This window comes from Ovis canadensis, chromosome 19 (genome assembly GCF_042477335.2).
Source record: "Ovis canadensis isolate MfBH-ARS-UI-01 breed Bighorn chromosome 19, ARS-UI_OviCan_v2, whole genome shotgun sequence".
Taxonomy (NCBI): Eukaryota; Metazoa; Chordata; class Mammalia; order Artiodactyla; family Bovidae; genus Ovis; species Ovis canadensis.
The window spans coordinates 43391482-43452429 of NC_091263.1; the positions used below are offsets into that span (position 1 = coordinate 43391482).

General features: G+C 37.8%; 1 protein-coding gene across 1 annotated transcript; it reads right to left on the reverse strand.

Moving 5' to 3' along the window:
* Positions 1-2591: 2591 nt before the first annotated feature.
* On the reverse strand, positions 2592-59645 carry PPP4R2 (protein phosphatase 4 regulatory subunit 2). The gene is made up of 9 exons (XM_069561900.1): positions 59202-59645; positions 58173-58254; positions 19951-20121; positions 10489-10582; positions 8991-9028; positions 8048-8122; positions 7670-7807; positions 6711-7000; positions 2592-6455 (listed from the first exon to the last, which is right to left on the reverse strand). The coding sequence occupies exons 1-9, from the start codon at positions 59233-59235 to the stop codon at positions 6139-6141; spliced, it is 1239 nt and encodes a 412-aa protein (XP_069418001.1). The 5' UTR covers positions 59236-59645; the 3' UTR covers positions 2592-6138.
* Positions 59646-60948: the final 1303 nt, after the last annotated feature.

The window sequence follows — 60948 nt, forward strand, 5'->3', positions numbered from 1 at the left end:
GGTACTGGGCATCTCCCTTCCGGTTCAGGTGAACAAAACGGAGGGATCTGGAAGCAACGGAAGTAGGACAGTAACTGTCTGGTATATACTGTTCATTTGAATTTTTGCCAGGTGTGTGTGCGCTAACTTTTAAAATGCATTAAAAAACAACCACCGATCATGTACTCAGAAAGTCTAGCTGAAAAAACATGGGTGACAATAAAATTAAAAAAAAAACAACACACACACATGAAGTTAGATGGTGAAGTTCATGCAGTGTGAAACCAAGAGCTTGGGTTTGTGACTGATGAAGCCTTGGGTTTGTTCAGGTACGTGGGCAAATCTGGGTGTCTCTGCCAATCTTCAGATATCTGGAATGGCATCCTCTGTTCCCCTCACCCTAAGTCTACAGGTCTCCCAAGACTAGGCATCGCCTAAGCGTAATTGATAACAATCATTGGGCTTTGGACTTACCATCCATCTTCAAAGGGCTCCAGGGCCAGTTGCCTTTAACTCAAATATCTCATCTGTAAAATGGGGATACTAAGCATCTCCTAGGGTTGTTGGGAAGGTTAAATGAGGCAATGCATGACACAGCTAAGGACACACAGACCATAAAGTCAGTGCTCAGTTGGAGCTTACTATTACTACCAGGTATTGAACAGAATTGAAACTTCGATTCCAGCAAAGTTGTATTCCCCAGGGACAATACCTGTCTCCCCATACATGATTCTCCTCTTTAAAAGAAACTTCAGGTCCTGAACTAGGTCTAGCTTTAAAACCATAATTACCTTGAATGCTCCCAATAACCCTACCAGGGAGAGAGTTATTTTCCCCACTTTATAAAGTTGTAATTTACCCAAGGAACCTCAGGAAGGGACACAAAGCTGTGACTTAATCCACACCTCTGTACTCTGACCATTTATACCATGCTGCCTCCTTGGTTGTCCTGCTCACCCCTCAAGGCCAAACCAAACCCCACCTAAACTGAGAGGACTTCCCAGACCACCACAACTGCACTCACGTACGTCTGTCCTGTGCATCTCAGGTCACAAGCTGCCCTTTGCTAAAAACTGGCAGTTATTGTTCTCCAAACACAACTGAATGGACTCAGTCTATTCTTTTAGCTCTCCCAATACACAGCAATTCATACAAGTTGTCACCTAAAAATTTTAGGTGCCTAGATTCAAAGTGGGAGATTGTATACATCCTTGAACGCATATGGGAATTCTCTTAGTCACCATCAATTAAGCTTGCCTTCCCATTCTATAGCATCACAAGCAACGGAAAGAAAACAATGACTCAAAATGAAGACAGCCAAATAATGACCATGTATTTATCCCTCAAAGTCTCAGCAAACACAGGCACTGTGAAGACTTGCAAAACTACTCAACAGTAAAGACTTCTTGAAGCAATGCATTTGTGACCAAATATCAAGCCCCATCATATATGAAAGCAGGACTTCGCTAATGACCCAACTTGCCACTTGAATAAGCACCTGCCCCCTACCAGGCGAGGGTGTGGTGTGGTGACTTTCTATAGGTCTGGGGCTCTGTCAAAATATGACAGTAGTGCACTACTCGTTCTAAATGGGCAGGTGGGCCAGAGACCATGCACCTTATTCCCAGTCAGAATAGTAACGTTTTCCTATCAGTAACCCCAAAACTCTGTACTACCTATGTTTAATACTGGAGTGAGTAGCCTATTCCTTCTCCAGCAGATCTTCTCGACCCAGGAATTGAACCGTGGTGTCCGGCATTGTAGGGGGTCTCTTTACCAGCTGAGCTACCAGGGAAGCCCAAATAATAATGTTGGCAGAAGTGAGAGGTTAAATATGGATAAACTGCAATTCAATATCTAAACTCAGAAACATGCAGATTTGTACTGTTCTGAATTCAGAGCCACATATGTCATTATTTCCTATCACCTACTGTGCAGTACCAAGTATGAAGAAATGAGAACTCAGAACTGAAAATGGAATCTGTCTTTTCCCCTTAGGGTGACTCTACACTCCTAAGTAGATGTCTAAAACTGACACTTCTAAAATTATTCTAATAAAAACATACTGCACATGCCACCTAGCACCAAATTACACTGAGATAAATTTCTGCATGTTGAATCTGGGTTTTTTTTAGATATCAGGTTTGAGTTGCTCAGATGAACCATCTCTGCAGAAATACCGTTATCACTTAAGCAACAAGAGCTAGAACGAAGTAATGCATTAAGCTCTTCTCCCTATGGTTTAAGAAATGCTTGTGGAACTTCAAAACCACGTAAGAGAAGACTGGGGGCTGAGAGGAGAAGCAAAACAAACCTACACCAGCAGAACGAAATACTCTGAACCTCCATGCTCCCACAGGCCACTCCTTACCCAGAACTTCTGGGATGCCTTTCCAAGCTGCCAGAGGGTTTTATAGCTCCGATAGGCAATTCTAATGCTCCACTCACACTTGTCAAAGGCATTTAATAAACCACAGATTAAATCTAATAATCAACATTCAAAACAGGCCATTTCCCACTGCTCATTTCTGTTCATCAGTATTTTCAGAACTGAAAATGTATTTTTATTAATGTCACACAATTATGGCAAATAAAGTAACTCCACACATAGATTAATTCTTCTAATTTATATTTTATTGCATTATGAAAATAATACATTTATTTGGCAAAGTAATCTAGGCTCCAAGTTGAAATAAAAGAAAATTCTGAAGAAAGTGTACTAATTATTTTTAAAATGTGAAATATTAGATATTTCTAACCAATACATACTAGCATTCTTATTAGGCCAATAATCCAATAAACCTAATTATAATAAGTCCATATGAAATTACAAGGTGTTTTTGCATTCAACCATTTTACGATTAGCACAAATCTCAAGAGAGAACTGAGCTTCATTTGATCAAAACCAATGTATTTACGAAACTCCTGTTCAGAAGACATTCTGAAACACTATCCAGAATTTTTTATTTCCTTTGGTTCTACAAGTTGCATTTTTGTCCTTACCACAGGTTACATTTCTCAAAATCAAACATCATAGCTTTAGATTCTGCCCCAAGTACCTTTATAAGTAAACTAGTATATTACATTATCTGAAAAATTGCTGATTTTACAAATGCAAAAATGCATAAGTACATGCCTATCTACACCAGCAAAACAAAAATACTCTGAACCTCCATGTTTTCATAGGCCACACCTTCTTACCCAGAATTTCTGGGATGCCTTTCCAAGCCAGAGGGTTTCTATAGCTCCGATAGGCAATTCTAATCCTCCATCCACACTTTTCAAAGGCCTAGTTACAATAAACCCTAAGTGGATTAAATTTATCTAATAATCAACACTTAAAATAGGACACCTCCCACTGCTCATTTCTGTTCGCCAATATTTTCAGAACCAAAGATTTATTTAAAAAAATGTTCTAGGATGCTTTTACGTTTTTAAAAGGAAAAGTGCTAAAAACATATTACATATATATTCTCACTCTCATCAGCATTTCAAATTCTTTTACCTGCTGGGTTCAGAGTCTAGAGTCTAACAGGTAAACAATCTGCTCAAGACAAACAGAAAATAATGTTTTTAATCAGAGGTCTTATTTCTTCATTTAGATCTTTTGACTTTGCTGATGTGTTAAGAAAATGTTCCTAAAATTAGCCTTTTAAAAGTACACATCTGAATCAGTTACTATCAGAACTGACACTTTCATGAAGCAAAGTCTATGTAAGTGCATCTATGCAAACATGAGGAAGTTTACTTCCCACCAGACATCAGTAACCAGCTGAACAAGGTTTCCCAGTTTAACTACAGAAGTATCCCATCTAACCTAAAGAAAATATTCCATGAGCATTCTACAATTATCTGTATAAACAGCAACAAGTTTGATCTATGATCAACATAAGAATATCTAATAAATATTAAAACTATTACACTATAGATTAAAATGCAGATCTCTCATAGAGTTGAGTGATGGCATTTTGGTACATTCACCATTATTGTACTTTATTTAATAAAGAAATACATTTGCCCTTGCAAAAATAGCAACTGCAAGTATACAAATAAAACCACAGACCTCAAAGTCATGATGCTAAGTCTTCAACTTATATCCAACAAAAGTAATTCAGTTTACAAGTGGTCCATGGCACAATTAAAATAAAAAATATCAAAAGGTCACAGGATCTTAAAGAATAGGTTTATTGACAATGATTTCATAAATATTCTAAAGAAAATTTCAAAATTTCTAAACTTAAAATGTTTAAAATCTATTTTCATTGGCAAAATATCCCTTAACAAAATAAAGAATAGGTCGCTACAAATGAATGTCACATTTAAAATTTGCTTTAACATTTTTGCAAAGTTCTTAAAAAAATTTACAATGTGTGATTTTTCTTCTCTTGGATACAGTAAATAAATCAATACTCAGTTTTTATTTCGACTATGAGACATATTTCACAAATAGATCATCTAGCTGCTGTGAACCTGACAATCAAGTCAGTCAGTAGTATAATACCCGACAGACATAAACGGAGCCAACTCATTTTGGTATTTTTAGTCATAGCAATTGAAGTAGTCAAAATGCAAAACTTGTGGTGGCTGCCCAAGTCACCCCAGAGCATATGATACAGTGTGAGAAAATGTTTGCATCGGTTTTTAAGTTCATCTGTGTACTTCAGGTATCTGAAATTAAAAAAGGGATTCTTGTATATTTTGATAAAAATGTACTCGAGTATTTCATAACATTAATATTTATTGCTTTATATGAATACTGTATTGAAAGCCCAAGCATTCAGTTTACACACAGAAATTATACAATTATATACCGCTTCACAAAGGCAGTGAACACATTACATTCTACAAAATCTACTTTACAGAAATTTAAAAATTCTAAATATCAAAAGGTACAGCTGAAGAAACAGGTATAAATTTGGCAGCCAGTAATTTAGACAGGGTAAGTTGCAGCTTGCACATGACTTTTAAATATGTGAATTTGAAAATATTGAGTTTAAGAGTAACCATTGTGCTTTGTGTTGATCTGAAAAATATAACACTGGCTGTCGAAGAAGCATGTTCAAAAATATTTAATTCACTTCAAAAGGTCATACAAATTATGGTGGCTTCTATGCACCCCTAAAGCTTCAGTCATTTAGCTCCGGTACATTACTAAAGTAATATATTAATTTTTCCAGTACAGTGGTGTTTCATACCATTGACATCTGTATACTCTAGAATAATTTAGAAAGAAATGTGTAATATTCACAATGTTCAGAAAAGCAAGTAAAAAGTAAAGGAACCAGCCTGGTTCTTCTGAGATGGTCTCATGTCAGCTTTATAAGCATTCATTCTACAAAATAGTAAGCTAATGTTCGAACACAATTTCCAAGATAAAGCACATTTGCTCATAAATAATGAAGTCTTTTTCTCAGGTACCACAGAAGTATACAAAAGAATTTAGTTTGAACAGATCTCTTGGAATGTGTTTAACCTGGTATTTCAACAGACTTAAGATTTCCAGGGTTTCACAGGGGCCAGATTTTATCTGAATTACTCAGAAGAGAAAGAAACTGTCTTCTGAAAGAGGTGAACTCAATCATTACCAATAGAAAAAGTATCCACTGTATTCATCTCTTATAGAAACAGAAAAATATAACATTTCCCCCTTAGAATAATATATATATGTATATATGACTTAAAGTTCCATTGTACATAGTCAAACAATAAAATCTGGAAACCAGCATGAAACCCTATAGTTCACATGTTAAAATGCTGAAACTATGACCAAAATATGAAAACCACTAGAGCTGTCAGAAAGAGACAAGACAAAAGCTTCCTTGCATATGTAATAAACTAAATGTGATCATCTCCAAAAAAGTTTTCAAAATTATAATTATTTTCCAGTTTAAAATTTTTAACCCTAAAAAAAAAAAAAAATCTATACACAAACCACTGATTTGACCAGACCAAAAAAAAGTCAGCGGTAAGCAGGACCCAGAGGAGCTGATATTCACAGTTCTCACATGAATCTCTCTTTCAGGATTTATCCCATAAAGTATTTTATTTTACAACCTGCTTCTCTTGTAAAACTAAAGGTCCACTTTATTACATAAACGTTTTATACAGTGTAAAACCAGAACTGTATGTAAAATACTGCATCTAAGTATCTCTAAATAGTTAGTCTTGTTCCATTGGTTCATCTGTGACTTCCGTGGCTTCGTCATTTTCCATGGATGATTCTGAAAGAATCTCTCCAGTTTTACTGGAATTGGATCCTACTAATTCTTCTGTTTCATGGCAATCAGAACCACTACTTACAGGGCCTGTATTTTCACTACCTTCAGAATGTAAACCTCTCTCAACTTGAGTCAGATCAGATTCTTCCATTTGATTATTTTCCTCAGAAGTCTCTTCATTCACAGTTAAGGCATCATCAGATTCTTTCTCTTGATTTTTTCTTTCTGCGATCATTTCTCTTGATGTCATAAAAGACTCTAAAAATAAGCAAATGTTGTTGTAGTTAAATTTGATTTTCAAAATACCTCCACAGTTAAGTTTCATGAATTCTGATATTCTATAGTTCAAATCATATCCCCTGAAACTCAGCAGCAACTACATACAGGTGGGAGAAAAAACCCAACATCAGCATTATAAGGAGCTCCATTATGTTAAATTCTTTCACGCAAAAATGAAGTACAAGAATTTGAGGATCTCCTTACTCCACCCTTTTACAGATGGTCTCTAAATACCTTCTTCTTCCTCTTCATCCTCTTCCTCATCCTCTTCTGGACAGTGCTGCCTGGTACAACTACTTTCTTTGTCTTTATTCTGAGATGAAGATGGAGATTCTGTTTCTTCTACCATAACTGAAGAAATTTCACTGGAAGAGGTTTGACTGGCCATCTCTCTGACTTCACTTTCTTTGTCGAACCTGAGTCTTTTTACCTCATGCCCTTCTGCCTCCACAGTATCTTCATCTGGATGTTTATTTTTTATAGGGCTCACCGAGGAACCTTCTGATTCAGATGTTGAAGAGTCACTGTAAATATTTTTAAAAGTGTCATTAATAAAACTGTTTCTTCATCCTTTACATTCTATTTTTGAGATCTAATAATATGTAACTTTCACTGTGCAAGTTAAATTGTAACATCTCGGCAAACGAAAACAAGAGAATAATTCCAAGGACACCTCAACTGTTAAACATTTCCCACTAGGACTACTCAATAAATTACATGACCTTTGTGTTCAATTCTTCAGTGAGTTAAATGTCCTCTTACAATAAAACTACATATTCCCCACTGAGACATACTCTTAATTCCTCTCAACTCACTTCTTTCCCTTAATGTGGTAAGAAATTCTGAGATGGGATATCAATAAAAGATTTCCTTTTATGATCTACGAAGAGAAATGATCCACAGAATTTGAACTCATTTACAAGTATCTTCTCCAAGTAATTTTCTAAAAGAAAAAAATGTATCATGATCATTTTCTTAACACCCTATTATAGAATCTTCCCAAACAAGCAAGTAAGTCTTTTCTCTGCCCATTGTCAGCAAATGCTAATGCCCTTTTTAAGTGCATTAAAATATTTTCTCCTCCTTAAAACAACAGTAAACTGTAAATAATAAATAAGGAGTGCTGAAAAACCATCCATAAATGCAACTTTTTCGGGAAAACATTTGTTTTCAAAAATAAATCACATACACACCTGTGATTTTTGTCCTCATTCTGCTTTGACTCTTTGCTGTCTGTGCTCTCAGGCAAGCCATTTGTTGTCATGGGAACTGACAAAGGAACTTTTGGTCGATTAAGCGGCCTGGGTGTCCCAGGCCCATTTATATTAGACCTATGGTAAGAGAAACGAACATCATTTTCCCATTTTTTGCAAAAAAAAGTCATCCCTCTCAAGGTTTATATGCACACATCACAAAAATACTTTCAGAACCAAGAGTCATCAAATTAATTCTTTTTGGTATATCATCCTATACTTGCCATAAAATTCCCAATTTTTAAAAAGTACATTGAGTTTCCTATTCAAAATTAAGAAACTGCAGCTCTCTGAATAATAAAAAATTAATAATCTCACCTCTCAGTGTAACTTGGTGAATTTCCAGGAAACATAACACCATTCATTCGATTTAAACTATTGGAATTGTTCTTCCTATGAGAGGGAAAAATTTTTTTTATGGATAGTTCAGTTAACTTTGATAAGAGTCAAGAGTCTAAAAGATCTTTTGTAAGACTTCAATGTCACAAAATCAAACAAAAGACTTCTCAGAGAAATAACCATGAAATTATCCTAGTATCTCATTTAACAATATACAAATATATTCTTCAAGAGTTCTGAAACAAATTCACCATAATCGTTCTATGAAATCAGGTATCTTAATCATTAATCCAATGCTTCTCAAGAGGGGGCAATATTTTCCTACAATCCCTCTTCCTTCACTCCATATCCTAGAGAACACATTCAGCAATGAATACATACATTTTTTGGTGGAAGTAGGGGGGACATTACTGACATTCAGTGGAAGCCATGGACACTGAGCTAAACCTTTTGTAATCCCAGGACATCCACTCCTAGTAAAATACCAGTGGTACCAAGGAATGTGCCCTACATGGCTACCTAAATGTACTATATAACTTACTATATAATTTACTATATAACTTGTTAATTCCAATCGGAATTAACAGTCCATCATGAAGAGCAATGTCATCAGGATGGTACATAAATCCAACAATGTTAAGACTGCAGTAAGTCATGACTCTAATACAAATCTTTTCACTGGAAAAATATATGCTGCTGCTGCTGCTGCTAAGTCGCTTCAGTCGTGTCCCACTCTGTGCGACCCCACAGGTAATGTTTACTGGTAATATTCTACTCTGGGAACTGGTTGGTAGTTTCCTAAGTATTTACAAATGTTACCATGCTTAATTATATATAAAATAATTGCAATGGACTTTTAAGACATATATTAAAAATGAAAAAATATAATATACTAGGGAAAAAGCAAAGTAGCTATACTTACTCTGAGGAAGGATAAACACAGCTAACAACCATCACATTCTGCAATAACAAAATTTACTGATTAATATGAGGAAATGTACAACATAAAGTTTACTTGTTTTTAATTTCCCAAAATCACCCTGGTATCAAGTTTCCATGTATTACATTTTTACTAATAAAAGCAATCGCTAACAACAAAAACCTTCAACAAAACAACGAAAACTAAAACAGTAGCCAACAGGTGAAAGTCTAATAACTTACTAAGGGATCTGTTTTGTCAGTCTCCTTTTTTCCTTAGTTGCTTTGGAGCCCTGACATTATGTATTTTATGCACTATATGTAACAGAACAGAACCATGATCTCCTATTTTAGATAGAATCACACCGAGATATTTAGAGGTTGAAGTATTTACGCCTTATAATAATAAATTTCCCTGTAAAGCAGTACCCACTCAAAAGCTTGATGTGTACCATGATACACTTCAGGGAAAGAGACGCAAACCTCTTTATAACCTTCCTGATAATCATAACTTTATCAATAGTTTAATATTCATTGAAAGCCTGCTGAGCCAAAGTACGTCCTTTATATTTAATCCTCCTCACAGACCTATTATGGCCCACGTTTTACAGGTGAGGAAACCGAGACTTGGATGTGTAACTGGCCCGCAGTCACACAACGATGACTACTGTGACACCGCCTCTGCATCCAAAGAGAGCCAAAATTTAAGTACTGAATTCTTTCAACTGCTAAGTACTGAAGAACCATCTCGGTTCCCTGCCCTCAGAGTTCAACAAACACATTAATCCAGTTAGACCCTAAGATCTATTTTAAATCACTAGGTAATGATTTTGGATTCCTGCTCCAAGGGTAAAATAAACGGATTTGAAAAGAACCTTAAAATGTATCCTAGACTATATTTCAGGGTCAATCGCTATGGGGATTAGCAGAGCAACGGTCCACAATCGCAGTTCACATGCAGCTCCGCCATTCATTCTTCGCTCCACACAAGCCAGTGGCAGGCTCTTCATTCCCTCACTGTGAATGTAGTTCTCTCTCAGATTATTTCCTTTGTTCAGAATGCTCCGCTCTCTAACATCTCCTCACCCACAAAAAACCTAATTCTTCTCATATTCTTAAATGTGACATAATCCTTCTCAATACCTAACTTAAATGCTTTGTATTAGTGATTTTCCAAGTTGTGTACCTCCGAATTCTAGAACTAAAGAATTCTATAGATAAGTTTGCAAAACCCACTATTTTTAAGATATCAATTACAGAACTTCTCAGAGCTGTTAATATGTTAAGATATATTAAGAATTTCCAAGAGACAATAATAAACTGCTTTTCCCATTCTTCTGCCTCCCTCTTATTAAATCTTTCTCTGAAACTTAGAACACAATTTGGGAAAAACTTCAGGTAGGCTGAAAAACCTGTTTCAAGACAAGATGCCTGAAATACAGTGTATTCAAAGAAAATCTATTATGCTACAGTTTAATATAATTCCACAATACAATACATACCTTTTCTACTCCTCTGAGAAATTTGTCTGTTCCCGTATAGTTTCTCCTTGGATCTGTTAGTAATTCACATAGTCGCTGAATAGTAAAAGGTATACTACAAAAGAATATAATTTTATAGTTATTAATTTTCAAGAAAATTAGAAACATTACTCTCGCCATTTCAAGCTTTATCTAGTCACCCATGTTAAGCTACAAAAGAAAATGCTACAAATGAATGGATGAATCACCTAAAATTAGGCAAAACAATAAGCACACCTGTTCTCTTTAAAAAAAAAAACAAAAAAACAATTTCCCCCTCCCGTCCCTTAAAAAGCAATAAAAAAGAACATCCAAAATGAACAGAAAGCTTCAAAACTGAGAAAAAATTTTAACATTCTTATTTCTGATGATTCAATTCTAAGTTTATAAGAGAGGCAACACAAACAAGTGAGTCTATTTAATACATAAACTTTCTCAAGCATTCTTTTGCACACCAAGTTTTTTTTTTACAGTGTTCAAATAAACTACAAATGTTTTGTTATCAGAATATGAAAAGTGATTCCAATGAAAAAGTATTATACAGTTCTGCTCCATAACAACATTTTATATACAATCGACATGTTTCATCAAACTTAAAATACATACAAGCACACACACTATATATATATTTGATAAGTACCTTTACTGACAACTTTACCAAATACTTACAACCACAATCAAATTTTCACTTGATCATAGAAAATACAAATCTGAGACATAAACTGGACCTAAACTGATTTTATAAATCAGTGAGATTTTATCTCACACACTATTAGCATTCCTTAGAATTACAATATGAATAGCAAAATCTCACGAGATAATGATAAACGCAGCTAAAATGTGTATGTAAACTTCAGACTTCAGTATTTGTCACATGAAATCTACTTATTCTCCTTATAAAGAAAATTACAAAGCCTCAAATTAATAGTTATTTACAAAGTCGTTTACTGTTTACAGGCAGTTCAACTCAAAATTCTTTCTCTCCCACAATGGAAGGCAATTTAGTGATTAATAGGGCAGAACTCAAACTCCAGTTCTCAAACCTCAAATTCCATGTTCTCTCTTCCACTATATATCACACACACATAAAATTATAAATGTACATTTTCTAGCTGGACCAACAATATTTAGTTCTTGTATTCTTAGCATCAATACTATTCTTTTAGCAAAGTTCTGTGAGTTTCTGAGTCATATTGTTTTTTATATTTCAAAATCAGAGTAAAATACACTGTCAAAATAAAGTATCTTGTTTTTCCAAAGTGTGTCTTTTTTTCATATTTGACTGAAAGCTTCTTAAGGGCAGGATCTCTTCATATACATGACATTCAATATATTATATATATATATAACCATCATGGACTTCAGAATGTTAGTGGCATACCAGTACGTTGCCCCTCATTGAGCTCATTGCTTTCCAAATCCTAAACACCCACATACTTCCCCCCCCAACCCTATTCCCTCACTGAAGATCTCAGAGTGATACTGTAATCAAAAGTTTTTATACATTTTATAAAATAAGCAAAGTAGGATCCAGTATTAAGGACACTCAAATACTATTTACCAAATATTTAAACAGATACTGTCTATTTATATCTATTCCTTCAAATAAATTTCCTTTACACACTGACAGCAGTGTTTTCTCTTAAATTAAAATTAACCATAAAAGATGAGAATCTTCCAACTTCTTGCTTAATCATGGTTTTAGACTAAAATGTTTTGGCTAATTTTCTCTAGAAAAGTAGGTAAAATGGTAGACAATTATTAACACTGTATTTGTGGGTAAATGTCAATATTGCTTTAGAAAGAAAAATGTATTATGTTTGCATAACACGCCAGCCTAGGACAAAGTAAGTTTACAATTAAGACATTTTCAAGCTTTTTAAGTCATTTTACCAAGTGTCCAATAGATGGCACTAAGATGTTATACAACTCTCACTCAAGTGAACAGTTTTAAAATACAAACACTTCCTGTAAATCAAAGTACCCACGGGAAATAATTATTATAATTTTGACAACTGCATTGAAGATCTCTTCATAAAGTACTTTTAATCTTTTATGTAAACAAGAGAGCAGACTATAAAGATAGTTTACTCAATAGCAGACTTGAAAGACACTTAAGGTAAACAATTATGATGACAAATGCTAATAAAATTGTGTACATGGTGCTACGGAGAAAGAACAAGTTGTATGCCAGGGAATCGAGCAGAAACATGGGAACGCTTAATTTGAGGTGGGTCTTTAAAAGAAGGTATAAAAATAAACCAGGTAAATCCAAAATGAATGCTCGGTATCGGTACAACTCTATGAAAGGTCTGCGTTCTGTTTCTCTTCCACTACAGAGAAGCACACAAGACAGTTTACTGAAAACATTAACAATTTTTCTAATAAAAAATTATCACTAGCTAAATTAAGACATGTGCTAAGAAGAAAAAAAGAGCAAAAGTGAACGCGACTAACTCTCAATGAAAAATATGAACCAGAATCCTGAAATTGGGAGAACAGGGAAAGATGTTTATTCGTAAAGGTGCACTGCAAAACAATTAAGTAGGAAAATATTTTGAGTTATTTAAAATGCATTCAGTTTACTCTGCATTACCTATATATTACTTGTCTACATCAAAAGATGAAAATTAAAATTACATAAGGAACTGGAAGAAGAAAACTTAATAAGGATATGATTAACATGCATTTTGTTAAGCAAATCCCAAAAAAGTATGTCTACAACATCTAATAAAACACTAGTTACATATAAGGTAGTATGGCTTTAAAATATATATATATATATATACATACATACATACATACATACATACATACACACTGGCTAACCCTCTGGGACACTGTGCCCAGGTTGAATTTACCTCTTTAAAATCTTCACCGCCTCTTCTGGCGAACAGGGATTCTGAAAACACATTTCTTAAGTAATTACCATGAGCACTGATACATAATGCATATAAACCACCTGAACGTGACAGTCGCTCAGTTGTGTCCAACTCCTTGCGATCCAATGGACTATATATACAGTCCATGGAATTCTCCAGGCCAGAATACTGGAGTGGGCAGCCAGTCCCGTCTCCAGGGGACCTCCCCAACCCAGGGGTCTAACCCAGGTCTCCCACATTGCAGGACGATTCTTTACCAGCTGAGCCATCAGGGAAGCCCAAGAATACTGGAGTCGGTAGCCTATCCCTTCTCCAGCAGATCTTTCTGACCCAGGAATCAAACTGGGGTATCCTGCATTGCAGGCAGTCTACCAGCTGAGCTACCAGGGAAGCCCATAAATCACTCGGGGCCTGAAATACTTTATGAATAAATCTTAGTTCCTATCATTATCCCAATTTCATCTGCTATTTACTGTAGATTTTAAGAAGGCACAAACCCTCCAGGGACCAACTATGGTGAAACCAAACAAAAAATGTTTTTAAAAATATTCCTTTTAATTCCAAAAAGTAACTAAATCTGATGAAACAGGATCACACATTTTACATTACGTATATACCTTAATTTACTGGCAATCTGTCCCCATCTATTGACTTAAAAAAAAAAAAATTCACATCTTACGTACCTAAAAACTATGGGAATTCAAAATCAAGAATGATGCTGAACAGAGAAAGACATCGAAGCATAAATTAGAAACTGGAAACACCAGGCTCTAAAGTTAGAATTTCCTATCTTGTATTTTAACCTGAGAGAGATTCTAAGTGACTAAAATTAATATTTTTTAATTTATCTGTTTAAATGTTTGATCATCAAGATGCGCCAATATTCTGGATATATACCAAGATATTCAGCTGGAAAGAAAGCATCCATCAAAAAAAAAATTCTTTATCTTACTTCTACATTATATAATTAATTATATGCATCAGGAAGATTCCCTGGAGAAGGCAATGACAACCCCCTCCAGTACTCTTGCCTGGAAAATCCCATGGACAGAGGACCTTGGTGCAGGCTACTGTCCATGGGGTCGCAAAGAGTCGGGCATGACTGAGCGACTTCACTTTCACTTATATAGTTATAAATTGAGATTTCCCTGGTGGCTTAGCTGGTCAAGAATCCGCCTGCAATGTGGGAGACCTGGGTTCGATCCCTGGATTGGGAAGATCCTCTAGAAAAGGGAAAGGCTACCCACTCCAGTATTCTGGCCTAGATAATTTCATGGGCTGTATGGTCTGTGGGCTCACAAAGAGTCAGACACAACTGAGCAACTTTCACATTGTTATATAAGCAATGTTCCTCATAAAAAAAGATAAAGGAAATTAAAACAGAGACCATTAAAGTAAAAGGCTGAAGAGCTAACCATAAAATCAGATACCTGATTTTAAAATGCTAAAACAGCCAATAACTTTTATGCATAAAGGTATGATTTTTACTACATCTTTATTTTCTATTAATGTCCATATTTATACTGTCTTAGTTAACAGAATTACTACTTAAGTGGAAATTAAGTATCTCTTAGATATCAAAGATTAAATGTACTGAGTTTTGTTTACTCTAAGGTCCTACATAAGTCAGAAATCACCAGTGGAATCTCATGATACAATCTTACTTAAATCAATATGTTCTTTCTGGATCAGGCTTTAACATCTGTATAAATATATACATGTCATAAATATTCATATGCATATATTTTATACCTCAAAACAAATGTTAGAAATTGGGATTTATTGAAAACAGCATTGTAAGTTAAGAAAAATAAGAATTTGGCCCTTTCAATAATGGTACACAGCCGTAAACTAGTATCTACGTCATTCCCCACCCTGAAAGAAATCTGCAGCAACTGACAACACTTTTAACCAGTTATCACCTTCTACAGTGCCTGAATTACATTTCTTGCTTCAAATAAAAATGTTAGGAAAAATTAATTAGGTTTCTGTTATTTCCTCTCTTTCAATTATAAAATTTTATTAAAGACAGCATCACATCAAACTCTGTTACCACCACACAAGGCAAGGCGGTTAAGGGGAATAAGGAGGGAAGGCTACTAAGCAACCCTGAGTCTCAACAAGTTATGCTAAAAAAGGTAATAAAGAAAAAAGAAATAAATTTCTTCTAATAGCTTCAACATGCTCAACAAATACTGACACAAATAATGAACATAAAATGCAGTAACTATATTTTTCCCAAGAGGAATAGGTACACCAGCAGACAATAATAGGTAAAAGGAGTAAAAGAACCAAGCAACAAAAGGCTAGAACCCATTCTCTCCTTGAATAATCTTAAGCTAACTATAAAGCAAACAATATAAAATCAAAGGAGTAAATGCTTTATATCTACAATCCAGATTTTAAAGTATTGAAAGTCTTATATATAAACCTTTAAAAAAATATGAAGAGGCAAAAACCCTGCGTGCAGAAACTTACAAGGTCTCTGCACTGGTACACGTAAGCATACAAACAAGTCATCTAGGTGCAGAGGGAGGGGAGACACGTATGCCTGTGGCTGATTCACGCTGATGTACAGCAGAAACCAACAGATCGTGGTAAAGTAACCATCCTCCAATTTAAAAAATAAATTTCAAAAAAGAAAACAATCATTTGAAAGTTTTCAGGACTAAGCGAACTCTGATTATGTACATTAAAATAACTTAAAAAAAATAACTCCAGAGAAGAAATTTTATAGTCAGGCCATCATGCCAAAAGATAAGCACTCCTCAGTTACAACTGACACCTTAGCAGTGATATAACAAAGATTTTTAGGCATCAAATGGTTGTGCACTTTGCCTGCTGCTGCTGCTGCTAAGTTGCTTCAGTCATGTCCGACTCTGTGCGACCCCAGAGACGGCAGCCCACCAGGCTCTCCTGTCCCTGGGATTCTCCAGGCAAGAACACTGGAGTGGGTTGCCATTTCCTTCTTCAATGCATGAAAGTGAAAAGTGAAAGTGAAGTCACTCAGTAGTGCCCGACTCTTAGCGACCCCATGGACTGCAGCCCACCAGACTCCTCTGTCCATGGGATTTTCCAGGCAAGAGCACTGGAGTGGGGTGCCATTGCCAGATGCCCTCATAAATACACAGCCATGCCCTTTTAGTCAACTACTCACAGCAAGGGAAGCTTACTGCTAATTTTCGAGAGGTCTTAGGTCTAATGGATTGTCAAAAGCAGAGGAAGACTTAAGTAATTAATTTACATTAATTATTCTTCCACTTTAGTAGTTAGAAGGATATAAAATGATCTTTTAAAAGCTACAAGAAATGTAAGTTATATTCTCTTGCCCTCTCAAAATCTCTCTTGTGTACCATTCATTATAGGAAAGAACTATTGGCTACAATCAGTTTCTAAATTATATTCACAGTTATCTATGGTAGGAAGCAGATATTCATAAATGGCCTGCTTTGAGTAATCCCAGATACTCTTGTTCATTATAATCCCACACTTAGGGCATAAAATGGTAACATATGTCTTTTAATTGACCATCCACTAAAGTTTCTAATTCCATTAATTTTTAATTTTTGGTGTTTCTCACCTAAGAAACTTTAACTTCAGTTCTGTAGAGTAGCTATAGTCCATCTTCTATAAAATGTTAAAGTTCAAAAGTAATTTTAAAAGGACAAGAAAATATGACTAAAAATTTTTAAAAAGTAACCTTGAGCATTCAACCACGTAATTCTACCATGCCCCATTAAACAAAGTATAAATACAGAAACATGCTTTTATTCCTTTCATTCATTCATTATCTGTCTGTCTGATAACCTACTATATTCAGGTACTCACTCTTCTAGGCCTTGTATGGAAAAGATAGCCACCCTTGGTGTCCAGAATCTTACAGTTCAGAAAATCTGGCCAACAAGTAAATGGATAATTTCCACTTAAAAGAGGAAAAATTTATATACTGACAATACTCGTTTTAGAAAATAATCTTTTCATGCCAAAATAATTTGAAGCATTTATTATAGAGCTTTCACTAATTAAAAACAAAAACAGCAAAATGAACTTACCAATAAGAAAATCACTGAAAGACAAGAAAAGTCAAAAAAGATATGAAAGAAAACAATTCATTAAAGAGTCATTAAGGACATGCACGCTCCATTTCACTTGCAATCAAAGAGGCACAAATCCACGGACAGACCCACAAAAATACTGAAAAAATAAACGGCATTTACATATAACACAGAAGCATAAATGAAAATACTTTGTGAGGTCAATCTGGCAAGAATAATAAAAATTTTAAGTGTGCATACATGATAACCTAGTAACTGTTTCTACAAAATTAAAAAAGGAACAATAAATCTATATATAAATTCAACATATGCCATTCATCATACACAAAAATGTATGTTCAAGGAGGCGCACTACAAGCACTTGTAATGGCTAAAAAAATGCCCACCGCGGGAGCAGAAAAAATGAACTGCACAATCTGTTAATAGAAAATAATGCAGCCATTTCAAATAAGGACAAACAGAACACACCGACTTAACTGTACTGATATAAAGATTTCAACGCTCTTCTAAAAGTAAAATACGACTAGCATGCAACATGATCCTCCTTTCTTTTCTTCATATACTCCTAGGACAACTGAGGATATTTTAAAAATTATGAACACACTATTGTAACTGTTTTAATTTAAAAGATGATCTATTACAAAGAGCAGAAGAGGTATACTGGCAAAGACAAACCCTCCTTTCTCCGAGGTGAGAAAGATGCTACTTTCACTCACCACTTTGAGGAAAAAAACTTTCAGAGCAACAACTAATCGATGTATATTCAAACACAGATAAAAACTGAAAAATATTACAAAGATGTTTCAATGTACCACATATCAATATATTATGATATAGATAAAAATGGATAAATTAAAAATGAAAATTAAGACGGGTTCTGATTAAGAAAAATAATTTGTAAACTGCCATTTTGAAATATCAAAGTAAAAATATAAATTATAGTTCAAGATAAAAAGTATTTTTAAAGAAATTATATTTACGTATGCTTAGGCATTTAAGGATTGTTCAAGTCATTTTCAGAGGTAGGTCAATTACCTATGTAACAAATTGTGTGTGTGTGTGTGTGTGTGTGTGTGTGTGTGTGTGTGTAAAATATCTTGGAGAAAGAAAGGCACCTTCCTTCTCCAAATAAAGAAATGAGAAATATTTAATACCTACACAGCTGTGTTTCATCCAATTTAATGTGTAAGAATTGAAAATGGTATTACTAGTTTAGAATCACAAGTAGCTTCAAATTCACAAAGCAGTGGTATAATCTGACCTGTTTGACCATAACTCTTAATTTTAAATGAGCCATAACTTACTGAAATAAAAGATAAGTTACCATGTCTAAGTACTATCAACCTCTGCACTATTTATAAACATCCCCAAGAAGTATTCTTCACCATATTCAATAGTAAGCGTTATGTAACATACTTCCAATACACTGCATGTGGCTTCATCTTGGTATATGCTTTAAAAAAATTAGTAAGTAAATATATGCATACAGTTAAATAATTTTCACTAATACAACAGGGTACACAGGGAAAACAAGTCTCCCTCCAATCCCAAACCCCTAAGAGCAGCTTTAATTTCTCCCACAATATTTCAGCAACATACCCAAAACCAAAGTTCAAGAATTTGATACCTTAAGTCAAACTGCTAAGCAGGGAAACACGACATAAAATAAAGGGTTAAGTGAATTACACTATCTTGTTGCAAATCCCATGTGATTAAATATCTGAAGAAAAAATTGAGACCATTCATGCTACCTAAAAATACAAATGAAATCTCATCAAAAACTGTCCCTAAATATAAATTCATGGTTAACATATCCACAATTCACTAAACTGGGTACTGTCATTCCACACTCCAAATTATGCCAATTTAAACACCGAACAATTCAACTTCAAAAATACTTCTTGCCCTCAATAAAGGGAGCCCTAAAAATACAAAGTCCTGAAAAGAAAGTATTTAAAATAACAGAATATGACACACAATTTAAAAGTCAGCTTCATTTTTAGTGGAAAGTAACTTTTCAGTGCAATGTTTTCTAAGAGGCTAAAACGGTTCCTTCCTGGAGGGAAAACAGGGACTCTTACAAAAATATTTCTAATTAAAAAGTAGAATCTAAGTAGAATCCTTTCATAAATTGTTTTTCATTTTAAAAGAAATGTTACTTACCTCAATAACAGACAGGTTCCAAAGTATAAAGATTTATAATATCAAATATAAAATGAATAGAAAAAATTTTAAATATTTGATGTTTCCACTGTCACACTTTCAAGTCTAAATGCCAGTGAACCATATAAAGGTGATTCAAGTTAAAAAAAAAAAAAGGGCAGTCAAAATTTCAAATACTTGTAAAATGGAACTGAATAACATCTACCTACCTATATATATCATGAGACATAGAGCTTATTCAAATGAGTATCAGTTATCAAACAATTAGACACTTCAAAACTTTGAGGAAAAAGCTTTAATGATCTGCTAAAAATTAAACCTTTAAAGTAGAATTAAATGCATACCCATTAAATCCAGTGACAATTTTCAGTATTCTTTCCTTCATTTCATCAAAGGGAATATATTCAACATTAGGGTTGGGAGGACCTCTTGGTTCAGGAGCTGAAGTTCTGAAATCATCCATCACTTTCTCCAGTTTAAAAATAAAATAGCCTTTAAATTGGGACCACTGTATCCTATAAGTAAAAAATTAAAAAAATATATATATAACACCATGTAGAGTCACAATTCTTGAACAAAAGTACAAATACAGAATACATCACAACACTAACAAAACTAAGATCAGGAAAAGTAGTTGTGAGAATGACTTTGTTCAGCAGCCTGCACCACACCTGACCAATATAACTCACAAGCTCCTACATGCTTCCATCCAATTCTCCCAAACTCCTGATCCAAACAAAACGTAAACCAGATTAAAATCTTGAAAAATTAACTACTGGTATTTCTAGTTGAAAGCTTATTGTCTAAGTCCCACTTTACACATTTTAAAAACATTACTCTGCCTCCATCTCTTACAACAAACCAGGGAGGTGTTACTGTCCCCACTTGAAATAAATTATTAGAAACTGGCCCAACCTTACATTTACAATTTTAAGTGGACAAATCAGAATGACTCCCATACCCTAAGCTCTTAACATCCAAGGTATAAATAATGCTTATGTGTGCGTGCTTGTTGCTCAGCTGTGTCCAGCTCTGTGACCCCACGGACTGCAGCCTGTCAGGATCTTCCATCCATAGGATTATCCAGACAAGAATACTGGTGTGGGTTGCCAGTTCTTCCTCCCAGGGATCTTTCCAACTCAGGGACTGAACCCACATTTCACTGAGTTACCTGGAAAGCCCCCTATAATGCTTATATAGACTAGTAAATTTTCTTATCTTGTTATCTGTTAAATAGTAAAATAAACTTCAATTTCTCCTAGTTCTTTTGGTTTCAACTAAAATTTTTAGTATTTTATCATTTAAAAGGCATATACCCCATGCACCAGCCCCAAACATGCTGCACCCTACGTCAGACATGGACTGGCGATTCAATTCTTACATGATAGTATACATGTTAGAATTCCCATTCTCCCAAATCATCCCACCCTCTCCCTCTCCCTCTGAGTCCAAAAGTCCGTTATACACATCTGTGTCTTTTTTCCTGTCTTGCATACAGGGTCGTCACTGCCATCTTCCTAAATTCCATATATATGTGTTAGTATACTGTATTGGTGTTTTTCTTTCTGGCTTACTTCACTCTGTATAATTGGCTCCAGTTTCATCCATCTCATCAGAACTGATTCAAATGAATTCTTTTTTACGGCTGAGTAATACTCCATTGTGTATATGTACCACAGCTTTCTTATCCATTCATCTGCTGATGGACATCTAGGTTGTTTCCATGTCCTGGCTATTATAAACAGTGCTGCGATGAACATTGGGGTACATGTGTCTCTTTCAATTCTGGTTTCCTCGGTGTGTATGCCCAGCAGTGGGATTGCTGGGTCATAAGGTAGTTCTATTTGCAATTTTTTAAGGAATCTCCACACTGTTCTCCATAGTGGCTGTACTAGTTTGCATTCCCACCAACAGTGTAGGAGGGTTCCCTTTTCTCCACACCCTCTCCAGCATTTATTGCTTACAGATTTTTGGATCGCAGCCATTCTGACTGGTGTGAAGTGGTACCTCATTGAGGTTTTGATTTGCATTTCTCTAATAATGAGTGATGTTGAGCATCTTTTCATGTGTTTGTTAGGGTGCAGCATGTTTGGGGCTGGTGCATGGGGATGACCCAGAGAGATGTTGTGGGGAGGGAGGTGGGAGGGGGGGTCATGTTTGGGAACGCATGTAAGAATTAAAGATTTTAAAATTAAAAAAAAAAAAAAGTTGGCTTAAAGCTCAACATTCAGAAAACGAAAAAAAAAAAAAAAAAAGAAAGGAACCTCCTCTCATCTTGTTTTTGTTTATGCTTTCCTTTACTTGCTTTGCCCCTAAATTAAACTGACAACTCTTCACAGGTAGTTTTAGTTTGAGTTATTACTCACAGTCATTGGTAAAATTTTAGTCTATTGCCTACAACTGGAAGTTGATTTGAGTGGAAGAATTTTAAAAAATTGTCTTTAAATTGCTTAGTATTGTGCACAAAGAGGATGATATTCAGATTATACCAGATAAACTGACAGAAATGTATAATAAATAGTAATATTGTAATAAATAAATATTCACTTATGCAAAAAAAAGATAACAGAAAGAAAAAAGAAAAAAGAAAAAAAAATAAATAAAAGGCATATACCGCACATTCTATACAAGACATATCTTGCAAAGTAAAAAGTTCATTAGTATCTGTATATAACTTTCACATCTGTTCATGCAAATATCAACATCCTTTTATTCCTGTCCCCTCACATTTTACCACTAATGTAAGGAAATTTAGTGACGAAATCTGTCTGAATAACCTAAATTACAAGGGTCAAGAATGCCAACCATTCCTCTAAACACTGTAACCATTAATGGCAGCAGATAGATCTCATACACAGGAGACTACTTAAGCAAGCTAAAACTGCTAGTTTGCAATCACTCTTCCACCCGGCTCAGCAACCCTACACACTAAGCCAGCAGCTCTCCAAGTCTGGCCCCAAGAGGTCAAAGCTATTCTCGTAAGAGTGGAGTTGACTTTCTCACTGAGCTGACATTTGCACTGACAGCAGGCGCAAAAGCAGCAGGGGTAACACGGCTGACACCTCAGCACAAACGAGAGCAGCAGCACCAAGCTCTACCGGTAGTAGTTGCTACCTTCTTTATCAACACAAAATCACAGTTAAGAGAAATAATAAACTATTTTACTGCAAAGTTCAACAAAGCAAATTTACTAACTTATTTAAATCTCAATCTCAATCTTTGAGCACACATACGTCTTTTTAACATTCCAGTGGCACTAGAACCCGCCTCACAGTGCAAGAGACACAGAGATGCAGGTTTGATCCCTCGGTCGCCAAGTTTCCCTGGAGGGCATGGCAACCCACTGCTGTATTCTTGCCCAAAGAATCCCATGGACAAAGGAGCCTGGTAGGCTGCAGTCCATGGGGTCACACAACTGAGTGACTTCACTTTCACGTTTCACTTTCATGCATTGGAGAAGGAAATGGCAACCCACTCCAGTGTTCTTGCCTGGACAATCCCAGGGACGGGGGAGCCTGGTGGGCTGCCGTCTATGGGGTCACACAGAGTCAGACACGACTGAAGTGACTGAGCAGCAGCAGCAGCAGCAAAATACTGTAGATATCTCAAGTAGCAAAAAGTTAAATACTGGTGTCAGGTAAGTGAGCTATTTTATTATTTTACATAGAAAGCCTTTTTTACTTGAAAGGAATGTCAAACAAATAATGCTTATTCAAGACCAAAAGAAACCAGTAGACATGTTCTCAAAAAAAATCAAGAAAATCAACTGAAATATTCGTGACCATTGATAAAATTTCAACTTCAAAAGAAAAATTTAAAGTCTAGAAAATGTGAGCTTCACTGTGGGCTTAAGAGGTTCCTGATACATTCCCAAGACATTTCAAAACTTACCACTGTTGATGTGAGAGATATTGTAACACCCTCCCACATAAGTACAGGCAACAAAAGAAATAAACTGAACTGCATTAAAATAAAAAAAAACTTGTGTATCAAAGGACACTATCGGCAAAGAGTGAAGTCAACCCACAGAATGGGAGAAACTATATGCAAATCATCTCTCTGATAAGGTGTTAATATCCAAGACATCACAATAAAACAGAACTCCACATCCATTATATGGCTATCCAACAAAAACCAAAACAAAACAAACCAACACTCCCCCCCACACACAGCAGAGATAAATGCTGCCTGGCCAGTATGTAGGGAAACTGAAAACTATGCGATACTGCCTGTGGGAATGCAGAACAGTGGAGTTCTGTGCCAAAGACGTTTCAAAAGAACCAAACAGTTACTATATGACCCAGCAAATCCATTTTCAAAAGATATAAAGAGATGCAAAAGATCCGAAAACAGAAAGTCAGATGAAACTCACTCACACACAATGTTGGAAACTACTCAAATGTGTCTCAACAGATGAAGAGATAAACACAATGTACACACACACATACACATACACTGGGATACAGCCTTAAAGAAGAAGAGGAACTTTCACATACGAAAACAGTGATTAATCCTGCACACATCACACTAAGCAAAATAAGCCAGACATAAAAGAAGTATTCTAATTTCACTTTTATGAGGTATCTAGAATAATCAAAGAGACTGCAGAAAGCCATATGCCAGGGCCTTGCAGAAGGGATGTTATTGTTTAAGGGGTAGTTTCAGGAGATAGACTGCCAATAAGGGCATGAAAAGATGTGCATTAAGGAAATGCACATCAAAACCACAAGATACCATTCCACACCCACTGAAATTGTTATATTAAAAAAGATGTATTCAGTAACAAGTGTTGGGGAGGATGCAGGACAGGTGGAAACCTACACACTGCTGATGGGAATGTAAAATGGTATACAGCCATTTTGGAAAATAGCTTGGCTTAGCAGCTACTCAAAAAGTTAAAAAAGAGCTGATGTGTGACTTCACAACTTCCTGTTAAATGGGTGGATTATATGGTAGGGAAATTTTATTCACTAGTAGTGTTTTTACTAGGCAATGCCAAAGAATGCTCAAACCACTGCACAACTGCACTCATCTCACACGCTAGCAAAGTAGTGCTCAAAATTCTCCAAGCCAGGCTTCAGCAATAAGTGAACCGTGAAATTCCAGATGTTCAAGCTGGTTTCAGAAAAGGGAGAGGAACCAGAGACCAAACTGCCAACATCTGCTGCATCATGGAAAAAGCAAGAGAGTTCCAGAAAAACATCTATTTCTGCTTTACTGACTATGCCAAGGTCTTTGACTGTGTGGATCACAATAAACTGGAAAATTCTGGAAGAGATGGGAATATCAGACCAACTGACCTGCCTCTTGAGAAATGTGTATGCAGGTCAAGAAGCAACAGTTAGAACTGGAAATGGAACAACAGATTGGTTCCAAATAGGAAAAGGAGTACATCAAGGCTGTATATCGTCACCCTGCTTATTTAACTTATATGCAGAGTACATCATGAGAAATGCTGGGCTGGAGGAAGCACAAGCTGGAATCAAGATTGCCGGGAGAAACATCAATAACCTCAGATATGCAAATGACACCACCCTCATGGCAGAAAGTGAAGAAGAACTAAAGAGCCTCTTGATGAACTTGAAAGAGGAAAGTGAAAAAGTTGGCTTAAAACTCAACACAAAAAATTAAGACCATGGCATCAGGTGCCATCACTTCATGGCAAATAGATGGGGGAACAGTGGAAACAGTGATAGGGTTTATTTTGGGGGGCTCCAAAATCATTGCAGATGGTGACTGCAGCTGTGAAATTAAGACATTTACTCCTTGGCAGGAAAGTTATGACCAACCTAGACAGCATATTAAATAGCAGAGACATTACTTTGTTAGCAAAGGTCCATCTAGTCAAAGCTATGGTTTTTCCGTTGGTCATGTATGGATGTGAGAGTTGGACTATAAATATAAAGCAAGCTGAGAGCCAAAGAATTGATGCTTTTGAACTTTGGTGTTGGAGAAGACCCTTCAGAGTCTCTTGGACTGCAAGGAGATCCAACCAGTCCATCCTAAGGGAAATCAGTCCTGAATATTCATTGGAAGGACTGATGCTGAAGCTGGAACTCCAATACTTTGGCCGCCTGATGTGAAGAACTGACTCACTAATAAAGACCCTGATGCTGGGAAAGACTGAAGCTGGGAGAAGGGGACAACAGAGGGTGAGATAGTTGGATAGCATCACTGACTCAATGGACATGACTTTGGGTAAACTCTGGGAGTTGTTGATGGACAGGGAGGCCTGGCGTGCTGCAGTTCATGGGGTCTCAAACAGTTGGACATGACTGAGTGACTGCACTAAACAGTTTTAAAATTTGATCAGGGTGATTATTTAAAGTTATATGCATGATTAAGTTTTCCCTCCTTTCCCTAGATTTTTTTTGGAAGGGGAATTTGAGGTTTAACAGGCAGATGCAGCACATTTTAATTTCTGACATGACTAGTATTAACTTCCGAGTACTATCCAACTGCCAATGGTTACTAAAATTTATCTTTAAATTTCACTAGATTCCCTATAGTCATTTAACTAAAACTTAAACATACTAGGGGAGGTTACTGAAATAAGAGTCGTATACTTTCATTTCTTAAGAATTCTTCTAACAATTTTAATAATCATTCCCTAAGTCATAACCTGTTTCATGAATTAGAATTTCCATGTACATTTGAAAAAAAAAAAAAAACGCATCTTTCCATTAATTGCTTTAAAGTCCACCTATGACATCTAAACAACAACACATTAATGGAAAGAGCAAGACAAAAAACGACGGGAGACCAGGTAAAGCAAACTATGGGGAGCTTCAACGACTCTAGGTCACTAGAGTAGACAGTAACTAAGTTCCATAAAATGAAACGAATTACTGAATTTGTATTTTAAGTTTCACATGTAACAAGCTGAGTTACTCTATATATCATTTCCAACTGATACAACTCAAATTATCCATATATAATTGGAAAAAAAAGCTTCTATAAAATGTGAACGGTAACTTTTTAGATGCAACACAACTGATAAAAACAAAAGCAGAAAATGCTTCCCTGAAAATTATGTAATTTGAGCACAAAAGCAAGCCATGAGTAAGTCAACTAAAAATTTGGCAACAAAAATAATTTTCTTATGAATGTACTCATAGAACGAGAAACTAGAAAAGAAAAACAAAACAAAAAAGTCTTTAGTTTTCAAATGAAAATAAAATTATTCTAAACAGATGGCTCATGAAACACAAACACGTTTTCAACTTTAGAAATCAACTCCTCCACATAAAAATTTCCTCCGAAAATACATACTCGGAATTTTAATCTACTATGCTCAAATTAACTCAAGAATCTACTGAAACACATTGCCCATTAAGTCACTTCACCTCCCTCTGCTTCCTTTGCTCTCATTCCCCTTCATTTTTCCCTTTATGCAGCTGCTCCTCTATGAAGGAAAATACCTCATACCACTAAAACATGCATTCTCCTGCCGAACACTGCACTGATCTTTTTCCTCTACAGGAACTTGTAAGTACTAGAACAAATATGTTTCCCTCACAGTTTTCAGGTTAATGCTATTTTTCAGAGCCCAAGGGTAGAAAGTCCATCTCTTTATTTCCCAGCTAATTCTGGAACATTTTAGTGGCCAGTAGCTACATCTTAATTTGTGCCTCTTACAGTTCCAAATTCTATTAACATTACTCAGCTCACTGCTTTCCATGCAAAATCTGTGTGGGAAGCTAACACAACAGAGCACAGGAGAGCCCGACACCATCTCCAAGGGAGAGCAGATGCTGTACAATTTGTAAACAAAGGGAAATATGGAAAAAATGGATGAACGAAAACAAACAAATCAATGAGACTTATCACTGACCCAAGATGACGGGGCTTTGAATCGGGAGACTTAAAAGTGTCGTAAGAATTCAGCTGTAACAATCTGACTGGAGCAAACAAAGACAAGTCAATTGAATCTGAATTTCATCAGCAGACAAAGTGTGATAAGAATTTAATCATAACTATCTGACAAATACAAGTAAATTAAATCCGAATATTGAATTACATGAGTGGAAGATGGGCAAAGATAACGTAATTGCTTACACAAAATCCCGACATTTTAAAGAACTTTAAAATATAAATTACCAAGTCAGAAATCTCTACATGGAACCCCAATCAAGAGAACATTCCTTTTGTATAATTATACTTTTATAATATATTTATCAATTAATTGAGCAAACATTAAAAATGTCAGTGGAACAGAGAGCCCAGAAATAGACCCAAACATAAACGGAAACTTACCATATGGCAAAGGACAGATTTTTCAGTTAACAGTCTGAGAAATGACAGACCTACTACAAAACTGTACCAGAGATTAAAAATTAAAAAGATGTCTGTCCCACCCCCTTCTGATTATATATACAGAATACGTGCACGTACATCTTCAGCCACGTCTTGATGCTTTGCGACCCCATGGACTGTAGCCCACCAGACCCCTCTGTCCATGGGATTCCTGCTACACAGGAATACCGAAGTAGGAGGCCATTTCCTCCTCCAGGGCATCTTCCCGACCCAGGGATTGAACCCATGTCTCCTGCATTGGCAGGTGGATACCACTGAGCCACATGGGAAGCCCCATATAGACACAGAATAGTCACAGGGAAAAATTTACAAAACAAAATGAAAATTTGCCATAATGTGCCCAGTAATCATTACTACAGTACATTTTTAGTAGTATACATATTTTAGTAGAAAATACATTTTCTCTAATATATTTTTTTAAATCTAAGTTGGGCATCCTAAATTAGTATTCCCTTGATCCCCCACCTCATTCATAGTGGTATAGTCACCACACAAGCTGTCTCTGAAAGTAAGATTTTTAATATGTATCATATTTGACAGTACCATTATTTAATAACCACTTTAAAGAAAAAAAATTTAGGTCTGCTTCCAGCTCATTACAATTAAAATTAATTGCGTTTTAATATCCCAATAATAAACTTTGTATGGCATCTGTTTATTACCTTAGGATAGATTTCTATAAGTGGAATCAATGAATCAAAAGTATGAAATACAAAGAACTCTGGTATTTTCAAAGGCCCCTCAGAAATGTTGTACCACTTTACAGTGATACCAGTATAGAAACACTTATTTCATTCCAGTACACACTTTCAGAACTCATATATTTAATAGTAGAAACACACTATAATTTGCCTTTCATTCACTGCCAGTGAAGCAGTATGTTTGCTGGCCACAAGACCCTTCTTTTGGGTTTGAATAGGTCCTTTCCAATCCCTTATCCTGTAGTTCCTCAGTCTTGGTGCCACTGACACTGCAAGCCTGGTAATTCTTTGTCAAAGGGGGATGTCCTGTGAACTGTAGAATGGTGAACAGCATCCTTGATCTCTACCCACAAGAAGTCAGGAGCACCCAACCTTTTTTTTTTTTTTTTTTAATTTTTAGTTTTTTATTTTTTAAATTTTAAAATCTTTAATTCTTACATGCATTCCCTAACATGAACCCCCCTCCCACCTCCCTCCCCAGAACATCTTTCTGGGTCATCCCCATGCACCAGCCCCAAGCATGCTGCATCCTGCGTCAGACATAGACTGGCGATTCAATTCACATGATAGTATACATGTTAGAATGTCATTCTCCCAAATCATCCCACCCTCTCCCTCTCCCTCTGAGTCCAAAAGTCCATTATACACATCTGTGTCTCTTTCCCTGTCTTGCATACAGGGTCATCATTGCCATCTTCCTAAATTCCATATATATGTGTTAGTATACTGTATTGGTGTTTTTCTTTCTGGCTTACTTCACTCTGTATAATCGGCTCCAGTTTCATCCATCTCATCAGAACTGATTCAAATGAATTCTTTTTAACGGCTAATACTCCATTGTGTATATGTACCACAGCTTTCTTATCCATTCATCTGCTGATGGACATCTAGGTTGTTTCCATGTCCTGGCTATTATAAACAGAGGAGCACCCAACCTTAAAATGACCCCCAAATTGTGACAGCAATAAATATCTATAAACATTGCCACGTGCTTCCTGGGAGACAAAAAGTATCCCCAGTTAAAAACCACTACCTACTCCACCCCTTTTAAAGTGCCTTTTTCTTATTCTCATGGTATTAATAGAAAAAGTAAAACTACTATCTATAATAACACAAGTATAAAAAAACTACAGAAGTATAAAAGTAACACAACTTTTGTATTTCATTTTTTACCAAATACTTCAAATATAAAACTTGCTGTTTTCATATAAATGTTAAAGTGACTCTAAAATATTTGTTTTCTATTTTAAAATCATCTTTGAAATGCTATACATTTCCTTGCTCAGAAACTCGTATCTGCAGATGGAATGGTACCTGCTCCAAAGTACCATGTCAAATAACGTTATGACACAAATTCTGAAGGTAAAGTTACTTGCCACCAAGAGTGAAGTTTTCAAATTAAGAGTGTTAAAATACCGAATGGTAACTGTACATACAAAGGACACAATCAGATGGAAAAGAAAGCTTCAACAGCTAACACTAACGTTTGGATAACACCTCAGCACAGACTTGGGTTTCTTCTTCGGCCACTTGTATATTCGTTAACAATTCCACCATGTCTAAAGATTCAAGTTACTTTCCTCCACTCACCCATTTCTCCCTACCAATTAAAACAAAAAGTTCAAGAAATAGTCTATCTTGGTTAGCTTGATTTATGCTTAACTCTTAGCTAACCCTTGATTCTTTTTTGAAAAAATTTCTCAAATTTATTAATATATCAACATGGACCATCCCTTCCACATAGACAGCTGAACTAAACAAATATGAACCAAAGACAGATCTCCTCTAACAGGATCATTCAAGCTAAAGACAGCCAATTTGGAACTCAGAGGGTACTAGGTTTTCAAAAAAGCTGCACTAGTTTAATGGCTGGTGGATCTATTCTCCTTCTTGCTACTAGACAGTCACACTATTCGCAACATTCACCACTTCCTCCACAATCCACTGATGTCAAAGCCAATGTGCCATCAAGAGAGATGAGTCCATCCTTTCACCACATTCCCCAGAGCCTAGGCAGGCCCTGAGCCCTTCTTTTATTTTACCAACTGACAATGTAACATCAAGCTCAAAAGCAGTAGAAACAATGAAATACAATGATCCTTATAACAGTACGAAAAACAAGATTTACAGATAATAAACAAATAGAAATAAGACAGCATAAACTATCAGATGCAAAGAGTTTAATGACGGTATAAAAGAACCAACAAAAAGGAGCTGAAATATAGGTTTAGAGCCATCAAGAAAAGACTTCAGGACAAAGTGGGACTTTAAGGTGAACCCTGAAACCATGAGTAAAGTATGGATAAAGGAAGTGGAAAAGTTTAGGACTTAAAGACAGAAGGAACTTAGTATTGACAAATGAATGTTTCAGTCTCAGCACCACTGAAATTTTAGGCTTGAGAGTTCTGCACTGTGGTAGGCTGTCCTGCCCATTGTAGGATGTTCGGCAACATCTGCAACCCATACACCTTGGTGCCAGTAATCCTCAGCACAAATGGTGACAACCAAACATGTCTCTAGAAATTGCCAAATGAACCCTGGGGTGGGGGGTAGGGAAGACGGGAGGCTTGGTCCCAGCTGAAAACCACTGCAATACACAATCCCTTCTGTTGAGAATTATACTGGTTCCTCCTAAAAAACAGTAAGGTCAAGAAAATCAGAGATGCAACTCAAATTTCTCAAAAAATCTAAAGAATAAAATGGCACGAACATGTGTCCAAACATTTCAAGAGACAGAGGAGAAATTATAAAATATACACAATCCATTAAAAAGAACTCATTAGCATTAATATCTATCTCATGAATCACTTCTAATCATACAGGAAAATGTGCTATGGAGATGCAACCTAGAATATTTTTCCTCAAGTTCATTGAGAAAGCTGAGGGAAAAAAACAACAGGAAAAAGCCCTTCCACCTCGAACAAGAGAGCAACTGATGCAGTGCAAAGCAAAGGAAGAAATATTCAGCTTTTTTAAGGAGACTGAAACGAACATACATTAATGCCTTTATAATTTGTTACTGAAAAATAAAATAAGCTGGCATGGCAGTGGTGGCAGCTTACTGTACACTTGAGTACACACGTTTCCCCTTCGAGAATCCTTTTAGAATTTGAAAGTGAAGCTCAAAGTGTCCTAACAGTGTTTGCAACACTGGCTTTTTAGTGTGGTATGTGTCTTTCTTGTGCTATTCTGTTTACAGATGGAATTAGCCATAAGCATACAGAAAAGTAAAGGAAAAACATAGCATTCACTAGTACAATGTATGTAACAAACTTCGGGCTAACCAAATTTCAGTACACTTATACTAAAGAAATTGAGCAATGGAAGTCAGAAGTAGGTATAAACAAAGTAAGAGGGAGCAGATACAAGAAACTAAATCCTGTTATTATTATGAAATCAGTAATTACTCTAAAAATTTAAAGAAAAAAGTAACCATCTAAAACTGTAACTTAGAAACAGGTAGGTCATCACTCCTCCTCCTAAAAAAGCAATGGTTTTAAAGTGATTACCTCTATGGAATAGGAAATAAAGGAAAAGCTGCTAAGTCGCTTCAGTCGTGTCCGACTCTGCGATCCCACAGACAGCAGCCCATCAGGCTCCACCATCCCTGGGATTCTCCAGGCAAGAACACTGGAGTGGGTTGCCATTTCCTTCTCCAATGCATGAAAGTGAAAAGTGAAAGGGAAGTTGCTCAGTGATGTCCAACTCTTAGCGACCCCATGGACTGCAGCCCACCAGGCTCCTCCATCCATCGGATTTTCCAGGCAAGAGTACTGGAATGGAGTGCCAATGCCTTCTCCTTTACCTCTATGGAATAGGAAATAAAGGAAAAGCTCATAAAAGATTTTTTTGTTCCCTTTGTTGTACTAAATAAACTCCCTAAATCTTATGCATGTAAAACTTTGCTGAAAGTAAAAACAACAGGGGGAAAAAAAATTTTAAAGTGCTGGTGCTGGAGTCTGAAAGCTTCAGTTCAGTTCAGCCGCTCAGTTGTGTCCGACTCTTTGCGACCCCATGAATCGCAGCACGCCACCAACTCCCAGAGTTCACTCAGACTCACGTCCATCGAGTCCGTGATGCCATCCAGCCATCTCATCCTCGGTCGTCCCCTTCTCCTCCTGCCCCCAATCCCTCCCAGCATCAGAGTCTTTTCCAATGAGTCAACCCTTCGCATGAGGTGGCCAAAGTACTGGAGTTTCAGCTTTAGCATCATTCCTTCCAAAGAAATCCCAGGGCTGATCTCCTTCAGAATGGACTGGTTGGATCTCCCTGCAGTCCAAGGGACTCTCAAGAGTCTTCTCCAACACCACAGTTCAAACCCATCAATTCTTCGGCGCTCAGCCTTCTTCACAGTCCAACTCTCACATCCATACATGACCACAGGAAAAACCATAGCCTTGACCAGACGGACCTTAGTTAGCAAAGTAAGCTTAGCTGGGTTCAAATTTTAGTTCAGCTACTTTTTTATTTGTGTGACACAGGAGCGGTAACTCTAGCCTCCTTTTGTTTCCTGTATCTGAAACAGAGGTAAGTTATTCACTTCACAGAACTGCTGTAAGCATTGCATTAGTGTAAGGAGAGTGCTTATTTTAGCAAAGTGGTTGACTCCTACTAAGCACTCAACGGCTATTTATCCTCAAGAAACTCTGGATGTGGAGAACATCTGAGCAATACTGCAGAAATATGGAGAGGGCTTTCCAGGTATAAGACAGGATTGAGGCAACAAGAAAGGCTTCTGTTAGATCCTAAGATAGTTGGGCTTATCTTATGTACTCTCACACAACAGATATTTAATAGAGGCAATGTCTCCAGCCTAAGAGCACTTCTAGAGGCTCTTTAACCATTTCCTTCTATTACAGAAGGAGAAAATTTACCCAATATTCCTTCTTTACCCATTCACAAAATCATTTCCTTTTAGAAAATAAATAAATGCAGGAAAAAAAAAACAAACTACACAACACCCAGCTTCATTTTTAGTAGTTCTGGATGAACTAGAAGATATTTAAATATATTGCGCTTACTGTAGAAATTCTGACGCTACAAGACCTCCAATTCATTGATCTAACCACCTTTTTACTGTGCCTCACCACTTTATCAGATTAAATAATAATTAATCATTAAGCATTAGCCACCTGCCCCCCAGCAGACAGCTGATTCTCTAGCCCCTCTCTGGCTTCAATGTACTCACAAAATCAACTTTAAAAAATGCAAACCCCACCAAATCTGTGCCTATGCAGCAGCACACATGGGCACTAACACAAAAGGAAAGGAAAATGCCATCACCATACTAGCTTATTTCAAGTACAATATTAATGCTATCAAATTAGTATTTTATTTTCCTAGTTTATTCACTCCCAGACACTTCCAGGTAACTATTTCATATCTCCTCTAGTGGGTCAGATGGGAAAGAATGCGCCTGCAATGAGGGAGACCAGGGTTTGATCCCTGTGTTAGGAAGATCCCCTGGAGAAGAAAATGGCAATCCTGTCCAGAATTCTTGTCTGGAGAATTCCAAGGACAGAGGAGCCTGGCGGGCTACAGTCCATGGGATTGCGAAGAGTCAGACAGCACTGGGCGACTACACTTTCACTTTCTTTTCTCTCCTCAAACCCCCACTGAGTTCTCTCTCACTCTCACACTTAACCGCCTTGAATTTCCTGAGTCCACCACATTCATCCACCTACTTCCAGAAGGTCTACCCACACCTGGAATTCCCACCTGTTATAACAGAAGTGTCCACGCTCTCATCTATTCACATGCCAGACTCTCCACTTGTACACCTACTCAAGAGCATCGCCTATGTAATCCTCCTTTTAATCAACCACAACCACTTTTTAATCTCTGATGGATCATTTCCACTACCATACAAATAAATTAACATTTCTCCCACTTCAGAATTTTTTTCTTCCTCTACTTACCCTCCGAGCTCCTCCATCATTTATTGGCTCTCCTTTGAAGGAAAACTCCTTGGAAGGGTTGTCTCCCTTCCATAATCCCTCAAACACACTTCAGACAGGCTCCAACACTAAAAGTAATCTGTGCTTATCAAGGTCATCAACTACCTCCATACTGCTAAAGCCAATAATCGATTCTCACAGCTCATCCTAACTGGCCTATCCAGAGTATTTCAAACAGTTAACGATTCTTCCTTACTTTCCGATACTGTCTTTTAGGACTTCCCTTATGGCCCAGCTGGTAAAGAATCCGCTTGCAATGCAGGAAACCTGGGTTCAATCCCTGAGTTGGGAAGATCTCCTGGAGAAGGGAAAGGCTACCCACTCCAGTATTCTGGCCTGGAGTATTCCGTGAACTCTATAATCCATTGGGTCGCAAAGAGTCGAACACAACTGGAGTGACTTTCACTTCACTTCACTCCATTATCTTTTAACTTGCTGATCTTTCCTACTCACTGGTCCTTTCTAGTTTTACAAACTGCTCCATGCTGGAATGATTCAAAGCTCAGCTTATCACTTCTGTCTACACTCGGTGATCTTCTCCTGTCTGAAGATTTTAAATACTATCTGTCAATGCATTCACACATCCAACCACCTGCTATACAACAAAACAGAACTCAGCAAGTCCAAAACTGAACTTCTGGTCTTTCCCACAAATTGCTCCTCCCAAAGCCTTTCCCATTTCAGGTGTGAGGAAATTCCACCCTCTCAGCTGCTAAGGCAAACCGGAGTCATTTTTGATTCCATTCTTTCCCTCACACACCTCACCATATCTTCAGGAAATCCTCCCAGTTTTACCTTCAAAATGTATTAAAAGTGTGACTAATTCTCATGACCTCCTGCTATGACTTAATCCATCTCTTCAAAAATATTATTATCTTCAGTAATCCCTGCTTCTAGCTTACTTTGTAGCCAGCAAGCGCTCAGCTGTGTCTGACTCTTTGTGACCACATGGACAGTGGCCAGTCAGGCTCCTCTGTCTATGGAATTTTCCAGGCAAGAATACGGGAGTGGGCTGCCATTTCCTTCTTCAGGGGATCTTCCAGACCCAGTCATCGAACCCGTGTCTCTTGCATTAGCAGACAGATTCTTTATCACTGAGACACCTGGGTTTTACCTAAAACCTATTTTCAGCACTGTCGTTCATGAAATTCTCTTAATGCTTAAGTCTGACATGTCAGTTCTCAACTCAAAAAACTCCACACTGGCTCCTGATTTCACTCAGAGTAAAGGATAAAAACTCCTTACCATGGTTCACATTGCCTTAAATGATTTGACCCCAGTCCCCTCTGACCTCCTCTCCTTGATCAGTCTACTACAGTCAGTGGCCTCCTTTGTTAGTCTGTGAAAAGGCAGAACACACTCCTCCTTGAGGGCCTTTATACCGAAGTCCTCAGCATGGAATGCTCTTCTACTAAGTATATGCATGACCAACTTCCTGTCTTGCTCAAATATCACCTTCAAAATGAGGCTGACTCTGACCACTTTATTTAAAATTACAACTGCCTCTCTACCCTTAAACTCTAATTTCCCTTGCCATTTTTCTTATTCGTCTACTGCCCTTACAATCCAATAACATAATACATAGTTATTATATCTATCTCACATAATTGTTCACCAGTGCATATATCACAAGTACCAATAATACATAAAGCAAAAAGTAATTGAGTAATTGCTTGATAATTACTTGGTAAAAATATCCTGAAGTCTACTCTGAAATAACACTCACAACTACCTACAGTGGAAAAAAAGAAATCAGGAAGAAAAACACCACTTCCCAAGCAGATCTGAGAAGTACTACATGTACAACTGCTTTAGCAACAGGAGCAGAGAATTATATCTGAACGTCAATGCGTAATGATAATAATAGCAGCAAACACATAACAACTAATTCAGACACTGTTCTAAGCACTTTGTACTACTCAATCCTCACAATAACCCCATGAGTTAGGTAGTATTATTTCACCCATTTTATTATCAATAAAGCAACTAAGAAATAAAGTGGTTAAACAACCTGCGCATTGTTGTATAGCTAGTTAAGCAGTAGAGTCAAAATTTCAACACAGGCATTTAGGCTTCAGAATCCATACTCTTGTTAAGAAGTCAATACACCTAGTAATAGGAAAAGTATAAGCAAAACCAAAATACACACACACAAAAACCTATGCAAATATGCATCCCTAAGCTACGCCGTAGCGGGGAAAGATTATTAAAAAAAAAAAGTGCACTTTCCTTCAGGGACTTCACAATATAAACAAAAAATAGTAAAATGACCAAATACACAACAATAGAAGCAATCATGAAGTACCGTAATGGACGAAGACACACCTAACCCAGGGTCAAGGAAAATTTCCCAACCCCTTAAAAGATGAGCAAAAAGGAAGAGAAAGGTCTTTATTCCAGGGGGAGGAAACAACAGGGGCAGAGGCACTAAGGTGAGAAAGTGTAATCTACCACAGAACTGTGAGGAGTTAAGGGGGCGGGGGGGCAAACTGGGGGACAAGAAAAGACATAATCACATACATTTTAAATATCATCATAGTTATCTTGGGCTTCCCTGGTGGCTCAGACAATAAGGGATCTGCCTGTAATGCAGGAGACCTGGGTTGAATCCCTGGGTTGGGAAGATCCCCTGGAGGAGGAAATAGCAACCCATACCAGTATTCTTGCCTGGAAAATCCCAAAGACAGAAGAGCCTGGCAGGCTACAGGCCACGGGGTTGCAAAGAGTTGGACATGACTGAGCGACTAACACTAATGAAAGGGGAGAGGCATGAAGATTTTAATTATGGGAAGAAGATATTTGCACCGTAAGACAATCACTGCTAACAGCATAGATTAGACAGACTGCTGCTGCTGCTAAGTCACTTCAGTCGCGTCCGACTCTGCGACCCCACAGACAGCAGCTCACCAGGCTCCCCCGTCCCTGGGATTCTCCAGGCAAGAACACTGAAGTGGGTTGCCATTTCCTTCTCCAATGCATGAAAGTGAAAAGTGAAAGTGTATTTCAAGTTCTCATTTCCTCTAGCTTAAATTCCTGTAATAGCCTCCTAAGTGACTGCCCTAACTTCCCTGAATTAAGACTTCAGCTCCAAAAGGCAAAGCTCTCTCTCCCTTGCCCCTAAATCATCAGTAACTTGTGAACTCTTTCTAAATGCAAAATTCTGTGTAACAGCAAGACACACTCTGATCTATGGGCTTCCGTGATAGCTCAGTTGGTAAAGAATCCGCCTGCAATACAGGAGACCTTGGTTCGATTCCTGGGTTAGGACGATCTGCTGGAGAAGGGACAGGCTACCCACTTCAGTATTCTTGGGCTTCCCTTGTGGCTAGGCTGGTAAAGAATCCACCTGCAATGTGGGAGACCTGGGTTCGATTCTTGCATTGGGAACAGCCCCTGGAGAAGGGAAAGGCTACCCACTCCAGTATTCTGGCCTAGAGAATGCCATGGACTACTGTATAGTCCATACTGTCACAAAGAGTCAGACATGACTTGGAAGTGAGTGACTTTCACCTTCTCCGATCTATCCCAAATCTACCTTCACAGCCCGGCACTTTTCCTGACTACTCCTTTGTTCACTGTTCCTTTGAGCTGGACTCCTGTCTCACACCATGAAGCCATTCCCAATTCTCCTTGTCAGAAGTCAACCTCTGATTCTACTGCTCCCAAAACATTTATTGCTCCCTTAAAATAACTATTATATTTTGCCTCAGACCATGATCTCTAGTTTTATGTCCTTACAAGATCAGGTTAGGAATCCTAGGAAGCTAAGAAACATGCAACACAATTTCTCTTTCGGGAGGGAACTGTCTTCATGATAAAAACACTTTGACACGAACTTAGCTTAGCAAAAGCTACGGCTTTGAAGTATAATTATGCAATCCAGCAATTCAGATAGGTTGTTAAGAATGCTGAATTTCTCAATAACAGAATACGGGTTAGTGCAAACTCTACCTAAATCCTTAAAAGTCAAGAATTTCCTGCTGACAAGTCAGTTATAACCTCACAACAGTGAGATAATATTAGTCATACACTTCACCTGTATAATGAATTTGGGGGTACTGCAGATATGTATATACTGGTTACAACATATACCAATGGGTACATATACAGCATATACCAAGATACAAATACAAGGATGGACCTCCAGCTGTTTCCCTGACCACACTACCTGATCCCTTTCTAAAAGAGAATTTATCCTGGGGTAGGCCAACTGGATGTTCTAGCCCAGGAAAGTAAGGAACAGGAATTTATTAGAACTAAATCACTGCTTTGGCTGGAAACTAAAAAAAAAAAGTGTCCAGCAACTTCTAGTGCTGATACCCTGAAGCACCCTATCTATCACACTGGCTTGGAAATATAGCTTAAGCTTTGATTCCAAGCGCTACCTCAAAATTCTTCCAATAAATCTTTCCTTCTCTTCTCATTTCCTTTTGGGCTTACATAAAACAAAATCACTCTGTCTTGCTGCCAAGCAAAATGTTTAAAATAAATCTGATGCTTTCAAAATGCTAAAGATTCCTTCAAAATTAAATCTTTAATACTCCAGTTTTAAGCAGAAATCTAAGATGTGGGAAAAAAGCCTCTCCCAAATTTTCAAATTACAAGTTTATTTAACATTTTATTATTTAAATGGTGTGACGCTAGTAAATTAATTTAAGCCTGCTTGTGCTTTCCCAAATGAGCCATTTGAGCATTCAGTCTAGCAGAATACCCACAGGATTCAGAGAATTTGGGTTTTAAATTTGTGTGTAACTCCAGAATGTCAAAGATCTGGTATGTCTTATACATACTGATACTCTCCTTATGACACATCATTTTATAGCTATTTTCTTCTTTATTAGAACTTCAACACTGACTACAGTTTGGTGAATTTTCTCTTTTTCCAGTATAAATATTGTAGGACTTCAAAATACATAAATGCCCTAAAGCTTGATTCTCCTACGTAAGAAATCAGATCTGAATTTATGAATGTATTTATGAATTTGAAAGATCAAAGATCATATATGTCAGCCAAACGTTATCTAGAAAGCTTTTTTTCAATGTGAACTTTTCACCTTTTAAAAATATAACAAGTATAACTGCTTACAGTCAGTGAAATTACAAATTAAGAAAAATTAAATGATGAATGTGAAACTCATTCTGGGAATTTAGAAATAAAAACATTCAAACTGAAAACTAAAAAGCAATGTTGATCCAATTATATTTGTAAAAGGCTACTGGGATTTCTTTTTCAAGTTATACCTGAAAATTTTGATTTGAATTCCTCAGAATACAAAGGTCTGCTCAAGTATACTTTAGTTTTTTCTGATGACTTTTTCTTTCTTTGGAAACTACTTATTAAATTCTTTCTTTTTTGTTTTACTGAGAGCATATACATAGTAAGCATCTTTAGGGGCATAGAATGAGGGTGACTTTTCACTTCTTTTATCAAAGACTACAATGTTCAAATTGTTTTAAATAAGGTACACTTCCCTACTTTTGTAATTTAAAAAAAAAACACCACCATATTCCAAATATTCGGCCACATTTCTCAAAACCATGCCTCACACTAACACCAAATAATTTTAAAAATTAGCACATTTGGAAAACTTCATTCCATTTATGTGTTTCTATAATTTGAAGGGTTTTATACAGTTCAATTATCAATGTTTTAAAAACAATCGCAAATAATTTTATCCACAAATCCTCATAGCAACCTGAACTTTAAAGACTACCAACCAAATAAAAGAGCAATTTACTCTTAAAATGTTTAGAACCTTTTCTTACTTGAAACATGCCAACACTTACATCAATCTACTAACACGTAAACTTAGAAGCCTTTCTTTCAAAATAATTCTTCCAAACTGTACCACTGGTCCAAAACACTTAAATATATGCTTTTTCTAAACCTTCAAAGAGCTAACAACACTGTATTATTCGGATATAAATCAGGAGCAACTGTAAGACTCTATTAAGAAACCTAGGATACTACTGATGTTTGAAAGAATCAATTTCTGAGATATTTAAAATGTGGGAAAAAACATGCTGATGAGAAATATTTACAAAAGTTTAATTTTAAGATGTCTTTCTAGGTAGCAAAGAGATTCTAGGATTAAATCTTTATTTTTTAAAATTTATATAATTATGTCAAAATTTTGAGGACTATCTGGAATTTATATGTTGATACATAGCAGAAAAAATTAAAAAAGCAAAAACTTGAAGCAATTTCAATTTTATTCCCACCTAATCTAATCAAGCTCTTCAGCACTTCATACACTATGAAGCTAGTATTATTTGACCCCAAAGTTTTCACCTCTCCAAAATTTAAAAATAGAAATGTGTATCAAACATAATAATTATTTTTGGTCGAACTCTTCTGTCTTAAGCTTATAGCATATGCTTATAGCATATGCTGACTTAAGGGTCAACTGAAAAAAATTACTCTCTTAAGGAACTACATTTATAAGCTTCCCCTAGTCCTAACTTTAAAGATGAACTTAACGTAGTTGATACTGGCGACTACAGATAACTGTAGTGAGCAAAACATTACATGAGGGATTTCCCTGTGGTCCAGTGGCGGGGACTCCGTGCTTCCAATGCAGAGGGCCCAGGTTCGTCCCCTGGTCAGGGAACTCGATCCCGCATGCCACAACTAAGACCCAGCACAACCAAACTAAATGTTTTTAAAAAATATTATATGAATATAATACCAAGATAATAAATATTACAAGGGACTATGGTTTGTATACTCACCAGTGCATTCTAAGGTACCCAGCTCAGGTATATGCTCAATAATTATTTGCTGACATCTCAGTAAAGATGTGAAGGAACTTAAGCAAACCCGATACACAGAAATTACACAAACCCTAACTTGGAAAAAAATACACTGCAAGGCAACCTCTGCATGCAGAAAACCTCATACCAGCATTTTTTACATAAAATGTCACATAACATGCATTTACTCTTACATAGTACGCATTCAATAAATCCCAGCCCCTTTTTCTTCCCACTTCCTTGTTAGCAGTGCATACCTAAAGTATTTACTTCAAAAAACTCAATTAACATCAAAAATTTAAGAATACAACTGCATGAAACAATCCATACCTGAATGTAATCAGTAAATATAAAAAGACAGACATGCAAAGCATTGACAAATCTTATGGACTGTGTTTGTGTCCACCCAAATTTCTTATATTGAAGCCTCTAGCCCACAATGTGATGGTATTTGAAGATGAGACCTTTGGGAGACAAGTATAAATGAGGTCCTGAGAGTCAGACCTTCCTAATGAGACTACTGCTTTTATTAGAAGAAATGAGGGGGGGGCAATTATGGAGAGCAGGCAGGAGAGTCACCCTCCCCAGGGTCCCATCCCATCTCTCTGAGGACTCAGCAAGAAGCTGGCTTGGGCAAGACAGGAAGAGAGGTTCTCACCAGAACCCAACCATGCTGGCACTGTGATCTCAAACTTCCAGTCTCTGTAACTGTAAGAAAACAATTTCTCTTCTTAATGTCACCCAGTCTATGGTATTTTCTTACAGTTCAGTTCAGTTCAGTTGCTCAGTTGTGTCCGACTCTTTGCGACCCCATGAATAGCAGCACGCCAGGCCTCCCTGTCCATCACCATCTCCCAGAGTTCACTCAGACTCACGTGCATTGAGTCCGTGATCCCATCCAGCCATCTCATCCTCGGTCGTCCCCTTCTCCTCCTGCCCCCAATCCCTCCCAGCATCAGAGTCTTTTCCAATGAGTCAACTCTTCGCATGAGGTGGCCAAAGTACTGGAGTTTCAGCTTTAGCATCATTCCTTCCAAAGAAATCCCAGGGCTGATCTCCTTCAGAATGGACTGGTTGGATCTCCCTGCAGTCCAAGGGACTCTCAAGAGTCTTCTCCAACACCACAGTTCAAACCCATCAATTCTTCGGCGCTCAGCCTTCTTCACAGTCCAGCTCTCTCTCTACTCTTGCAGTAGCCCAAGCTAAAACAGCAAAGCTACTATTTTGAAGGGAAGATGATACTGAAGGATGTAACGATCAAAAAACAAATCATGGCTTCAAAGGGCCTAGCTTGGTAGAAGAAATAATATATTAAAATTCCCATACAGAGTAGAAAATGGTACCATGGAGACTTTAGAAAAGCAAGATTACTATCTTGTTTAACATTTAGGGAGACGTGGGATGGGGGAAGGGAGGGAGGCTCAAGATAGAGGATATATATATAAAATTATGACTGATTCACGTTGATGTATGGCAGAGATCACCATAACATTGTACAGCAATTATCCTCCAGCTAAAACAAAAACAAAATAACTAGGGGGGCTTAGAAACAAACAAAACTGACAAAGGATAAATAGAATCTGGACACAGAAAAACTGAAAGGGAAGAAAGCAAGCAAGCAGTCTCAGAATTTTCACACACACAACACTCAAAATGCTGATACCAGTAATGTTTTCTAAATATTTTAAAATTATTTAATAGATGAAAACAAGTTTTAATTTTTCTAATTCACATATTTAATCCAGCTCCTACACTGCACCACATTTTGAGCAAGGCAATTTCAGCCCCATCAAAGCCTACAGAACCACAAACAGAAACAAACTAATAGAAAATACGATCAATGCATGTCAGAAATATGGTAGTTCCTATGGAGAAAAGGAGATCCAAGACAGCTTTTCAGTAGATTCGTATGCACTTGAATGGAGCTGGCTGAACAGTCTTAAAGGACAAGTTGAAGTTATCCCATGAAGGAAAATGTCAGAGGCAAAGATGATGACAGAAAGATGTTAGAACGTAATGCTAGCAATCAGAGCACTGCATACTCAGTGAACTGCAAATCACTTGGCAAATTGGGAAGGTAAATAGAACTCAGATCAAGAAAACAATTTTAAAGACAAAAACAGTATCGGTCGAACTAACAGGATAAAAGTTTAAGAAAGAATAACACAACCTAGTAATACTATACAGGGGAGGCTTCAAACACAACAGAAGAGAGTGACCATATATCCTAGTTAGAACAGTCCTGGTCTCCATCTGTACACCTGGTGTTCTGACCAGCTTACCATGTGTATCAAATTTAATGAAGTATTATTATTAATAATTACATTAACACGCACGGTTTTGATGAAAGTGAAAGTGAAGTTGCTCATTCGTGTCCGACTCTTTGCGATCCCATGAACTGTAGCCTACCAGGTTCCTCTGGTAGTCCATGGGATTTTCCAGGCAATAGTACTGGAGTGGATTGCCATTTCCTTCTCCAGGGGATCTTCCCGACCCAGGGATCGAAACCGGGTCTTCCGCATTGTAGACAGACACTTTACCGTCTGAGCCAAGACCTCTCTAATTTGTACTTCCCATTTCTATGACCTTGTCAGACTGTTTGTGAAATCCATGTGTAATGAAGAATGCTTCCACTTAAAACACGCAGCTAAATCTGAAAAATGACAGAAGCAGCCAATCTCTCTCTCTCACCTCTCTCAGGTTCAATTTAATCCTTCCGTTTCAAAGACAGTAAGCAAGGGTGGCTAGGGCAGCTAACTCCTTTGGAGGGAGAGAAGTGGTCAACACTGTCATCACTCATGCCCCACTGGTGTACCGGCCGGTTGTGTAGTGGCCTGTGACTCTGTGAGAGCCACACAACAGCCACACTACCAGTCAGCAGTTCATGGGTTGATACAGATTAGGTACATACAGAGCAATTAATTAAGATACCAAGCTGTTACTCCATCCACAAAGTGAGAAGATAAAGGCTCTTTCTCTTCTCTACACATATAAGAATGGTCCAATGAAGCTAGTTAATGGATGTATTTGTGGAGTAATAAGAAATATGCATACTGGTCTCTGCTCCTAGGTCCTAAGAGCTCCTAAAACCCTTGAAAATAAAGGTTCTAAGGAGAATCTTTTGTTCTATTCTTTAGCCTCTGGTCCCAGTTCCCCACACAGAGCTACTAAATTCCTTGGAATTTCCTGGGTGATAAAAAAGTCTTTTATTCTCATGAGGTGACTCTGACTCTTGATAGGTTCCGAGATGGGCACGGGTCACCAGAAACACCGAGTCATGACTAGAAGCTTGAAGCTTTCAGTCCCACTCCCCACTGCCATTCTCTGGAGAGGAGCTAAAAGTGGAATTAATCATCAATCATGCCCAGCTGATAAAACCTCAATAAACATCTATAATCTATGGGGTTCAGAAAGCTGAACTGGTGAATCTTTTCTGGATTGGTGAACAAGAATGTATTCACATGCTGGGAGGGTGGTGCACCCCAAACTCAACAGGCATCTATCTCATCTTCTGCTCAGAACTTTTCTGGACCTCACTGCATGTATCTCTTCATCTGGCTATTCATTCATAACCTTTAATATCCTGTGTAATATTAACAAACCAGTAACCTAGACAGTAAACCGTTTTCCTGAGTTCTGTGAGCCACTCTAGCTAATTAACAGAATCCGAGGAAGGGGTTATAGAAACCTCTGATTTTTAGCCTGTTGTTCAGAAACACAGGTGTAACAACCTGGAGTTGTGATTGGTCTGCAGGTGGTGGGGGTGGACTGTGTGGCTAAGCCCTTAACATGAGAGATCTGATGCTAACTCTGAGTACAACATGTAACAACAGAACTGTAGGAGACTCAGAATTGCTTGGTGGGAAAACCTCCCCAACAAATCTGATGTCAAGACTGTTGAGTATAACCAGCAAAGAGAAAGAGTTCTAGACAATATTTGATTAGATAAATCTTCCTTCTTAACTGAAAATCAGGAAAGAGAACACTTTATAATTAAACTATCAAATCTTGGATAAGTGTATTTCTCTCTCAAAATTAGACTTTTCTAAGTTTCTCAAGTATCAACAGAATCCTAAAAGATAAAACTAAGAAGCCTTGGTTGAAGACATTGATGGTCTTATCATACACATCTGTATCTTTATTTCACAGGTCACAGAACAAAACTATCAGAGACTTTTTAAAGCTTAATGTATGCTTTTTCCAATGAAGCAAAATCTTTCACCCTCAGCACTACTGATATTTTGGGTTTGATAACCCTTTGCTGTGGGTGTTATCCCGTGCACTGGAGCACTCAGTACTCACTGTATCCTGATGCCTGCTGTACCCTCCATTTATAACAACCAACAATGTCTCCAGATGTTGTTACCCCTGGCGGAGAACAGTTATGAAGTAATGAAAAGGAAAGTGAACTAAATTACATCATTAAATGCAAACTTGGAGATAAATCCCACATCTCAAAAATCTCACGCATCTTCAACTATTTTCACTTAAACACTATAAGTATTTTACTTACATTTAAATAAAAGTATGTATTTATTTAAAACTAATTTTAAGACAGTAGGAAACAATCTTTAAGATATGTCCATTTTGGGGTGGGGAGTATTTTCACTTCTTCTGCTTGACTAGGACTTCATGACATTTTGAGGTTCCCAGCATTCAGTCAACCTAAGGGCAGAACGTAGCTTTTTCTAACTGGTTGTTTAGAATTATTTACAAAGAAGTAAACAAGGGCCACATGGTGGGTGGAGGTGGGGGGAGGCTGGATTTACCATAACAAAATTTCAAATACAGTCATAAAAATCAAAGACATTGTTCATACCTTTGTATCTGAAGTTTCTTTTACTGATAAATAAATATGACTACCTGTCTCAGGAATGGGAGAAAAAAAAGACAGATACATGCCAGAAATAACAATTCCATCTACCCATTAAAATAAAGACCACCTTTTCCTATACAGGTTAGACCATCATGATACTGTTTTAAACTAAAATTATTCCTAATAGAAGCATACCTTATTTAAAAGCAACTTTATCAAGTTACTCTATTATTTTAAAAATAAAAATCTAGCAAAAAAACTGAAAACAAAGGGACAACTCATAGTTCAATAAATGAGGAAAACAGAAAACAACAAAAAGCAATAACAAAGGGAAAGATCCTGGAATAAAAGAAAAGAAAGCACATTAAAATGAAACATTTTTCATCTATCAGATTTTCAGACTTGAAAGTCTAATAATGCTCAGTACTGACACTAGACAGGTAACTTTAATATACTGTTTGTATACAGTTCAGTCACTCAGTCGTGTCCGACTCTTTGCGACCCCATAGACTACAGTATGCCAGGCCTCCCTGTCCGTCACCAACTCCCGGAGTTTACCCAAACTCATGTCCACAGAGCTGGTGATGCCAACCAACCTCATCCTCTGTCATCACCTTCTCCTCCTTCCTTCAATCTTTCCCAGCATCAGGGTCTTTCCCAATGAGTCACTTCTTTACATCAGGTGGCCAAAGTATTGGAGTTTCAGCTTCAACATCAGTCCTTCCAATAGACAGTCAGGACCGATTTCCTCTAGGTTGGACTGGTTGGATCTCCTTACAGTCCAAGGGTCTCTCAAGAGTCTTCTCCAACACCACAGTTCAAAAGCATCAATTCTTCGGCACTCAGCTTTCTTTAGTCTAACTCTCACATCCATACATGACTACTGGAAAAACCACAGCTTTGACTAGACGGACCTCTGCTGGCAAAGTAATGTCTCTGCTTTTTAAAATGCTGTCTAGGTTGGTCACAGCTTTTCTTCCAAGGAACAAGCATCTTTTAATTTCATGGCTGCAGTCACCATCTGCAGTGATTTTGGAGCCCAAAAAAATAAAGTCTGACACTGTTTCCATTGTTTTCCCATCTATTTGCCATGAAGTGATGGGACCGGATGCCACGATCTTTGTTAATGTTGAGCTTTAAGCCAACTTTTTCACTCTTCTCTTTCACTTTCATCAAGAGGCTCTTTAGTTCTTCTTTGCTTTCTGCCACAAGGTTGGTGTCATCTGCCTATGTGAAGTTACTGACATTTCTTCCAGCAATCTTGTATCCAGCTTGTGCGTCATCCAACCCAGCATTTCTCATGATGTACTCTACATGTAAGTTAAATAAGCAGGGTGACAATATACAGCCTTTCCCAATTTGGAACCAGTCTGTTGTTCCATGTCCAGTTCTAACTGTTGCTTCTTGACTTGCATACAGATTCCTCAGGGGGCAGGTCAGGTGGTTTGGTATTCCCATCTTTTAAAGAATTTTCCATAGTTTGCTACACAGTCAAAGACTTTGGTGTAATCAATAAAGCAGAAATAGATGTTTTTCTGGTATTCTCTTGCTTTTTCTATGATCCAGCAGATGTTGGCAATTTGATCTCTGGTTACTCTGCCTTTTCTAAATTCAGCTTGAACATCTGGAAGTTCACAGTTCACGTACTATGGAAACCTGGCTTGGAGAATTTTGAGCATTACTTTACTAGCATGTGAAATTAGTGCAATTATGCGGTAGTTTGAGCATTCTTTGGCACTGCCTTTCTTTGGGATTTGAATGAAAAAAAAATTTTTTTGAAGGCCAGCTGGCATTATCTATCAAGACAATAATGCACATGAACTCCAACCCATAAACCCCATTCTTGCATATGTGCCAATCGTTACGCTCACTTAAGCATCATTTGAATTGTTTTAACTGTAAACAATTCTTTAAGACCATCAAAAAGGACCTAAATAGACTCAAAGAATGGAATACTATGCGACCCAAAAAAAAATCAGTGATGTGTTTTGATAAAAGATATATAAACACAGCAAGTAACAAAAACCAAACTGCAGAATTTGGTATCACATTTTTTAAAGAACATATATACATACATGCGTTAAAAAAAATTTATTAAGAATACAGATAAAATAGGTTAACAGTATAGTTTGATTTTTCTTTATTCCTGTGAGCATTTTTAAAATAAAAAGCTTTTAAAACTAGACAGGCTTCTCCAAAGGAGTATTAATTTCCATAATCTTTGCACATGAATTTTTTAATCTAACTTATTATAGATACAATAATTAATGACCCATTAAACTCAGAATGCAGTTATTCTAACTAAACTTGTTAACCAATATGTAGATATAAAATTGAAAAGCATATATGTGATATTCCTCAGGTTTAAGAAACTTTTAGAAACACTGAAAGTTCTACAAGTATTAATATATACCACTTGCCCATATACTCACCTAACATTTTGGAATTTTTTAAAGTGGCCCAATCCAAATAAGAAAAAAGGTTAATAAAGTGGCCAAATTCTAATTGTGGCATTCACTTCTGCCAAATGCTAGAGCAACTAAGACAGCAAAACCAAATGCCAGAGACAACATTTATCAGAAAAGTGGATGACAAGGTTAACAAGGTACACTCGTGAACCCTCTACAATGAACAGTTAGGACAAAACTGTCTTACAACAGCCTATTAACAGGAAAACCCAGAGTTCACCAACAGTCTTCACAGGTGATAACAGAAAGCCAGGCCATATTCTACCCACTTCAAAATTACTCTATGCAGAAATATTCTAATGTGCAAAGGCCCTAGAAAAGGTGCACCAGTCTCTAGTTAAAGAACCACTTGGAGGAAAAAAGACCAAAATCTCAAAAGCTACCTTGGAATCCTCATGGACAGTACCCTTGAAATAAGACCAGAATAAAACCATCTCCAGAAATATTAAGTTCACTTTAGTACAAACAATTCTGAGTGAAATATTTTGTTGTTAACAAAAAGCTATCTCACCCTCCTTCCCAACAATACACAATAATGCAAAAATTACAGATACACTTGTAAAACCTCTTGAAAAAAGTGAAAGTGAAAATTGCTCCGTCGTATCTAACACTTTGTGACCTCACGGACTATACAGTCCATGGAATTTCCCAGGCCAGAATTCTGGAGTCTATAGCCAGTCCCTTCTCCAGGGTATCTTCCCAACCCAGGGGTCAAACTCAAGTCTCCCAGGCGGATTCTTTACCAGCTGAGCCACCAGGGAAGCTCAAGAATACTGGAATGGGTAGCCTATCCCTTTTCCAGAGGGTCTTCCCAACCTAGGAATCAAACCAGGGTCTCTTGCATTGCAGGTGGATTCTTTACCATCTGAGCTACCAAGGAAGCATAAAACCTCTTAAATCTAACTTCAAATCCTTGTATAGTATTTTCTCATTTTATCACCTGTAAATAGTATCATCTACCTCCCAATATTACAAAGGTAAGATTTTTGGGTGATTGAGAATAACAAATTCAAGATGCATACATTAAAGAGGTGTATACATTCCAGCTAAAAGTACATCAGTCTTACTACCTGTATGCTTCAAATTTATACCTCTGCAAAATTACAATTACTGAAAAGTTTCAGCATTTGACGTCACCGGAAAATGATCAAAATTACCAATGTTAGGGTACATCAAGTCACCTACCTTACCAACCCTTTCAATCAATATCCCCTATAGTTTTTCTTGCAGAAGGAAATGGCAACCCACTCCAGTATTCTTGCCTTAGAAATCCCACGGACAGAGGAGCCTCTAGTCCCTGAGGTTCTAAGAGTTGGACACAACTTATAAGCAAACCTCCACCACCACCTTCCCCATATATGCCACAACCACCTTCCCCATATATGCCACAACCCCCTTCCCCAGGAAACTATCTTTAGTGTCAGCGCCTTAGGTGATCATATCACAAGACAGCACAAGGAAGGGCGGCTAGATGGGTTTGTGGGGTCTGGCTTGGGTAAATAGCATAAAAGCCTCAGAAATTACAAAAATAACAGTGATAATAGATTCCTCCCAAATGTGCAGCTTCAAATTCCAAGTAGTTTTGTAAGGATTCTCAGATGTGAGAAGATTGCTGAACAAGTGCCAAGTGGTATAAAGTACAGGTTATGGGAGAATCTGAAGTCAGAATCTGCTGTGCTGTGCTTAGCCCCTCAGTTGTGTCTGACTCTTTGAGACCCCATGGACTGCAGGCCACCAGGCTCCTCTGTCCATGGGGATTCTCCAGGCAAGACTACTGGGGTGGGTTGCCATGCTCTCCTCCAGGGGATCTTCCCAACCCAGGGATCAAACCCAGTTTTCACGTGTTGCAGGCAAATTCTTGACTGTCTGAAATCAGAATGCCTGAGTTTAAATCCCAATTCTGTCACTCACCAGCTGCACCATCCTAAAACTATTTAAGTTCTGCGACCCTTGGTATCCTTATTTTAAAAAGGAGATACCTACTTCAGATAGTAATAGTGAAGATTAAATTAGGGCAAGCACTTTAAACATCTGATAGTGTCTGGCACAAAACAAATGTTCATTAAAGGTATACCTTTTAGGAAGCAAAAAAACAAAAAACAAAAAACCCAAACCTGAAATAGAAGTTCTTATGTGAAACTTCTAGTCCCAAGATTTCTGACTTACCACCTCCAAATCAATCAAAGACTCTTAACTAGGTAGGAGTACTAACCAGCACCACATACAACAAAAAAAACATTAGCAGAATCAGACTTAAAAGAGTCAAAATACTAAAAAGGCCTCACCTCCTGCAGGTAGCTCAGACAAATAAGGAGACAGTACAAGTACAGGTATGCACATCTGAGAGAGTCTAAGTCAGATTTGGCTATAGGAAGGAAGAAAAATATAATAGCTGAAGCCAAATTCTGACAAGCAAAACAGCTCAGTCGCAAGTATAAAGAAGCTTGATGAGATTAGAGAACTGAGATTATATTACTAGTCAGCATGTTTTCATTCCTAGGATTTCATTTCAGTAAGCTTCAAAAACTTGTAGGTATCAAAATTGGTATTAAGGGTCATTTTTACTACTCATTTCTAGTTTTTATATCACAGTATATAAACAATCTATGATTTGTAGAGTCGTGTCCAACTCTTGTGACCCCATGGACAGAGGAGCCTGGCAGGCTACAGTCCATGGGATTCTCCGGGCAAGAATACTGGAGTGGGTTGCCATTTCTTTCTCCAGAGGATCGTCCCAACCCAGGAATCGAACCTGGGTCTCCTGCACTGTAGGTAGATTCTTTACCAACTGAGTTACAAGGGAAGCCCCAATTGTTCCTTATCTTGGTACTGGACCTGGTGGTTGCTGAATGCCTGGTATTTCATAAAGACTGTGACCTAAGTGTTTAATTAATTATATTTTCAGCTGGGGAACAGAGCAAAAGAGGGCTTAGGTGACTAATTTACTTCATCACAGTCACTGAAACAGCTTATAACGAAACCAGAACAGCCTGCTAACCTAGAGTCAAGGAGATTTAAGCACAGAGACAACAAAGATACCTTGACATAAACAGCTCCAAATGTGTCTTTTACTCTACAGTAGATGTCTCAATAAAGCTATCCACTCCCTCACCTCGCCACAAAGTCAAACTGGTACGCTGTAACAAAAAAAGCCCTACCTGAACTACCACATATATGACATGTTATTTACTATATGGCACATATTACTATTATTTATATATTTATTATTTTTTTACTAATTGAGACAAATTAGCTCTTATACACTTTACAATCAGTGACGTATGTTCTCAATCATATTCAATCTATTTTGGTAGGAACAGAGTTAGGAGGGTAGTTATAAGGACTGTCAAACCCAGACAGCCTGATATATAAAAAGGACTGCTTTTTATATAAATAGCATTTATAAAATGGGTGAAACCAAAGAAAACAAAAATGAGCAACTGAACACATCTGAAGGCCTAGCAAAAATGAAGATCTAACATTCTCACATTCACCAAGTATTTTAAAATATAAAGCTTTCACAGGCATAAGTACTAAATTAAATAACAGCTGACAGTCTCCTCTTCAACTGTCTATACTGTTTTGGTAAGTGACTTAAAAATTTTTCTGCTCTTGATACTGAAAACTGATTTAGGGAGGCAGACACAAACATGAACACTCACTCACCCTTCCACCCCAATAAACTCCCATATCAAAAAGGTAAAAGACCAATAGTCCACAAAACAGAGGGAAATTACTGTAGGCTGTGAATCATAAATTCCTTATCTTCTTACTGGACCATAAATTCCTTATCTCCTTAATAAGATGATGTTTTGAAACCACGTGAAGTTGGTGACAGGCTTCCCAACAATCCATAAGCATCATGAATTCACGTTCATTAGCAGGCACAAAGAAGATCTCTGGATGCAGATAAAAGGCAACTTGTAAGTGCCACTAAGACCTTATGGGAACCGCTCTGTGTCTCTCATGAGCTAGTGAGAACACTGACTGGTGTCTCTTATCCAAGTACAGACAAGTGATCCTCATTTTTTTTAAATTGTCTCCAAACTACTGATCTATGCAACATACCCCCAACAGTTAACATCTTCTGCACTGGCAGACATTTAACAGCAACCACTTCAAGACTATGCCCCACCCTCAACCACTGTTACTGCAATACCACCCCAGTAACTACTGCCATGATATAAACTCCTACAAGGCTTCTGAAATTTGGAAATCACCTCTTCTAAGCTCCTTGTTCAATGTCTGAAGGAAATGTGGCTCACTGTATTTAACTTGTTGGGAACTGAACAGTAGTGGGAGGGGAGAGAGGGTCGTCACTGTGCACTAGGGGCCATGTTAAACACTATAAAGCATAAACCCAGTGAATCACCACAACATCCCTTGAGGTAGATTTACTTCATTACCTGTATTTACTGTAAGGAAAATAAGGCATCGAGTAGTCTCAGTCGGCCTGCCTTGGTGACAGACTAAGTGATAGAGCAGGGAATTCAAACCCAGGCCTCTCTGTTGCTCTGATTCTCAAACCAGAGCTCTTGCCACAAGATTAAGTACCTCAGACTTGTTTCATGAACCAAATGCTCTTATTTAAACTCAACACATAGACAACTGTAATTTTTATTCTTTCCCCAATTTCACTATCTATAGGTACATATTTTCATTTATTCACATCCTCACAATATCTGAGGCAACTACATGGTATAAACCCCATTTTTCAACTGCAGAAACAGGTTCACAAATGATCGGTCCTAATTCACACAGACACACTGCTAACCTCAATTCAGAATCAAGCCATCCTCCTTCCAAGAATGACATTACCACATGCTAACTCTCATGAAATTAGGGGACTAGCCAACTACTAGTAAAAATTTGGACTAAACATGGAAAATATGAACTCATTTGTACACCCAAAAGATTCAAGAGTTGAAGTTAATTCCAGTCAGAAAACAAAGCTGGCACATCTAGCTTCCAGGGTATCGCGCAGTAGCCACTGTGCAGTGGGTCTGCAGGTTGGATCTGATGAAACAAAGGAAAACTATAATTTTCTTCATGTTCCCATCTTAATCACTGCAGTTACTAAAATATTTAAATGCAAAAGGGCATCCACTTAACTTTATTTACTGAAAATCTACTGTGCTTCCTCTGTGTACCACTGTGATGATGGCACATACAGGACAGGAATTTAGATGGCACATGGGTAATCAATACTAATCAACACTTTATTATTTATAGATTTTAAAAAGATGCAGAAAGATGTAACTAATTCAACAAACCACTAGTTTCAGACTTTATTTCTCACTAGATTAATAGGAAAAAATTAACATATTGATTACACTTCTGGGGAGGGGCAAAATGAGGGCTTAACCTCTATCTGTCATTTTTCCATCTTTAAAAAATCTGAAGAAAAAAGTAACCTAACTAAAAATAAATAATTATACAGATGCTAGGATGTGGCAAAAATGCCAAAGGTATATGTGAAAGTGACATTTTAGAAATAACATTCCAAGTGTCCAACACTATGCTAGACAAAATTCCCTCCTAAAGAAAGCCAGAGAAGGATTTAGCAGCTTCATGGACTTAAGGAGATTTTATTTATAATAACGCACATCTCAGTTGTTGATTACTACTACTTTAAAGTAACTTAACTGTGATTTTCTTAGTGATATGTCAAAATTAATAAATACAAAGAGCTTGAAACTGCAAGGAGGGGAAAAAAGCAGACTCAATATAAGCAGTATCAACACAATTAACAACTGCTATTTATTGAGTAAACAAATAATGTTAACACTTTACCATGTAGTGTTTGGTTTTCCAAGTTTTCCATGTATGATGTACTCATGCTATGTGGTACTATTATTATCCCCATCTTACAGATGAAGAAACTAACTTAACAGGGACTGACTTACAAAGTTCTCCTAAATAGCATTAATTCTAAAAGGATGGCAGAGGTGCTAGAATTTTTCATCTCTCCAAAACCCCTTATGTCAGACGTTAAGTAGACAGCAAAACCCAAAACCAATAAGCAAAAACATTTACAACGAATCTACCTGAACAAGGTTATCTCACAACCCCCCAAAAATAAGTTAATGAGGAAACACTCATAGTCAGAAGACCTGTACATTATAAGAATCTGTACAAGAGGAAACAGAAGTCAGTGTATCTGAAAGGGCTACAAATAGGAGAAACACAAAACAGCCAACAGTTGTTCACAAGAAATCATGGCAGGTCAATCTGAGAACAGCTGAAACTGAGATACGTATTACTCCAGTAATAAATGAAGAGAAAAATCTCCAACAAGAGCTGAAAAGAACAAAGTCTTGTTCCCATGAGCTCTTGAAAGTGAACCATCAGAGCTCCCATCCAGAGAAGACCCCACACACAAGAGAAAGAGACAAGATAAAGCAAACAGAAGCTTCAAATAAAAGCAAAACAAAACCTAGAAATTTCAGAAAGCAAGCTCCACACTCTAACACTTCACAAAAACAATGAGAGAGCTCTGTGAAGTTACAACAGCTACTCTGAACCATGACTCCTACTCAAAGGTCAGGAAAACTACTTTTATATAAAAATGCAAGACAGAAAAATATCAAGGTCAAATCAGATATGAAACTGTGGTTAAGAGAAAAGGAGAATAAGGAGCAGAATAACATCCCTTAAGACAGTGAAGCAGAGCTAGAAAGACTTGATCAAAACCTTATACTATTTCAAATGGAGCTAAAAACATGAGAAAAACGATGCAAGTCAGTCAGAGAAACTCAGAAAATGAAGCAATAGAATACAGCAGAGACCAAGAACAGAAAAAACTACTTCAGGAAACAATGACTAAACTAGAAAGCAGAGAAGAACAAATGATCACAACAAATAATGCAGTAAGAATCTTTCAAGAGAGGAAATTTTTAAAAATCAAAATGGAATTAAAATTAAAATTTCACTTTGAAATACCCTGTTAAGAGAATAAAGACAAGCCACACAGTCGAGTATTTGCAAACCACATTAGATGAAGAATTTGTATCCATATATATAAAGAACTCTCAAAATCTAGTAAGAAATCAAAGAACTCCATTTTGAAATGGGCAAAGACGTGAAGCATCAACTTACTAAAGAGACACAAACAGCAAATAAACACTTGAAAAGATGCTCAACATCATCAGTAATTAAGCAAATACAAATTACAATCACTATACAATAGGCACCTATCAGAATACCTGACATGAGAAAGACTGATCATACTAAGTGTTGGAAAGGATGTGGAGAAACTGATCTGAACTCCCATACTACCAGTGGAAAAGTAACTGGTACAATCACTCTAGGAAACAGTTTGGCAGTTTCTAAAGTTAAACATCCACATACCATACGACCCAACCATTCCACTCTTGGATGGATTGCTATCCAAGAGAAAAGAATGCATACAAAGACGCATACACGAATGTTCATAGTTTTTTTTTTTTAAAAACCTGGAAATAATGCGAATGTCCATCAACAAGTGAATGAACCAAAATCTGTAGGATATCCATGTAAAGACTACTACTCAAAAATAAAAAGGAATGAATTATTGATTTCTGGACATGGAGTCATCTTAAGTCACCCTGAGTAAAAAAAGGCAGATATAAAGCAATTATCCTCCAATTTAAAAAAAAATTGTTAAAAGACAAAGAATACACTGTATGATTCTATTTACATACAATTTCAGAACATGCTAATCTACCTGATGGGATGAGAGCACACACATGGAAGACAAGTAACAAAGGGCAAGAGGGAGTAATGTTTATATAGTCTCCATCTGGAGTGCAGTGATAGTTTCATGAGTGCAGATGTCAAAATTTACCAACATATACAGTTCAATAAATGAAGTTGTTTTCAATAAATGAAGGGTTAAAAAAAAAAAAGGCACTACTGAATAAACTTATTTAAATCAGAAATGAGGGGAAGAAACCCAGGAACTCTTAAGAAACCCACCTATACCAAAACATCAGAAAGATCTGAACTGCTATCCTTTAGATTTTCATTCTCCTATTTACAATCTTAGAAGTTGGACAAAGCTCAGTTTAACCATAAATGATGACAGAAACTGCAAATTTCCATATCAAAAGTTAAGGCACACTCAAATTGATTAAAAAACCAAAGGCTAAATAAAACTAAATGTAAAAACACTGAATCATAAATTTAAAAATATCTTCCAAAATCCATAAAGAATCTAACACCATCAGTCATTTTAATACAAAAATAGTAAGACCTATAGTAAGACCTAGAGATTAGCGGGGAGGGAGGAGGAGTGTGGACAAGGATGGGAAGACTGATGATATTCTGAAGTCCTCTATTAGATAAATAATTGTTCAGAAAAATCAGGTTAAATTTTCCAAGCCACTTGGTGATCCAGTCAAACAGGATATTAAAAAGCTTCCTTGAAGAAACTTTCAACTATTTATACATTTACGGCCAATGCACTATATCAAGAAGGGAAGGCAATCTGCACAGACCTAGAAAGAGGTAAGGAGTTTCAGTTTGTTGGCATGACCACTAAAGAGGTTCCCCCTGCCCCTTTTAAAAGCAGGCTAGTTATCAGGAGACTATGCTGCAACCGAAAGCAAATCTTGTAAGAAATGAACATTTGCTAATAAAGCCAAACAAAAGGATACATAATTATGTAATGTACATAATTGCTGAAGCTTACACTTTTTTTATTAGGCCTCAAAAAGAATTTTTTAAAATCCCACTTTTTAACACTACACCTTCCAAAACCTCTCCCCTTCCTGCTCCCTACCCCTATACAAAGACACGACTACAAATCAGTCACCAAATCTGCACTGCTCTCTACAAATGAACAGTACAAGAATGAAAACAACTCCTGCAAAACACACTGGACACTATGAAACAATGTTCCTTTGAAAACAATCTTAACTTCACAGTGTAAGTTTTAGATTCATAAACGTTCCTTTGAAAACAGTCTTAACTTCACAGTATAAGTTTCAGATTCACAACATTTGGAATCAAGCCTAATAAAATGCTGAGCATATGCTAACAAGCTAGCTATCCTAGAAAGTTTACAGGACAGTCAAGACTGTAGCATCTGGAATTTGTCAGATAATCACCCTGAGTGCCCAAGAGAATAAGCAGAAGTGATACTTCCAGCACCCACATATATAAATGACAACAAAAGGCTGGATACAGGACAATATGAGAAAATACCACCACTAAAAAAAAAAAAAAGAAGCTGAAATAGAATCAAAGCCACAGAATTCTGGAAATAAGCCCGCTTGTTAATGGCCAAAAAGAGTCACAATGGAACATGCATTCTTCCTTTCTCTGGCTGTTCTAGAGGAATACATTCTAAATGTGCAAAAGCATAAAGAAAAATTTTAATACAATTTAAAAATTCATTACAGAGCATGGTGTGAAGTGAATGAAGCATATACACTGAGTAAATGCTTTAAATATGGGGCTTGTACAATTTAGACAGATGGATTATTCAATGCTTCTGAAATACACTTCTGTCCCTTTCCTAAGAGATTCTTAAGGACACACAGGTTTATGAATACGATTATGTTTTCAACTCACATTGTTTCTCCAGTCTTGGCTACATGACAAAGAAACTGATCCAGGACCGGACAAACTTCCTTTTTCCCCCTCTTCTCAAAATCTAGATAAGGGAAGAAACAAGTTATTAGTATTTTTCAAAGTCCACCAACCATTTCCAATGCCCTTTAAAAACAAACTTTCCTCTCCAGTCATTTCTCATATTAAGAAACTAATTTTATTTTTAATTTTAAAAGCCTCTCAAATAAATTCCACCTGACTCTCCAACTTCAAATGTCACTCTTCATAGATAACGAGACCCTTCCTAAAGGGGGCACTTCTCCACCAACCATCCTTAATGCAGTCCGGGGGATTCATCTCAAAGACCTGTTAAAATACAAACCCCAGATCCCAACTCCCCCCAAACTGTTTACGTGAGGTTCATAAATCTGCGTTATATGAAACACCAGCTCCCTCTTGCAGTCATCAACCAATGATCCTTGGTATCAAAGTCTAATTCTCAAAACGCTGCAATCACGGTATTCTAAGTTCTCAAGCCTGTTGCTCGGATGGCGAGCAATTCGGAACTGGGAAGGCGACCACTTCAGAATTGGGGCGCGTGGAAGATGACTCCAGAAGCTCTGAAAAAAGGACCTCCAGAGACACTTGAAAGTTGCTCTGCCGCCCCCTTACCCCCGCCCCGAAACCTTTCACTTTCCCTCTCCCCACGATGTCCGGTGTGCAGGGGGATGATAGAGAACGAAGCCTGCCTGCGAGGGGGCTGCGGGCCCCCGAAACGTTCACGGGGAGTGGGAGAGGGGCCGGGGCCCCCTCGAGAGCTTCCCGACTCCCCTCCCCCAGCCCAGACGCCGGCGGCCGACACAAAGCCCAGAGCGGGGTGGGAGGGAGCTGCCCACGGGGCTCCCCGCCCCCGGGAAAGCGGGAGGGGGGATGGGAGCCGGGGAAGCGCGCCCTCCCCCAGCCTGGCCCCGCGGAGTCACTCGCCCAGAAGGGAGCGGAGAGGCGGCCACGGAGGGTAAGGAGGAAGGGAGAGGGGGCAGCTACCCCCACCTTTCAGCGCCTCCTGCAGCCTCTCGACGTCCATGGCTTCCCGGAGTCCCTCGCAGCCTCCGCCTCCTTCCGCAGGTCTCCCGGGGACCGGAAGGCCTCCCCCCACCCCCCCGACGCCCTCCCCCTCCCTCGCACACACTCCGGCACGCAGGCGATTCGGGGGGGGCACCGAAGGGAGCTGGGGGAAGCGAGCGAGAGAGCGAGACCGAGAGAGCGAGCACCTCCCCGAGCCGCTACCACCAGCCCTCCAACATGGCGCCCGGCACGTCACCGCGCGCACGCTCCTCGCCGCCGTCCTCGCGCCCGCGGCGCGTCCGGACCCGGAGCCCGAGAGCGCGTGCGCGGCGGAGGCGTGCGGCCGCGGCCGGCCCCCAGACCCGGCAGGGCCGCCCCGCCTATCCCTTGGGTTGGCCGGAGCTGCCTGCACCAAGCTGGAGGCGGAGTGGTGTCGGCGGCGGGGTGGGCGCAGTTTGACTGTGGATCCCAGCTGCTTGCTAGCTGTGTGACCTTGAGCAATTTAATCAGTCCCTCTGAGCCTCCCTTTCCCCATCTGTACAATAGTGGGAGTAGTATGAACCACTCTTTACGGTTGCTGTGAAAATTAAGTGAGACTGTATACACACAGAACACGCATTAAAAAAAACTGAGTATCACTAGTAATCGTGGCAAAATTAACTCCCTGCCTGAACCCAAAGCACCTCAATGGCCCAGGCTTGAAAAGAAGGAGTGAGCGCAGCAAAAGCATGAGAAGTTTAAGCAATGGAACCAGCTGAATATAAAGTCCAACGCAACTATTTATTAATAATACTTGTGTGACCTAGTTGCTTAAACTCACATAGCTTCTGTTTTCTCATCCACAAAATGGAAGTTCGTGAAACTGCGACAATAAAGCATTGAGCGCGTGTGGTGCCTGGAACATAAGCACTCAAGTTCATGTGGCTGCTGTTTTTATTATCATTATGGTTTTGATTACATTACATAAGCGCCCAGGAAGTTAGGGCGGAGGCCTCAGAAGTCCTCTCCCAGCCCTGACATCTTACAAACGGGATAGCTGAGGCGTAGACACGTAGTCTAGCAAAACAATAGAACCTAGAACCTCTGGCAACCAGCTAGTGTGTGAACATCTTTATTACTCTCCCTTATCTGTGAGCTTTTCAAGAAAAGTTACTGAATTGTTCCACCATCGCTTCTCAAATCCTAACACAAACCCATGGAAGGAAGGGAGAGGGGCGGCAGGGAGGACAGAAAGCTAATTCTTGACTGGTGTTAGAAAGTGCAAATTTAGACACAACCATCACAAGTGTTGACCCTCTTAAAAGATAGTGGCTCTGACCCTGACCGTAGGTGGCAGACGTAGGGAAAAGCTCCACTACAAAAAAATTTCTTCAATTTTGCCATCAGAGAACTAGTCCCTAGTATCTTTAGATCCTTTCACTGTTCTAAGCATCCTGCTCAGTTACAAAGAGCCTTGTAGGAGATGTATTAGAATGGTGTCTTCACCCTGGGCCAGTGCTTTAAATGCACCCATGTTTGCGTTTGGTTGCTTCAGTCTTGTCTGACTCTGCAACACTCTGAACTAAAGCCTGCCGCGTTCCTCTGTCCATGGGATTTTCCCAGCAAGAATATTGGAGTAGGTTGCCACGCTCTCCTCCAGGGGACCTTCCCCACCCAGGGATCGAACTCACATCTCCTGCATTGCAGGTGGATTGTTTATGGCTGAGCCACCAGGAAAGCCCGTTAAATACAT

Bases quoted from the DNA above. Each gene is read 5' to 3' on its own strand.
- PPP4R2 (XM_069561900.1), bottom strand. From the start codon at position 59,235: ATGGACGTCGAGAGGCTGCAGGAGGCGCTGAAAG. The intron at 10,583-19,950 runs GTATGCATTTAA...ATTCTTTTGTAG, and splicing joins ATTGTCACTGGATTTAATGG to TATACCTTTTACTATTCAGC. The intron at 7,808-8,047 runs GTGAGATTATTA...CTCTTACCATAG, and splicing joins TCACCAAGTTACACTGAGAG to GTCTAATATAAATGGGCCTG.